Source organism: Acomys russatus, chromosome 19 (assembly GCF_903995435.1).
Source record: "Acomys russatus chromosome 19, mAcoRus1.1, whole genome shotgun sequence".
Classification (NCBI taxonomy): Eukaryota; Metazoa; Chordata; class Mammalia; order Rodentia; family Muridae; genus Acomys; species Acomys russatus.
In genome coordinates, this window is record NC_067155.1 from 11998426 (window position 1) to 12051607 (window position 53182).

The 53182-nt window shown below is 50.3% G+C and overlaps 2 protein-coding genes and 1 non-coding gene across 3 annotated transcripts in view; 2 read left to right on the forward strand and 1 right to left on the reverse strand.

Moving 5' to 3' along the window:
- Window positions 1–3616, forward strand: part of Ap2s1 (adaptor related protein complex 2 subunit sigma 1) — a 9599-nt gene extending 5983 nt beyond the window's left edge. The window contains exons 3-5 of the mRNA XM_051162462.1: window positions 1655–1768; window positions 2983–3042; window positions 3237–3616. Of these exons, the coding sequence (XP_051018419.1) occupies window positions 1655–1768; window positions 2983–3042; window positions 3237–3338 (276 nt within the window). The 3' untranslated portion in view covers window positions 3339–3616. The remainder of the gene's footprint in view (window positions 1–1654; window positions 1769–2982; window positions 3043–3236) is intronic.
- A 29302-nt stretch (window positions 3617–32918) lies between these two features.
- Window positions 32919–47968, forward strand: Slc1a5 (solute carrier family 1 member 5). Its single transcript, XM_051162456.1, has 9 exons — window positions 32919–34067; window positions 37698–37740; window positions 38449–38499; window positions 38967–39014; window positions 39893–40053; window positions 43874–44107; window positions 46516–46710; window positions 46815–46949; window positions 47703–47968. The coding sequence occupies exons 1-9, from the start codon at window positions 33496–33498 to the stop codon at window positions 47938–47940; spliced, it is 1677 nt and encodes a 558-aa protein (XP_051018413.1). The 5' UTR covers window positions 32919–33495; the 3' UTR covers window positions 47941–47968.
- Window positions 47969–50361: 2393 nt separating this feature from the next.
- Window positions 50362–50494, reverse strand: LOC127204037 (small nucleolar RNA SNORA17). Its single transcript, XR_007832400.1, has one exon. It is a non-coding gene; the product is annotated as a small nucleolar RNA SNORA17 (small nucleolar RNA).
- Window positions 50495–53182: the final 2688 nt, after the last annotated feature.

Genomic DNA, 53182 nt, shown 5'->3' on the forward strand with positions numbered 1-53182 from the left:
CCAAAGAGTCCTGAGTTCAATTCCCAGCAACCACATAGTGGTTCACAACCATCTATGAGATCTGGTGCCCTCTTCTGGTGTGCATGCAAGCAGAACACTTTATACATAGTAATAAATTAAAAAAAAAAAAAATTCCAGGACCCACAAAATATGTAGGTCCCCACAGTTACCACCAGGTGGTGCTCTACACACATTCCAGACAACTAGGATTTGGCTAAATACCAGCCATATCCCAGTGTCTGTCCATGTACCTGTGTGCTCCTCCTTTGTTCACTATGCTAGGCCAGTGCACCACTGAGCCACGCCCCCAGCCCCTCACTGGGGGATTCTAGGTAGGGGCTCTACCACTGAGCCACGCCCCCAGCCCCTCACTGGGGGATTCTAGGCAGGGGTTCTACTACTGAGCCACGCCCCCAGCCCCTCACTGGGGATTCTAGGCAGGGGCTCTACCACTGAGCCACACCCCCAGCTCCTCACTGGGGGATTCGAGGCAGGGGCTCTACCACTGAGCCACGCCCCCAGCCCCTCACTGGGGGATTCTAGGCAGGGGCTCTACCGTTGAGCCATGCCCCCAGCCCCTCACTGGGGGATTCTAGGCAGGGGCTCTACCACTGAGCCATGCCCCCAGCCCCTCACTGGGGGTTCTAGGCAGGGGCTCTACCACTGAGCCACGCCCCCAGCCCCTCACTGGGGGATTCTAGGCGGGAGCTCTGCCACTGAGCCATGCCCCCAGCCCCTGTCCAGCTCTCAGTCTTTAGTATAGCTGCACATAGAGCTAAATCTGCCCCTAACCCAGGTGTCTAGCTTGTGAGCTGGGTAAGCATTGTTCTAATATTTACAGGTATTGAGCTTTCATTACCTGGAACTCTAAAATCCAAAATGTCTCAAAATAAGAAACTTCTGTGGAGTGTGTGTGTGTGTGTGTGTGTGTGTGTGTGTGTCCAAAGTCTGAAACTTTGAAGCAGGTGTAGTGCTGCACTTCTATAATTCTAGAACTTGGGAAGTAGAGGCAGGAGGATCAGGAGTTCGAGGCCATCCTCAGCTACATAGCCAGTTCAAGTCTAGCCTGGGCTATATGGTCGATCCTATCCTTAAAAACAAAACAAAACAAAGCAAATAGGTGAACCTTTTATTTTATTTTATTTTGTTTTATTTTTGAGATAGGGCCCACTACATAGCCCAGACTTTCTTCAAACACGTGATCCTTCTGCCTCAGCTCCCTAGGACTGGGGTCACAGCTGCCAGGCCTAGTCGCAGCCCTTGCCCTGGCTCCTTCACAGTCTGTTCCCTGGGCCTGGGCCTCCCCTGGCTGACTCTGGCTCTCAACTCACAGTTCCCTCCATCAGGAAGCCTCCCTGATGCCCAGGATGAGAATGGATTAGGGCCCCACTGGGAACCCCAAAACCCAGTCCTGCCAACCCTGGGGATTCCCATCCCATGGCCTGGCCGAGTGAGCTTCTGCTGGGCCATGCACCAGAGCCCTTCCCCCAAGCCAGGAACAGCCATGCCTGGGGTCACACACACAGTGCAACAGCAGCAGCGGCCCCTCTGCCAGGCTCAGTCCTGACTCCTTTCTGCCTGGGGTCACACACACAGTGCAACAGCAGCAGCGGCCCCTCTGCCGGGCTCAGTCCTGACTCCTTTCTGCCCACAGTTCCGGAATTTCAAGATCATCTACCGACGCTACGCTGGCCTCTACTTTTGCATCTGTGTGGACGTCAACGACAACAACCTGGCCTATCTCGAGGCCATTCACAACTTCGTAGAAGTGAGTCAACAAAGGCCCTGGGCCCCTGTGCTGCCTCCCTCCGTGTGCGTGGTCTGTCTGTCCAGTCTACCTCTCCTTCCTCACTTCCTTCATCTGCTCCAGCCAGCTGTCTCCCCCATCTGCCCATCTGCCACCCGCCCTGCCTTTGACTCTAGTCACGGTGTGAGTGTGTTGGTACAATGGCGTGCGTGTGGAGCTCAGAAGATGGCATGGAGTTGGTGCTCCCCTGCCAGCCTGTGGGCTCCAGGGCTTAAACCCAGGGCCACAGGCTTGGCAGCAGGCACCTTGACCAGCTGAGCCCTCTTCCTGGCCCATCTCTTGGTGTCACAGTTGGAGCCTTCAGCTGTCTTGTTGTCTGTCACCCAGCTGTCTGTCCTCACTGCTTCTGTCACTAGTTCTGTCTCTCTGATCTCTTGATCACTGGTCTGTTTGTGTGAGACAGTGTCTTACCATGTGGCCCAGGACAGCCTGGGATTCATGATCCAGTGTCCCCTCGGTTGTCCCTGTGCTTGATGACAGGCGACACAGTGCATTGCTGTCTCTTAATCCATCCATTGCCGGTTGGTGAGGGGAGGAGTGTGTGCATGCGGAGTATCAGGTGGGCAGGTGCCCAAGGACCCAGAAGGCATTGGCTCCGCCTTATGTTGGAGTTACAGGCAATTGTGAGCCACCTGATGTGGGTGCTGGAAACCAAACTTGAGACTTCTAGAAGAGCAGCCTGTGCTCTTAACTGCCGAGCCACCTCTCCAGTTGCACAAACCTTCCCCTTTTTTTGGAGACGGGTCTCATATAGCCTACCTCAAGCTTGCTATATATATAGCCAGGGGTTACCTTGAATTCCCAGGCCTCCTCTACTTCCCGCGGGCTAGGATTCCACATGTCCACCAAGCAGGTTTTCTGCAGTGTTGGAGATGGGCCACAGGGCTTCGCGGATGCTAGGCAAACAGTGAGCTACGTCCCCAGGCCTCCCAGTCCGTCTCTGATTTCATATTTTACTGACTAGTATCGTCATGCATGCATAGTGTCTGCGCGCTGTGTGCGCATGCAGGCACACGTGTGCCACAGCTCACACACGGCAGCCAGAGGTCACCTTTGGGACTTGGTGGGACGCAGGGTTCAAAGTCAGGTTTGCTCAGCGCTGTTAGCCTCAGAGCCATATCGCCAGCCCTGTCTGCACGCGCCCCTTATCACTGGTCTCCATTTCCCTCCCTCAGGTGTTAAATGAATATTTCCACAATGTCTGTGAGCTGGACCTGGTGTTCAACTTCTACAAGGTAGGCTTTTGGGGAAGAGAAGCCACAGAGGTGTGGCCAGAGCCACCAGAGATCTGCGGGCCCTCCCCCACCCCCAATTCTGTTTCCCTGCTCGGGGTGTAACCACTGGGCTCCGAAGGACTGGCGAATGCTGCCGCCAGCCCCTTCCTTCCTTCCCTCGCTCCAGCTTTCCCCTGCCTCCCTTCCTTGCCCAGGTTTACACGGTGGTAGATGAGATGTTCCTGGCAGGGGAAATCCGAGAGACCAGCCAGACGAAGGTGCTGAAGCAGCTGCTGATGCTGCAATCCCTGGAGTGAGGTGGCCTCCGCCCAGCCCGGCCCCGCTGGACCAACCTGCCCGCTCACCCCCTGCCAGGCCCGAGGCCCACCCCAGCAGCCCACTCCCTTCCTCAGCTGCCCCAGAGGAAGGACCCAGCAGGGTCTAAGGCCGCAGGGGAGGAGGTTGTAACCCGCTGCCTCTGAGCCCTGCTTTGACGGCAGAGGCCACCCTGATGTCCTGAGTAACTGTGCCATTGTCGTGTGATGCTGTGAGTGTGCGTGTGTGCAGCCCCAATAAACCTATGGTCCTGCCAGGCCCAGCCGTCTCCGGATCTTGTCTGTCTTCCCTGGGAGCCAGAGACCCTCAGGAAGCCTCGCCCTTGGTCCATCACTCTGTCCCATTGGTCTAAGAAAAGCAGAGAGACCTAAGGATACTTCAGACATGAGTCTGCCTGCAAAGGGCCCCAACACTGTTAGGGGGTAACAAGTGAACACTTGCTCTAAAATCCTGCTCAGTGAGTGGACCTAAGAGCCCCGAGAATCTGCAGACAGCACCAACATACATGCCCAGCCCTGGATTCTGCTTTGATTTGAGAGCTGGGCTTCCTATGTAGTATAAAATGCAAGTTTTTTTTTTTTTTTTTTTTCTGTCCCTGCCCGAGCTCACAAATAATGACCCGGAGGCCTGTATATTTATTTGGAGCTCCAAGCACTATAGCTGGGTAGACACTCAGCTACACTAACCCACCAACAATGGCCTGGCCTCCTTCTGAGCCCCGTGGCCCATTACCTGCCATCTTAGTCTCATCCTGGCTGCTGCTGCTTCGTCCATATCCAGACGGTGACTTCTACCTCTCTTTGGCCCCCACCTGGGACCCTTTCTCCCCAAGGCTTAGAAGTCCCCCTTATCTTATGCCCAGCTCTTGGGTGTTTAACTCTTTTTAAACTTTCTTTTTCTTTTCTTTTTTTTTTTTTTAATTTTATTTATGCATACAATGTTTTGTCTGCATGTACACCTGCACCCCAGAAGAGGGCACCAGATCTCATTACAGATGGTTGTGAGCATCCATGTGGTTGCTGGGAATTGAACTCAGGACCTTTGGAAGAGCAGCCATTAAGTGCTCTTAACCTCTGAGCCATCTCTCCAGCCCTGTTCAGCTCTTGATTTAACCAATTAGAAGGTAAGAGAAAGAACAGTGTTTACAACATACTAAGACAGGAGATGCATCATAGTCATGACAGTGCCAAAATCTGGACTGCAAGAAGATCTCTGCCTAAACAAACTCACGCCTTTAATCCCAGCACTCTGGGAGGCAGAGGTGGGAAGATCGCTGTGAGTTTGAGACCAACCTGGTCTACAAAGCAAGTCCAAGACAGCCAAGGCTACACAGAGAAACCCTGTCTCAAAAAAACAACAAAAACAAAAACCACACAGAGAAACCCTGTCTTCAAACAAACAAATGAACATTTGAAAATACAAGGATAATCTTAACACAGTGCACAAAAAGATTATCCCCACAAGGTAGCCTTGTCCAGCCTGGGACTCACTAACTCTCCCTCCCAAATGCTGAGGTGAAGGCATGAGCCACAAGGTCCAGCTCAGCCCCACCAAGATCAGGGAGTGCAGTGTCTCACTACATCCAGTTTCTGAAGAATTACTTTGTGCTTGTCAAGATTATCAAGCCAAGGGACATGGCTGAGCCCAGGAAGGTGACAGACTTACCAAAGTTCATTGCCTGCATTAGGTTGAGGTGGAGCTACTTTTTGAGACCTGGCAGGTGGTTCCAAATACTTGTTCCTACCTACTGGACCCCATGGTCCCTGGCACTGTGGGTGCTCAGCTCCTTGTTGCCAAGTGGGCTGGGACAATTCCTGATGTGACTACCCTTAGCCTGGGCAGATTCTAGCTTTTACCCACTGAGTATCACAGTAGACCCTCTGAGCAGTGTGACAACAGAAGATGGCCCTGAAATCTGCCCTGGGGGGCTCATGACTCTAATGCCAGATATTTAAGAGGCTGAGGCAGGAGGACCACAAATCCAAGGAATGCTTGTGCTACAGGGTGAGTTCAAGACCAGTCCAAGAAAGTGAGACCTTATCTCAAAAGGCAAAAATGTCAGGGGTGTGCCTCAGTGATAGAGCCTCTGCCTAGAATCCCCCAGTGAGGGGTTGGAGGCGAGGCTCAGTGGTAGAGCCCCTGCCTAGAATCCCCCAGTGAGGGGCTGAGGGCGTGGCTCAGTGGTAGAGCTACTGCCTAGAATCCCCCAGTGAGGGGCTGGGGGCGTGGCTCAGTGGTAGAGCCCCTGCCTAGAATCCCCCAGTGAGGGGCTGGGGGCGTGGCTCAGTGGTAGAGCCCCTGCCTAGAATTCCCCAGTGAGGGGCTGGGGGCATGGCTCAGTGGTAGAGCCCCTGCCTAGAATCCCCCAGTGAGGGGCTGGGGGCGTGGCTCAGTGGTAGAGCCCCTGCCTAGAATCCCCCAGTGAGGGGCTGGGAGCAAGGCAAAGTGGTAGATTGCTTGCCAAGTATGTGTGAAGCCTTGAGTTTAATTCTCAATATGAAGAGGAAGTTAAAATTGGAGAAAGATATCTCAGCAGGGAAAGATACTTGCCACCAACCCTGATGGCCCACATGGTAGAAAGAACCAACACTCACACATTGTCCTCGGACTTCCTCGAGCATATGTGGTACATGCGTCCTGTCCCGTCCCCACCCAATAAGTAAGTAGAAAATGTGCTTAAAAGCATAGAGGAGAAGCAGGGCCCTGCCTGTGTGCTTTTAGCCTCTGAGCAGCACGTGTGCCCCAAGTGTGATGGCCACCATCCCCACCTCTGGCTGGCAGCATTGGCAAGCCGGGAACCGCTCGGGCATGTCATATTACTTGCTTTCAGACTTAACCACTGCAAGAGGCAGGCGCACCCAAGCGTGACCACCTAGCAGCCGTGGCCTTCAGGAAAGTCAGTCAGTCTGCCTTGCCTCAGACTTTTCATCTGGAAAACATACTGGTGACAGTCTGTTTTGGTTTTGTGCTTTGAGTGTTGAGGCAAAGTCTCACAACGTAGCCCAAGCTGACCTTGAACTCATTACCATCCTCCTGCCTCAGCTCCCCCCAGTGCTGGGATTACCTGCTCAGCTGGTGCTCACGGTTTCTCCTCATCTGTGCCTTTGTGAGTGTTCCATTAACGACAGTACGCGTAAGCACTTGTTATGCTGTAGACATCAAGTGGCTGCGGTGTGCCAGGCGTTGCTGAGACCACAGAGGGAGCTATAAAGACAAAGTGGACAGACTGGGGCTGTAGCTCAGTTGGTGGAGTGTGTGCGTAACATGCACAAAGACCTGGGTTCAACTGCAGCCTCACATAAAGTGGGCATGGCGGGTGCACATCTGTAATCCCAGCAACTCGGGAGCCAGAGAGGAGAGGATGAGGAGAGCCCCCGCTCTGTGTGGCAGATTCCCCACCAGCCTGGGATGTGGGAAACGCTGCCTAGAAATCAAAGCAGTTTAGAAGCGCTGGTGAGGTTACGGTAAACCTATTCCAGCGGCTGAAACAAAAACAAACCGGGCCAGCCAGATGGCCCAGCTGGTTAAAGTACTAAGTAAGCTTCGGTTGAGTCCTTAGAACAACAGAAGTCTGATGCTGTGAGCCTGCATCGCTCCTGTGTCAAAGTGGGAGCCAGATACAGGCCAGTTAGCCCAGAGTAGGTAAGCAGAAACCACACAAGGTGGAAGGACAGAACTGACTCCCCAAAGCTGACCTCTGACCTCCCTCCATGTGGACAAACACACACATATATACACATATCACATACATACACACACACACACCCCAGTGGCCTCCAGTGACCTCACGAGGGCTGAGCATCTCACCCCCTCGTGTCTCCCGGGTGGAACAGGCAGGCTGGCAGTCAGCTTCTTACCAAGGTAAACACACACCCAGTGACTCAACCATGCTGTTCCGTCGATCTCCCCAAAAGAAATAAAAGGCTTCTGTCCACACACTTGTGCACACACGTCCATGGCAGCCGGGCTCACAGAGGCCAACCCGGATGCCAGTCCACCAATGAAGGAAAGCATCAATCCACACAGGCAGAAGTCATCCGGCCATAAAATGAAACAAAGCTTTGACACACACACCACACGGTGGACAGTGCATCTGTTCAGAGGAGACACACGGAACCACCAAGGGAAGGTGTGAGTGGACGCAGGAGGAGCAGAGGAACTGAGTCATCCTCAGCTCCATGAGGCCCTATCTCTAAATTAAAAATAAGCCAGGCATGGTGGCGCACGCCTTTAATCCCAGCACTCGGGAGGCAGAGGCAGGCGGATCGCTGTGAGTTCAAGGCCAGCCTGGTCTACAAAGTGAGTCCAGGATGGCCAAGGCTACACAGAGAAACCCTGTCTCAAAAAACCAATAAATAAATAAATAAATAAATAAATAAATAAATAAATAAAAATACCATGCAGGGCCTGCTCCAAGTATGCGAAATATCCAAACATCCAGAACAGAAAAATCCATTAACGTGGAAAGCTGATTAGTGGGGAGATTTAAAAAAAAAGGGGGGGGGGGGGAGGGTAACTGCTTGATGCACAGGGTTACTTTTTGTTTGTTTGTGGCAATAGGGATTTTACACAGCCCCGTGTGGGCTAAGTAAAGCGTCTACCACGGATAATACCTTCTGATAAGTGAGCTTTGTAGCATCTCTCAGCTCCTTACTGGGGGATTTCAGGCAGATGCCCTAAACTTAACTACATACCTAACCCTCTTATATACACCCAGCCCTTTAAATTTCCTTTTGTCTGTCTGTTTGTTTGTTTTTATAGACAAATCTCACTAGATATCCAGGCCAGCCGTCAACTCACTTTTTAGGCCTGACTGGCCTTGAATCTGTGACCCTTATACCTCAACCTTTCAAATGCAGAGGTGATAGGCCTGCACCACCAGGCTTATTAGTTGGTTTGGAATGGAATTTCCCTGTGTGGTCCACACTGTAATTCAGGTCCCAGCACCCACAGGGCAGCTGAAAACCGTCTATAACTCCAGTTGTATTGGGATTGGCCACCCTCAAACAGAGACACACACAATGCAGGTAAAACATCAATGCACACAAAATAAAAATTAAATAAATCACCTTTAAAAGGAGTCTAGGCGAGCAGTGGCGGTATGTGCCAAATTCGACATTCTTGGGCCTCAGGTTTCTGAATGCTGGGGTCACAAGCCTGACCTACCACATCTGTCTCACAGAATTCATTTCGGGGGGGGCGGTCCTCACAAGTTCCTCTGGTCAAAGTTACATGTTGCTGGGAACTGTTAAAGAAATCCCAGGAAACAGAGGCCCATGGAAACACTAAGCCTCAAGGAATGGCGCACTCGTTTTAAGGCCAAATACGAGACAGCTTGCCCAACCAGAAATTTGTTTTTGTTTTGTTTGTGTTTTTTGAGTCAGGGTTTCTCTGTGTAGCCTTGGCCGTCCTGGACTCCCTTTGTAGACCAGGCTGGCCTCGAACTCACAGCGATCCGCCTACCTCTGCCTCCTGAGTGCTGGGATTAAAGGCGTGTGCCACCACGGCCGGCTTAAGACCCAGTCTTAAGTAACCAGGAACGTGGTGTTTGCATGGCATTGCAGGAAGATAGCACCTGAACACATACACTTCGAATTTTGGTGGTGTTGGGTGTTTTTTTCCTTTTTGTTTTTAGAGAAAGGAGGTCTAGGATAGCCCTAGCTGTCCTGGAAGTCACTCTGTAGACCAGGCTGGCCTCGAACTCATCAAGATCCACCTGCCTCTACTTCCTGAGTGTTGCCACCATGCCTGGCTGCAGCCAGTGCTCTAAACCCTGAGCTGTGTCTCTCTGCTCTCTCTCTCTCTCTCTCTCTCTCTCTCTCTCTCTCTCTCTCTCTCTCTCTCTCTCTCTCTCTCTCTCTCTCTCTCTCTCTCTCCCTGTTTGTTTTGGGTTTTGAGACAGGGTTTCTCTGTCCTGGACACTTATTCTGTAGACCAGGCTGGCCTCGAACTTACAGAGATCCTCCTGCCTCTGCCTCCCCAGGGCTGGAATTAAAGGCGTGCCCCACCACATTCAGCTCCAGCCTCTTTTTAATTTTTATCTATTATCATGTGTGTGATTGTACATAACACACTGTGTGTGAGTGTGACTGTGCACCACAGCATCCATGTGGAGGTTAGAGAGAGCAATTTTCAGGAGTTCTCTCCTTCCACTGTGGCCTTCAAGGAATTAATTCAGGTCATCAGGCTTACACAAGTGCTTTTAACTTCTCAGAGATCTACCTGCATGGAAGTTCTTTAAAAAAAAAAAAAAAAAAAAAAAATATATATATATATATATATATGTATATATATATATGTATATATATATATATATATATATATATATATATATATATATATAATATTTTATTTTAGAGGTAGGAGCGATGGTTCAGCAGTTAAGAGCACTGACTGCTCTTTCAGAGGACCTGGGTTCAATTCCCAGCTCCCACATGGCAGCTCACAACTGTCTGTAACTCCAGTTCCAAGGTATCTGACACTCTCACACACACACGTACGTGCGGTCAAACCACCAATGCCAATGCACAAGGAATAAAAATAAATAAATAGTTAAATAATGATTTTAGCCAGGCACTGTGGCGCACGACGCCTTTATTCCCAGCACTCAGGGAGGCAGAGGCAGGTGGATCTCTGTGAGTTTGAGGCCAGCCTGGTCTACAGAGTGAGTCCAGGACAGTCAAGGCTACACAGAGAGACCCTGTCTTGAAAAACCAAAAAACGAAAAAGAATTACCAGAAACAAAAACAAAAACTTTTCTTTGAGCCTTGGGAAAAGAGAGTCAGGCCCAGCCCTGAGGGGGAATGTGAGACAGGAGATAAGCTTGGCCTCAGTCCTGACCACCTGCTGGAGCCTCTTCAAGGTTAAGCAGGGTCAGCCAGAGGGCACCCGCTGGTCCTGGTGATGCAATCCCCAAGTTGACTGCAACATCCACCATAATTGACACCTCACAGGTAGGGCACTCCCGGTGCCAGGCGCAGAGTTAGGGCGGGGACGGCGCCTGCTTTCCTGAGCTACAGAGGATCCACCATCCTATCTGGCCCACAGCCTGGTGTCTCTGAGGGGATTCCTGACTCCCACTGACTTCTCACATCCCACATCCCATCCCACAGGAAATCCTGTTGATTCAACCTTGAGAACACAGAGACCGCCCGCCCCACTGCGTGTCCCCCCTCCACACACCAGTGCCATTATCTCCTGCCGAACTAATATAGTCACCTCCTTAGTGCTTCCTGAGCCAGATGCCAATAGCTGCTGGCACACCACCAGGCCCGACCACCTTGGGAGAAGGAAGCCAGAAAAGGGTGCCAGGTCCCCTGGAATGAGAATTACAGGGACAGTGAGCCATCTGAGTGCTGGGAACCAAATTCAGGCCGTCTGCAAGAGCAACCCAGCTCTTAGCCACTTAATCACCTCCCTATCCCCGCGCCCCCCAACCCCACCACAAAGGAAAAGGTATAGGCCAGGATGGCCTCGAACTCTTGATGTCCCTTCCGCCTCTCCTTCAGCGTTTTGCATGGTCGGGTACCGCCGCCACGCATCCTTTCATCAACACCGTCTCTGCGTCCTGGTTTTCATTCTGAATTCATTTCTTCACCGAAGCTATGGGTCCCAGTTTGGCCAGATTGGAGGTCTCTGTGTGGAAAATGACGTTTTCAGAGGCTGTGGTAGATAAGGGAGCTGAGCTGTGCTACTGTTGGGAAATGGCGCCCTTACACCTAAAATGATCCAAGACAGCCTCCTGCTCCTCCTAAACATCTTAACAACTTCTTCTTCTTCTTCTTCTTCTTCTTGTTCTTCTTGTTCTTGTTCTTCTTCTTCTTCTTCTTCTTCTTCTTCTTCTTCTTCTTCTTCCTCTTCTTCTTCTTCTTCTTCCTCTTCTTCTTCTTGTTCTTCTTGTTCTTCTTCTTCTTGTTCTTGTTCTTCTTCTTCTTCTTCTTCCTCTTCTTCTTCTTGTTCTTGTTCTTCTTGTTCTTGTTCTTGTTCTTCTTCTTCTTCTTGTTCTTCTTCTTGTTCTTCTTGTTCTTCTTCTTCTTCTTCCTCTTCTTCTTCCTCTTCTTCTTTTTGTTCTTCTTTTTCTTCTTCTTCTTCTTCTTCTTCCTCTTCTTCTTCTTGTTCTTGTTCTTCTTGTTCTTGTTCTTGTTCTTCTTCTTCTTGTTGTTCTTCTTCTTGTTCTTCTTGTTCTTCTTCTTCTTGTTCTTCTTCTTCTTGTTGTTCTTCTTCTTCTTCTTGTTCTTCTTGTTCTTGTTCTTCTTGTTCTTCTTCTTCTTGTTCTTGTTCTTTTTCTTCTTGTTCTTGTTCTTGTTCTTCTTGTTCTTGTTCTTCTTCTTGTTCTTCTTGTTCTTGTTCTTCTTCTTCTTCTTCTTCTTCTTCTTCTTCTTCTTCTTCTTTTTCTTCTTCTTTTGAGACAGGGTTTCTCTGTATAGCCTTGGCTGTCCTGGACTCGCTTTGTAGACCAGGCTGGCCTCGAACTTTCTTCTTCTTCTTCTTTTTTAAAAGATTTTAATTATTTATTATTTATACAGTACTCTGCCCCCATGTGTGCCTGCAGGCCAGAAGAGGGCACCAGATCTCATTATAGATGGTTGTGAACCACCATGTGGTTGCTGGGAATTGAACTCAGGACCTTTGGAAGAACAGACAGTGCTCTTAACCTCTGAGCCATCTCTATAGACCAAGCCTACTTTGTTTGTTTTTGTTTTTGAGACAGGGTTTCTCTGTGTAGCCTTGACTGTCCTGGACTCATTTTGTAGACCAGGTTGTCCCTGAACTCACAGCGATCTGCCTGTCTCTGCCTCCTGAGTGTTGGGATTAAAAGCATGCACCACCACGCCCGACCAACCCTACTTTCTTATAGCACCCAGGACCACTTGTCCAGGGGTGGCACCATCCCCAGTTAGCTGAACTTTCCCACTGAAGGAACCAGCCCCCTTAAGGACCCCCATGAAGGCCAAAGTCTGGAAAAACGTAAAAGTTGGCCTATCCAGTCCTCCCTTAAGGACCCCTATTAAGGCCAAAGCATGTACATTTCTAGAGGGTCCAGCTTGAACCAAGGACAGACAGATATCAGATCAGTGAGTGTGTGTGTGGCAGGGACAGGAAAAACCTTGAAGAGTCCAACTTGACCCAAGGTCTCAGTCTGTGCTCAGGATCCAGCTGAACTCAAGGACAACCAGCTGTGTTTAAATTTTCCACTACCCCTCCCTAACTAAAAAAGTTCCTAAACGCCTCCTGTGACTGCTTCAACCAATCTTTTCCATAGGTTAGCTTGCCCCTCCACCCACTATCCAACCACGAAAAGCTAAGACTTGTAACTCCCTGCTTGCAGCTTTTCTGCCCAAATGCCATCCAATCACATACTGTAAAACTCATTTCTTTGTCTAAAACCTATAAAAGGCCCCTGTCTCTGCTCCTCGGGGTCTGCAGCTTGAAAGAACCCGTCATGTCGGCTCAATAAATTCCTATGCGTTTGCATCGACAACGGACGCCGTCTTTTAGTGAGGACGGAACAGACTAGAGAGCACTCTAGAGGTCTCAGTCTTATACCACGCCACTCAAGAAAATGCCCCATGGACAGTCTAAATTGAAGTCTGATTTTTGGGGTTTTGTTTGTTTGCTTGCTTGTTTTGGTTTTTCGAGACACGGTTTTTCTGTGTAGCCTTGACTGTCCTGGACTCACTTTGTAGACCAGGCTGGCCTCGAACTCTAAATTGAAGTCTGAACTGAAGGCAGTGCCTCATTTGAGGTCACCTCTTCCCAGATGATTCTAGCTTGTGACAAGGTGAAGAGATAAAAAAAATCCCAGCACAGGGCACTTGCTGCATAAACCCGGCAACCTAAGTTTGGTCCTCAGAATCCATAAAAAGGTAGAGACACTCTACAAAATTGTCCTTCCAACAGGGCAGTGGTAGTGCACGCCTTTAATCCCAGCACTCAGGAGGTCGAAGCAGGTGGATCTCTGTGAGTTCGAGGCCAGCCTGGTCTACAGATGGAGTTCCAGGACAGCCAAGGCTACACAGAGAAATCCTGTCTCAAAAATAAATAAATAAATAAATAAATAAATAAATAAATAAATAAATAAAGTGCTCTGACTTCCATACACACATGATGGGCATAGACTCTCATAATAAAATTTTATTTTGGGGGGCTGGAGAGATGGATTAGTGGTTAAGTGCACTGGCTGCTCTTCCAGAGGACTTGGATTCAATTCCCAGCACCTACATGGCAGCTCACAGCTGCCTGTAACTCCAGTTCCAGAGGACCTGCCACCCTTACACATGCAAGCAGAACACCAATGTACATACAACAAAAATAAATAATTGAGCCGGGCGCGGTGGCGCACGCCTTTAATACCAGCACTCGGGAGGCAGAGGCAGGCGGATCGCTATGAGTTCGAGGCCAGTCTGGTCTACAAAGTGAGTCCAGGATGGCCAAGGCTACACAGAGAAACCCTGTGTCGAAAAAAACCAAATAAATAAATAAATACTTTTTAAAAAATTAATATTTGTTTTATAAATAATAATTTTTTATTGAGAAGGTGGGCGGTGCTTGAGGAAGACACCCAGTGCTAACCTCTGGCCTCCACAAGGGTGTGCACACTTGTGTACACCCACATGCGCACACATGAACTTTTACATGCACCACATACACACGTGAAAAAAAGACAGTCCTTATCTCCACGGAGACTTCTCCTTCTCCCATGTGGGTCTGCCCGTTTCTATGGAGATGGAGGATGCTGGGCTTCATCATTCAGCCTCAAAGAGTAAACATGTGGTTGCCATGACAACTCCACATCCTCACGATAGTTTGGTCTGTATCAGCCAGATGCCCATTGGGCAGCATTAAAGTGATGTGAGATTAAAAATAGAAGTGCAGAGAAGAAATAAGCCCTTAGGCAGGAGGCTCCACGGCCTCCTCACTCTGTGCCCCCCTCCCCCCACACACACCACTATCCTCTCTGTCCCTCTTAGTGGCCCAAGTTTTTTGGGGGGGGTGTTGTTTTTGGTTTTTTTTTTTTGGTTTTTTGAGACAGGGTTTCTCTGTGTAGCCTTGGCCATCCTGGACTCACTCTGTAGACCAGGCTGGCCTCGAACTCACAGCGATCCGCCTGCCTCTGCCTCCCGAGTGCTGGGATTAAAGGCGTGCGCCACCACGCCCGGCCTAGTGGCCCAAGTTTTCACCTCTCTCTCTCTTTTTTTAAAAAAAGATTTATTTATTTATAATTTATACAGTATTCTGCTCACCAGAAGAGAACACCAGATCTCATTGTAGATGGTTGTGAGCCACCATGTGGTTGCTGGGAATTGAACTCAGGACCTTTGGATGAATAGCCAGTGCTCTTAACCTCTGAGCCATCTCCCCAGGCCATCTCTCTGGTGTTTTGAAACAGAGTCTCCTGTAGCCAGGCATAGGTGGTCTCAAGCATTCTATGCGGCTGACACCAGCTTTGAACTCCTGATCCTCCTGCCCATTGCGCAGAGTCTCCCTTCCCCAGGCCCTAGGCCTCCATCAGGGCATAGATAGTGACCCCCTGCAGTGGAAGATTTCTCAACCATCTCTTTGTTTGCAGCCTTCCTGGTAGGATGTGGGCTCTGTTTTTCCTCTGCTCGGAGTCTTGGCAAGCCGCCTGAGGGGAGCGGATGTCAGGCCACCAGGGCCGAAGTGTGCAGAAGCAATTACAGTAGGGACAACAGGTGGGGAGTGAGGTCTGGCTGCCAGAAGGAGGAGGAACAGACTGGAAAGGGGAAGAAATCTGGGCTTGGTGGCGCAAGTTTGTGGCCTGGATGCCACAAGACCGTTTCTCTGCAAAGGGCTGGGGATGCGGCTTGTTCGTAGAGCGCTTGCTTGGTGGCATGAAGCCTTGGGTTGGCTCGCCGGCATCTCAGAAAAACAGTGTGGTGGCTCATGCCTGTATCCCAAGCTCTGGGGAGAGGGAGACAGAAAGATGAGAAAGTGGAAGCCATCCATGGCTACAGAGTGAGTTCCCGGCCGGGTGTAGTGGCACACGCCGTCAATCCCAGCACTCCTAGCACTCGGGAGGCAGAGGCAGGTGGATCGCTGTGAGTTCGAGGCCAGCCTGGTCTACAAAGTGAGTCCAAGACAGTCAAGGCTACACAGAGAAACCCTGTTTCGAAAAAAAATTTTAAATAAATAAATAAAAGAAAAACAAAAACAAAACAGAGTGAGTTCCAGGCTAGGAGCAGGAGGAAGGGAGGGAGGGAGAGAGGCGAAGAGGGAGGCAAGGTTGGAAGAAGGAGAGCAAGGGACAGGGATAGGGAGTCCTGGGGGAAAGGGTAAGGTTGGGAAAACTGAGGGGGGGCTGTGGGTCAGGGCCTCCCTCCCACAACCTGGAGCATGCCCAACTTTCATCTGCCACAGGACACTTGTCACAGGCAGCTGGAATGTTAGGGGAACTTTTTAGCTTTGGGACGGGGGTGGGGGGGGTCTGCGTGCCGTCTTGACAGGCTCTCTGGCGGTTTCCAGAGCCCCCAGCCTGAGGGATGGGCCCTCGGCCTCCCAGAGCCTTCTATGGGCTGCTTAGAGAACATTCCATTACCGCCAGGACCTTCTGGAACAAGTTGAGGGAGCTTGGCAGCCTCCACTGTCCTCGCTGCTGGGGTCACTATTCCAGCTGCCTCCTCCTTCTTCAGGGCTAGCCTCTCCGCCCACCCCACCCCACCCCGCTCTATCCTTTTCTCTCCCCCCCCCCATCACCTCTCCCCCTCACCCTGCCTCTCTCATGCCTGCTCTCTGACACAGGCCCTTAGGCTGGTGCTTTTAATAGAACATTTATAAAAACTATGGAAATTGATAATTGAAGGCACATGGCATGCACTGGACAGGAAGAGATGGTGAGGACCCACACCTATCTCTCCAGTCTCCTCTTCCATGCCCTGCGGCCCTTCCCGGGGAGGTACCCCAGCCTCTTTCATCTCATCCTCAAAGGCTCATGGGAGGACTCCAGGCTCCAGCTGGGTGGACTGTAAGTTAGAGTTGGAGCCTCTGAAGTGGCCACATCAGAGGCTCCCCAGCAGGCTGGGCCTCCCTGGGACGCTCAGAGGGCTACGAGCAAGCAGGGAAGGGCAGAGCCTGCACACTCGGAGCAGCTCAGTCCAGGGTCTCTGCACCGTGTGCTTTCCCTCAGAGTAGATGTTATGTAAGCACAGATGGAGAAAGTTCTACTTAGGACACTCACAGGCCCTAGGCCTTACTGTGTTTGTCTTTTGTTTGTTTTGTTTTTTCGAGACAGGGTTTCTCTGTGTATCCTTGGCTATCCTGGACTCGCTTTGAAGACCAGGCTGGCCTCGAACTCACAGTAATCCACCTGCCTCTGCCTCCCCAATGCTGGGACTGTGTTTGTCTTTAAGGGTGGGTTCATGGGCTAGAGAGATGGCTCAACAGTTAAGAACACTTGCTACTCTTACAGAGGACCTGGGTTCAATTCCCAGTACCCACAGAGAAGCTCACAACCTTCTATATCTGTAATTCTAGTTCCAGGGAATCCAACAAAACACCCACTCACACAAAATAAAATAAAGAACTTTCAGGGCTGGAGAGATGGCCCAGTGGTTAAGAGCATTGTCTGCTCTTCCAGAGGACCCGAGTTCAATTCCCAGCCACCACATGGCAGCTTACAACTGTCTGTAATTCCAGTTCCAATGGCTCTGACACACTCACACTAAAGTAAAACTAAATAATTTTTTTTTTTAAATAAAGAACTTTTTTTTTTTTTCAAAGACAGGATTTTTCTGTGTAGCCCTGGCTGCCTTGGAATTTGCTCTGTAGACCAGGCTGGCCTTGAACTCACCAGGGCTGGGTTTAAAAGTGTGAGCCAACACGTAAATAAAATAAAATGGGTGCATGTGAGTCGGGCATGGTGGCACACATCTGTTATACCAGGAATCGGGAGGCTGAAGCAGTAAAATCAGGAGTTCAAAGCCAGTCTGAGCTACATGGGTTCCTATCTTTTTTTTTTTTTTTTTTTAATGTTTTTACTTTTTTTTTTTTTTTTTTTGGTTTTTCGAGACAGGGTTTCTCTGTGTAGCCTTGGCCATCATGGACTCGCTTTGTAGACCAGGCTGGCCTCGAACTCACAGCGATCCGCCTGCCTCTGCCTCCTGAGTGCTGGGATTAAAGGCATGTGCCACCACGCCCGGCTTTTTTTATGTTTTTTTATGGGTTTCTATCTTAAACACAATATGGGCTGGCAAGACGGCTTAGCGAGGACAGGCAATAGATCCCAAGCATGATGACCTGTTTGACCCACAGGGTGAAAGGACGGAACTGATCTGGACAAGTTGTCCTCAGACCTCACAGAACATTTACTTTGCCTTCTCATAGCCTTGGGTTCAGTACGTAGGTATAGCGGTCCAAACCTTTACCCCGGCACTTGGAGAGAAAGACAGAATCATCACGAATCAAAGCCAACCTCAGCCACAGGGAGAGTGTGAGGCCCCGAGAACCTGCCTCAAAACCACAGGCACAGCCGAGTGTGGTGGCGCATGCCTTTAATCCCAGTACTCAGGAGGCAGAGGCAGGCAGATCGCTGTGAGTTCAAGGCCAACCTGGTCTACAGAGCGAGTTCCAGGAAAGCCAGCGTTACATAGGGAAACCCTGTCTAAAAGGAAAAAAAAAAAAAAAATGGGGCTGGAGAGATGGCTCAGAGGTTAAAGAGCACTGTCTGCTCTTCCAGGGGTCTTGAATTCAATTCCCAGCAATCACATGGTGGCTCATAACCATCTATAATGAGATCTGGTGCCCTCTTCTGGTGTTCAGGTGTGTGTGCAGGCAAAATGTTGTATGCATAATAAATAAATAAATCTTTAAAAAAAATAATAATAGGGGCTGGAGAGATGGCTCAGTGGTTAAGAGCACCACCTGCTCTTCCCAAGGTCCTGAGTTCAATTCCCAGCAACCACATGGTGGCTCACAACCATCTGTAATGTGATATGGTGCCCTCTTCTGGCTTGCAGGGGTACATACAAGCAGAGCACTGTGTACATAATAAATAAATAAATCTTAAAATAATAATAATAATAATAAAATAAAAACAGAAACAGCAACAATGTTCTATTTTTTGGTTTTTCGAGACAGGGTTTCTCTGTGTAGCCTTGACCGTCCTGGACTCGCTTTGTAGACCAGGCAGGCCTCAGACTCACAGAGATCCACCTGCCTCTGCCTCCCGAGCGCTGGGATTAAAGGTGTGCGCCACCACACCCAGCCCAATGTTTTATGTTCATCTACTGATTTGAAAACCTGGGCACAGTGGTGGATACCTATGGTCCTAGCCCTCAGTTGGCGGAGGCAGGAGAATTGCCCTAAATTCGTAACTAGTTCGGTCTACAGCAAGTTTCAGTCCAGGGCTACATAACACAAGGAAGGAAAAAACAAAAGAAAAGCAAAAAGAACCAACCGGCCCATGACATTCCTGAAAGTTTAGCAATACACTCTAGAGGACTGGTCCCAGCATGTGCCAAAACACCCGTGGACAGAACTCAAGGAGGAGAGAGCAAATGCCGACGATTTTAAATTTTGTTTTGTTTGCAGTGCTGGGGATTAAACTCAGGGTTTTATGCAAACTAGGCAAGCATTTTTCCCCCCTGCCTCCCAGTTGAATTCCCAGGCCCCACATCAAATGGTACAGTGGCCTGAGGACCGGGCCATGCTTCTCCACCCACAATGCACTGCTCCTGACCTTTCCTCCTAACTCTCCCCCCCCCCTTCACCATGTGCATCTCCTTACCCCAAGCTTACCCCCATAGCTCACTTTCTCTCTTCCTCGTAGCCTTTGCTCATATGTCGCCCTTGGTTAAGCTTTCTCAAAGTATTTATTTATTTATTTATTTTGGTTTTTTGAGACAAGGTAGTCTTGTCTTGGCCGTCCTGGACTTGCTTTGTAGACCAGGCTGGCCTCGAACTCACAGCGATCCGCCTGCCTCTGCCTCCTGAGTGCTGGGATTAAAGGCGTGTGCCACCACTGCCTGGCCAACCACCACTTGATATGTGGCCCTTGACACAGCTCTCTGCTAGCTCTCCCCTCCCTGCGCCTATAGGATAGTTAGGTGCTGTGTTCCCGCTCATATGATAGGTGCGTGCTGGCAAATGTAAAACAGGCATCCTTAAAGTGCCCAGTTTCAACCAGTTATCCTGGGAGCCCTCCATCCACCCTCCCCCCAAGGGCTATACAGCCTTTGTTCTCCCTGATTAAAGTTGATCTATCTCCGGAAGTGGTTCCCAGAGTGTTGGCTCTCCGTCGTGCTTACGGCCTTCTAGGCCCTGCATCCCGTCTTCTGCTCCTCCTGCCTCGGTGGGCTGGTGGCCATCAGTCCCCCAGGGAAAAGGAGAACCACACGTCCCAAAAAAAATAGAGAGAAAAAGAAAAGAAAAAAACCCACTCTTCTGGTCACCTGATCTACAAATCCAACTCTGGGTGTGTGTATGCGTGTGGGTGCACGTGTGTGCGCGTGTGTGTGCACTCGTGAGCACATGCGTGTGTGTCTGTATGCGTATGTATGTGTGCATGTATATGTGTATGTACGCATGTGTATGTGTGTGTGTATATATGCATGTGTTTGTGTGTGGGTGCACGTGTGTGCGTGTGCGCATGCGCACATGTGTGCGTGTCTGTATGTCTGTGTGTGTATGTATGTGTGCATGTATATGTGTATGTATGCATGTGTATGTATACATGTGCATGTGTGTATGTGTGTGTGTGTATGTACGCATGTGTATGTGTATATATATGTGCATATGTATGTGTGTATATGTGTGTGTGCATGTGTGTATGCATGCATGTGTAGCATGTGTATATGTGTGTGTGTGTATGTATGTGTGTGTATGTGTGGGTATGTCTGTGTGTGTATACGAGTATCTGTGTGTATGTCTGCATGAGCTTCTGTGTGTGTGTGTCCGTCTGTGTGTGTCCTTGGGAATCGAACTCATGTCATGAGGCTTGGCGGCAGGTGCTTCTGCCCATTGAACCATCTCAGCGGAAGGAGGTTCATTCTTGAGGATATGACCGCTAGTATGATTTTCATGATCTGGTGAACAGCCCCACACCCATGCACATATGAACTGGACTAACTGGACTTAGTTATTAAAAAGGAAAGATATAAATTTGGGAGGAGGACATGGGCAAAGTTGGAGGGGCAAATAGGAGGGTAGATGCAATCATATTTCGGTGTATCATATGAAATGGTCAAAAACAAAATGTCCTTACTTTTTTTTTTTTTTAATTTTTTTAAAAATTTATTTTTTTTTTTTTTTTTGGTTTTTTGAGACAGGGTTTCTCTGTGTAGCCTTGGCCATCCTGGACTCACTTTGTAGCGATCTGCCTGCCTCTGCCTCCGGAGTGCTGGGATTAAAGGCGTGCGCCACCACGCCCGGCAATTTTTATTTTTAATTAGGGCGGGGGGCAGCGTATGGGGTGTACACATGACTACAGGTACCTGACGGTAGCTCTGACCCTCTGCGGCTAGAGTCACAGGCAGCTGTGAGCCACCTGATGTAGGTACTGGGAAATTTCACACAGATCCTCTGCCAAGAGAGTTCGTAACTGCTGAGCCATCGCTCCATCCCCACGGCGGCAGGGAGTGGCTTCCATCAAGTGGCCTCGATGCAGTTTTTTTTTTTTTTTTTTTTTTTTTTTTTTTTTGGTTTTTCGAGACAGGGTTTCTCTGTGTAGCCTTGGCCATCCTGGACTCACTTTGTAGACCAGGCTGGCCTCGAACTCACAGCGATCCGCCTGCCTCTGCCTCCCGAGTGCTGGGATTAAAGGCGTGCGCCACCACGCCCGGCTTCGATGCAGTTTTTTAAATGCATTATTTATTCTATTACATTCATCTGTTTCACGGCATGTGTGCAGTCAGAGTATAGCTGGGGAAGTCAGTTCTTGCCTCTGCCAGGTGGAAGTTGGGTCTCTCCAGTTTCTGCTACTGCACTCTGGACTCCACTCCTCTGCCCCCACCCCCCTCAGCTTCTAGGCAATTCACCCGTCTCTGCCTCCCCCCCTGGGGTAAGAAAATGGCTGGGGCAGTGGTGGCACACGCCTTTAATCCCAGCACTTAGGAGGCAGAGGCAGGTGGATCGTTGTGAGTTCGAGGCCAGCCTGGTCTACAAAGCGAGTCCAGGACAGCCAAGGTTACACAGAGAAACCCTGTCTCGAAAAACAAAAACAAAAACAAACGAACAAAAAAAGGAAGTAAAGGCAGGTGTTTGAGGCCATCCTGGTAAGCAGTTCAGGCCAACCAGGGATACGTAGTGAGACTGTCTCAAAAAGAAAACCAAAGGAAAAAGAGAGTGATGGAGAGATGATAGCTCAGGGGGCAAAGGCAGTAGGATTGAAAGCTTGATGACCTGAGTTCGATCCCTGGAAATCATGTAAAAAGCTGGATACTGGGAGCTGAGGAGGTGGCTCACTGGCGAAGCCTGGGGTTTGAATCCCCAGCAACCCACAGAACTGTCAGTGTGGGTGCAGCAGCCCAGCTCCAGGAAGCAGAAATGAGGACCCGGACAGCAAATGGCTAGTCAGACTAGCCACAGCAGCAGACCATGGCCTCTCGGGGAGATGCGGTCTCAGTGAGTAGGGTGGGAGGGTCACGGAAGAGGATTCTCAACACCAAACCCAGGTCACACACATGGGTGTGCTCAAGTGAGTGTGCAAGCATGCCCACACACATGTGCCCATCGTACACATGCAAAAACACGCACATGCACATTCTCACAATCTTTTGTTTGTTTGTTTGTTTTTTCGAGATAGGGTTTCTCTGTGTAGCCTTGGCTGTCCTGGACTCACTTTGTAGACCAGGCTGGCCTTGAACTCACAACGATCCACCTGGCTCTGCCTCCCGAGTGCTGGGGACTAAAAGCGTGCACCACCATGACCAGCTTCCCTTGAGCTCACCATCCTCCTGCCTCAGCTTCTTGAGTGCTGGGGTTACAGGCGTGTGCCACCACGCTCAGGAGTCAATCCCTTCCTGATTTCCCTAGTTTCCAGGCTTCTGATCACGCGGAGGGTTTCAGGGAAGGCTCACGCAACAGACCACGGCTGCAACACCCTTCAGGGACTGGCTGTGTCAAAGGGTGTGGGAGGTTCTGCTTGCAAATGCCTGCCAGGCAGCCTCCAGCATTCCAAGGAGGCTGTATCCATTTCCATGCCCACCAGCAAGTGTGTCAGAGGACACGGGCCCCTACTGGAGCCAACTTCACCGCCCAGGTCCTTTGATGGTCCCCAGGACGAAACCCTTGGACAGGCTTTCACAGACTCGCCTTGTCCTGTTCTCTTGTGAGGTTGCGTTAAGACCTAATCATGACTCCTTATAAATCCCACATGACAGGCCCAGAAGACCGGGCCGTCTGTTCTCAGAGATGGGTGGTGTCCCCACCACTCAGACTGCTCATGTCTTCCTCCAGAGGCAGAAGAGTTCAGGGCCATACTTCCTGTGACCTCTCGGCAGGCTAAATCCATTTAACTCTGTCACATTTGGACCTGTTTCTGAGGCTGAAAACAGTGGCGTGACTCGGGAACTGACCAGTTCACCTCAGTCAAAAATCGGTGGGTGGCTGGGGATGTGGCTCAGCTGGCGGAGGGCCTTTCTAGCAAGCAGGAGCCTTGAGTTGGACCCACAGCACACAGAAAATGGCCTGGGAGTGTGCTCCTGTAATCCGGGCACTTGGAGGATGAAGGCAGGAGTATCACAAGTTCAAATCCAGACAACAGACATTCACACACACACACACACACACACACACACACACACACACACACACACACACACACACTAAAATATCTTTAAAGATAATGTAAAATAAAGCTGGGAAGATGACCTGGTCGGTAAAGGGGTGCTGCCACTTAAGCATGAGAGCCCGTGTCTGTATCCCCAGTACCCATATAAAAGCTGGGTGTGGCTCCATGCATCTGTGATCCAATGGCTGAGCCCAAGGGAACAGGCTGAAGCTCTGCGCTCAGCCAGCCTGGCCAATCAGGAAGCTTCAGGCTCACTGAGAGACTCTGCCTCAAAACAAAGAACAGAGGAGAGTGGTTGACTTTCACATGTACCTGAGCCTGTGTGTGCCCTAGAATACATGCATATAACACACACATGTTCTCGACTCACTGTCCTGGACTCACTTTGTAGACCAGGCTGGCTTTGAGAACTCACAGTGATCCGCCTGCCTCTGCCTCCGGAGTGCTGGGATGAAAGGCGTGCACCACCGCTCCTGGCCCATTACCGGCTTTTAAGGGGAAAGTCAGGCATGATGGTTTCGGAGGCTTCTTCACAGGTTTCTAGTGAGTTCTCTGAACGGTGCTGCATGGGTGGGGCCATGACTGAGGCTAAAATAAATTCAGATACCTATTCATTCCCTTGCCAACAGCCACCTCACCGAGAAACTATTGAACCTTGTAAAACAGTTATTTGTGTGTGTGTGTGTGTGTGTGTGTGTGTGTGTGTGTGTGTGTGTGAGATAAAATCAAACATAATAATCATAGGCTGCCAAAAAGTAGGTGAACTTTATGATAAGGCTTTCTGTGAGAAAGTGCAAATTGGGGAGGTTGCATAGATCATTAGTGTTGCTTTGCAATTTTTAAAAGATCTTCATTCCTAATTATATATATATGCATATACACACATATATACATGCCCACACATACATACGCACACATACATGTATATATGCATACATATATGCACATGCATATGTATATGGTGTGTGGGGTATATACTCATGAGTGTAGGTGCCCACAGAGGCCAGAGGCATCGGATTCCCAGGAGCTGGAGTTATGCCGGTTTTTGAGCTGCCCAAACAGCCTTCTGTGAGCCTGACTTTTCCTTCTCTGGGCTGTCACAGCCTCCTCTTGCTGTTCTTTTGTTTGTTTGTTTGTTTTTTGTTTTTTCGGGACAGGGTTTCTCTGTGTAGCCTTGGCTGTCCTGGACTCGCTTTGTAGACCAGGCTGGCCTCGAACTCACAGCGATCCGCCTGCCTCTGCCTCCTGAGTGCTGGGATTAAAGGTGTGCGCCACCACCGCCCAGCCTCTGGTCACAGCCTCCTCAATGAGCCAGTGTCTGAGCATGGCTGAAACCCCTGGCACTCTTGTGGCAACCAGGCCATTTTACGTCCATGAAGTAGGCATCAGATTTTGAGCTAGCCATTTCTTCTCATTTTCTTTTGCTATTCCAATGAAGATGTGGTGGCAGCTTCACCCGCCCTGCGGTGAGGTGCTCGAAGCAAGTGCTCAGCTGGCTTTGAACTTTTGTTTATTTAGTTTGTATGTGTCTGTCCGGCTTTTGTTTATTTAGCTTGTATGTGTCTGTCTGTCAGTGCCTGTGCACTGCAGTGTGAGATGTCAGATCGGATGACAGCTTCCTGAAGTTGGTTCTAAGACTTGAACTCTGCTCCTTGGGCTTGGCAGCAAGCCCCTTTACCTATTGAGCCATGTCTTCAGACCTGAAGGCTGGGAGATGTGTTTTGTTTTATAAAGATTTTTATTTATTTATTTATAAAGATTACTTATTTATTATGTGCTTTGCCTGCATGTAATGCCCACATGCTAAAAGAGGGCATTAGATCACATTATAGATGGTTGTGAGTCACCATGTGGGTGCTGGGAATTGAACTCAGGACCTCTGGAAGAGCAGTCAGTGCTCTTAACCTCTGAGCCATCTCTCCAGCCTTTAAGATTTTCATTTTAAGTTGTGTGTGTGTGTGTGTGTGTGTGTGTGTGTGTGTATGGGTTATATACACGCAAGTGTGGGTGCCCATAGCAGGTACAGGCATTGGATTCTCTGGAGCTGGACTTACAGGGGTTTGTGAGTTGCCTGATCTGGGTGCTGGAAACTGAACTCAGGTCCTCTGAAAAAGCATTACAAGCTTTAAGCCCCTGGGCCAACTCTCTAGCTTCCTGCATTTCTGTTGTTTTATCTACATGTATGTCTACGCACCGCTTGCACAGCTGGAGTTACAGGCAATTGTGAGCTATCACATGGTTGCTGGGAATCAAACCCCGGGTCCTCTGGAAGAGCAGCCAGTGCCCTTAACCACTGAGCCATCTCTCCAGACCCCAGTTTTGTTGTTTTCTTTTTGAAGACAAAGCATGCCACTATAGCCTAGGCTTATCTAACACTCCCAGCAATCCTCCTGTCTCAGCTTCCTGAGTGGGGCAGGTACTACATCCTCCTGAGTCACACAGATTAGGACCAGAGGCGTTCAGCGAAGGTCCCCAGTGAGTCTGAGGGCTCATCCCTCTGCCTGGTCTTCACTCCTCTACCATTACCTGTTGTCCTGTCTCTCAGAAGCATCAAATATCTCTCTATCCAGGTCATCTGAGCCCATGGGGTCTGCTCCGAGCGTTGCCGGAGGCCAGGGCATATACTCAGGAAACTCTCCACTCCCAGCCTATGCTGGATGTTGGGGGAGGAGAGAGGGCAACCCCTGGCACCACAGTGTGGACAAACCACATGGCCTGACAGGCTTACTGCTGGACGAGGCCTGCAGGGTGCTTTACAAGCCAGCTTGTAAATAAATAAGTAGGGAGGTAGGAAGGGCAGGGTCGGAGCTTCTCCATTTCCCAGGCGCAGAGGCCAGCCAGGCCAGCAGCAGGAAGCTCCTGGCCTTCCACTCAAGCAAACCAAGGATCCTACTGTCTCCTTACTCTTCCTTTTTTCTTCCTTTCCCTCCTTACTCCTCCTACTTTTTATGTAGTCAAGTTTTATTTTTGTTTTTCTTTGTTTGTTTGTTTGTTTGTTTGTTTTTGAGACAGGGTTTCTCTGTGTAACCTTGGCTGTCCTGGACTCACTCTGTAGACCAAGCTGGCCGCGAACTCACAGAGATTTGCCTGCCTCTGTCTCTGGAGTGCTGGGATTACAGGTGTGCACCACCAGGCCCAGTTGACCTAGAACTCTTTTTTTTTTTTTTTTTTTTTTTGAGACAGGGTCTCTCTGTGTAGCCTTGGCTGTCCTGGACTCGCTTTGTAGACCAGGCTGGCGTTGAACTCATATTGATCCACCTGTCTCTTGACTTTGAACTCTTGATCCTTCTGCTTTCACCTCCTAATTGCTAAGTTAACAGGGGTGTACCACCATTCTAGTTGTATACAGTACTGGGGGTGCTGTGTGCAGAACCCAGGGCTTTGTGCATGCTAGGCAAACACTCTACCAACTGAGGTACAGCCCACTGCCAGGTAATAAAGAGGGCACTCAAACTCACTGAGGCTGGCCTTGAACTCGAGCCCTCCTGCTTTCCGAAGTGCTGGATAATAGAATGTCACCTTCCTACCTAGCAGCAAAAGGCAAAAGCAAAATAACAAAAACAAACAAACAAACCGGTCTTACTGTGTAGCCCAGCCTCTCAGCTGCAGCCTCTGAGAGGGGCACCCCAGGGTGAGCAATGTAGGAATAGAGGGGTTCAGGTCGGTAGGGGGCCTGTAGGCTTGTGGGTAGGGAGACTCAGGATTCTTCAGTGGAATCTGACAGAAAGGAGTGTGATGAGGTGAGGAGGCAGGCCAGAGGAGTCACTGTGTGTGTGTGTGTGTGTGTGTGTGTGTGTGTGTGTGTGTGAGTGTGAAGGCCAGAGGTCTAAATTGTGTGTTGTTTCTCATGGCCCATTGATCTTAGTTTTGGGGACAGAGTCTGTCATTGGCCTGCAACCCCCTGATTTGGCCAGGAGGGGTTCTCTGCCTTCCCAGTACTGGGATTACAAGTGGACACCACCAGTTCCATGCCTTTTTTTTTCTTCTTTTCTTTTAAAAATTATTTATTTAAGCCGGGCGGTGGTGGCGCACACTTTTCGTTCCACCACTTGGGAGGCAGAGGCAGGCGTATGTCTCTAAGTTCGAGGCCAGCCTGGTCTACAAAGCGAGTCCAGGACAGCCAAGGCTACACAGAGAAACCCTATCTCGAAAAACCAAAAGTAAAACTGCCTGCCAGAAGAGGGCATCAGATCCCAGTAAAGGTTGTGAGCCACCCTTTAGCTGCTGTGAACTGATCTCAGGACCTCTGAGACAGCATCCTGTGTTGAGCCATCACTCCAGCCCTGCGCTGTTTTTTTTTTTTTTTTTCATTTGGGTGCAGGGAACTGAACTCAGGTCCTCATGGAAAGGCACAGCCAACCTTTCATCCACTGAGCCACCTCTTCAGCCTTGTTACTCAAATTTGCAAGTCTTTGGGGCCCAGGGCAGCAGCTGAGTCTAAAACAATAGCCTTATTCTTTGTTTTTTTTTGGTTTTTCGAGACAGGGTTTCTCTGTGTAGCCTTGACCATCCTGGACTCACTTTGTAGACCAGGCTGGCCTCGAACTCACAGCGATCCGCCTGCCTCTGCCTCGCGAGTGCTGGGATTAAAGGTGTGCACCACCACCGCCTGGCTATTTATTTACCTGGTAACAAAGATGTTATGGAGACCAGGGCCTTGTACATGTTAAGTATTCCTTCTGTCACTGACTTGTACTTATGGCTCCTCCCCACAACCCTGCCCCTCACTTTTTGTTGTTGTTTTGTTTTGTTTTTTTTGAGACAGGGTTTCTCTGTGTAGCCCTGGCTGTCCTGGAACTCACTTTGTACACCAGGCTGGTCTCGAACTCAAAAGTCCGGCTACTCCCTAAGGGCTGGGATTAAAGGCATGTGCTACGCTGCCTGACATTTAAATTGTTGTTGTTGAAGGATTTTTTTTTTTTTTTTTTGAGAGAGAGAGAGAGAGAGAGAGAGAGAGAGAGAGAGAGAGAGAAAGAGAGAGAGAGAGAAAGGATGCCAGTGAGATGATTCAGTGGACAAAGCCACTTGTCACCAAGCCTGAAGATATGAGTTCAATCCCTAGGACTTGCGTGGTAAGAGGACAGAATGTGACCTCCACACAGTGTGACCAGAGGTGCGTGCACGAGCACACCCACGCGCGCGCGCACACACACGTAAATTCACTTAAAAAGAAAAGCCTCACAAAAAAATTAGAAATAAATCATTTCTCACCCTCCTCACCAGGCTATCTCACTGGGGCTAGATTCGGTTGTGCAGCAATCACGGTCCTCACGTCCCTCTGGGCAAGAGGCTGGAGAAATGGCTGCTCTTGCGGGGACCCGGTTTTGATTCCCAGCGCACCTACATGCAGGCTCACAACCATCCGTAACTACAGATCCAGGGACTCCACCGCCCTCTTCTGACTTCTAAGGACGTCACACACACACGCGCGAGTGGCACACGGACACACACGCCAGTGAAACACCCATACACAGAAAATCATACGATAAAATAAAACGCAGGAGGGTCGGGCGTGGTGGCGCATACCTTTAATCCCAGCACTCGGGAGGCAGAGGCAGGAGGATCGCTGTGAGTTCGAGGCCAGCCTGGTGTACAAAGCGAGTCCAGGACAGTCGGGGCTACACAGAGAAACCCTATCTTGGGTGGAAAAAAAAATCAATATTGGTAAAAATGAGTCCCTTTTGATTCCAAATTCCAGCCACATTTCTCCCTCCATTGCACAATTCAAAAGTCTCCTCTGTATGCAAAGTCTCCTGTGGCTACGGGGGTTTCCTGTCTCCCAACAGGGGCTATTTGACCTTGTTAAAATCAACTTCTAGCGGGCGATGCAGGTTTGAAAGCCAGCCGGAAATGGATAATTTATGTAATTAACCGCCAGCTTCTGTGCCTTTTGGCAGCTGAAATGTGCGCAGTCCCGTGGGTAGACTTTGGCGGCTTAATCTAATGATTTACCGGAACTGAAACAAACGCACAACAGGGCGGCGGTGTGCGGGAAGGGCTGCTTTTCTTTTCTTTCTTTCTTTCTTTTTTTTTTACTAAGCCGGGAAAACATGGCTGCCGAGGAGAAGACAAGCCAGAAACAGGGTAGCAGAGAAAGCTCAGTGAGTGCTTGCTGCTGTGCCTGAGTCCAACCTGGGACCAAGGTGGTAAAAAGAGAGAGACCTACCAATAATGCAAGTTGTCCTCTGGCTTTGACACGTTGTTAATGGGCACAGGTGCAAACACAGTAAATAAAGAAATGTAATTTAATTCAAAGACCGGGCGTGGTGGTGCTGGCCTAAATCCCAGCACTCAGGAGGCAGAGGCAGGTGGATCACTGTGAGTTCGAGGCCAGCCTGGTCTACAGAGTGAGTCCAGGACAGCCAAGGCTACACAGGGGAACTCTGTCTCGATAAACCAATTAAAAAAATAGTAATTAAAAAATACTTTTTGGAAGCCGGGCGTGGTGGCGCACGCCTTTAATCCCAGCACTTGGGAGGCAGAGGCAGGCGGATCACTGTGAGTTCGAGGCCAGCCTGGTCTACAAAGTGAGTCCAGGATGGCCAAGGCTACACAGAGAAACCCTGTCTCGAAAAACCAAAAAAAAAAAAAAAAAAAAAAAAAAAAAAAAAAATACTTTTTGGAGCCGGGCGTGGTGGCGCACGCCTTTAATCCCAGCACTCAGGAGGCAGAGGCAGGCGGATCGCTGTGAGTTCAAGACCAGCCTGGTCTACAAAGTGAGTCCAGGATGGCCAAGGCTACACAGAGAAACCCTGTCTCGGAAAAAAAAAAAAAAAAAAAAAAAAAAAAGAAAAGAAAAAAAAAACTTTTTGTTTGTTTTCTGAGACGGGGTTTCTCCGTATATTCCTGGCTGTCCTGGAACTCACAAAGATCTGCCTGCCTCTGCCTCCCTGAGTGCTGAGATTACAGGTGTGCACCACTGCACCTGGCTAAAAAAAAGTAAAAAAAAAAAAAAAGATTTATTTATTTATTATTCTGCATCCAGTACTTTATCTGCATGTTCACCTGCAGGCCAGAAGAGGGCATCAGATCACATTATAGATGGTTGTGAGCCACCATGTGGTTGCTGGGAATTGAACTCAGGACCTCTGGAAGAGCAGTCAGTGCTCTTAACCTCTGAGCCATCTCTCCAGCCCCCCAAAAACAAAACAAAACTTTTTAATAATGAAAAGATGGTTTAATATTTCCACAAAACCTATATACATCCTCCATATACTTTTCTGTTTGAGACAGGGTGTCACAGTATGGCCCAGATTGGCCTGGCCCAGGGTAGCTTCTTCAGTGACTGCTGGGATTCCAATGGGGTGACACTATCTTTCAAAAGCTGTTATGGACCCTGGTGGTGGTGGTGGTGGTGCACACCTTTAATACCACCAGGGAGGCAGAGGCAGGCAGATCACTGAGTTTGAGGCCAGCCTGGTCTACAGACTGAATTTCAGGGCAGCCAGGGCTACACAGAGAAACCCTGTCTTGAAAAAAACGGGGCGGGGGGAAGAGCTGTTGTGGATGTTTCCTCCCTCCCTGTCCTCCGTCAAAGCTAGCCTCTCCCTCTGGCCCCTCATGTGAATCCTTCCACAGTTAGGATGGCAGACCTGAGAGCTGTAGGTGAGGTCCTACCCCCCTTCCTTCCCTCCCTCTCCCCTCCCCCTCCTCCCCAATCTCCCCTCTCCATCCCCCCTCTCTTACCCCCCTTCTCCTCCCCTATCTCCCTACCCCTACCCACAAGGCTGGTGGAACAGGCCTAGCCTTGAGCTTTTCTCTGTTCCCCCTTACAGGCTTTCCAGGAGAGACAGCATTCAGGGCATTCCCCAGGTGCTCCACAGAGCCCAGGAAGGGCCTCTTAGCTCCTCCAGGCTCAGTCCAGTCTCCCTCACTGCCCCTCTTCACCCTTTGGGAAGCCCCGGCCCTTTCTCCCACTGATGAAATCAAAAGGAATCCGGGTAGGAGGTTGGGCCAGGGTGGGTGGGGGGTGGGGGTGGGGGAAGAGAACTGGCTGGAAGCAGTTTGTGTGTTTCTTCTTTTACTGGGTGCCAGGCAGTGGGGCAGAACATCCCCCAGCCGGTTCCTAATCCACAGACTTCAACCTCATTCTCCTCACCCTAATACGTCCCCGAGATTGTGGGTTCGAGAAGCCGCCTTCTTCCTCCTTCTCTCCAAGGCTGACATTCTCACCCTTGGAAGGATGACAGGGTCTACACAGCTAAGAATGAGCTTTGTGGTGAATTGGCCCAAGGCCATTTCAGTTTCTTTTCTTTCTTTCTTTTCTTCTTCTTCTTCTTTTTTTTTTTTTCTGAGAAAGGGTTTCTCTGTGTAGCCTTGGCTGTCTTGGACTCACTTTGTAGACCAGGCTGGCCTCGAACTCACAGAGATCTGCCTGCCTCTGCCTCCCGAGTGCTGGTATTAAAGGCATGCGCCATCATTGCCTGGCTCAGTTTCTTTCTTTTTTTTTTTTTTTGGTTTTCCGAGACAGGGTTTCTCTGTGTAGCCTTGGCCATCCTGGACTCACTTTGTAGACCAGGCTGGCCTCGAACTCACAGTGATCCACCTGCCTCTGCCTCCCGAGTGCTGGGATTAAAGGCGTGCGCCACCACACCTGGCTCTTCTTTTTTGCACTATCCATCTATCCATCCATCTACTTATTTATTTGTCTGTCTGAGTGTGTGTTGCATGTGCCGTGCTCCCATGGGGAGCCATCCACCCATCCATCCATCTACTTATTTATGTGTGTGTGTGTGTGTGTGTGTGTGTGTGTGTGTGTGAGTTGCCTGTGCCATGCTCCCGTGGGCAGCCCCCACTCTGTGAATGTCTGAAAAAAACAGACTGCAAAAGGTCATTCTGCCTGGCTAAGGAGACGGACCTCTGCTCAGCCACACTGACCCGAGTTTGAAGCTCCAGCATTCCTGTAAAAGCCTGGCACAGCAGTGAATGCTTGCAACTCTAGTGCCGGCAGACACAGATTAGGAGGGCCTCAAGGGCTTGCTGGCCCCAAGCCTAGCCAAAAATCGATGATCTCAGATTCCGTGAAAGAAGACCCTGTCTGTCTCAAAACATAAAAGGGAGCACAATAAAGGATGTCACTTTATGTCCACCTCTGGCCTACTCCCTCCTGTTTGTTTTTGGAGACAGGGTTTCTCTGCCTGTAGCCCTGACTGTCCTGGACTCACTCTGTAGACCAGACTGGCTTCGAACTCACAGAGATCTGCCTGCCTCTGCCTCCGGAGTGCCGGAATTCAAGGCATGTGCCAACACCGTCTGGCTTGAAGCACTTTTTCAAGGGAAAAGAACATGATGTTACAGGCCTGTAACCCCGAGGTTTGGGAGGTGAAGGCAAGTGTACTTTAAGGTTATCCTTGGCAACCTAGGGAGATTGAGGTCAGCCTGGGCTCCATGAAACTCTGTCTCAAAAAATATAAATAAAACCAAAACAACAAAAAAGAAAACTAATCTTTTAAGATCGATGGCTCTTTCTGGAGGTCCTGCTGTGGCTTATCATATACAACCCTATAGATTCTTTTGGCCAAGGTGAGGCGCTTGTAGGTGGGTTGGTTTGGATAGCTTCTCCACGCCCCGCCCCTTTCGGAAACCTCTATGGTCACGCCCCCTTTCCAGCCCCGCCCCAGGCTAAGCATTGTTATTAACCCTTGGCTGGTGGTGGTGGGGAACCAGCCCCTCTTTGATCTTGGCCCCGCCCCTCGCTCTCCACCTGGCGCCGAACTCTCGATAACCAATCAGTGCTCGTGGGCCGGCCTCCGTCTTCTCAAGCCCCGCCCTTCGCCTTTAATCCTAGTTGCTTCCGCCAAGCAGCCTCAGAGCCACGCGGCGCGGCCTGGGGGGCGTTGTTCCCTTGGCTCCTTGGCGCCACTTTCCGTATACCCCGGCCGCTGCCTATCTGCATCTGGGAATCTGATCTCCTCTCCAGGACCCGAGACCCTCAGTCCACTCCTTCTAGGGCTCCAGTACCCAAGCTGTCCGAGAGCCAGGCGCCCTAGCCCTGAGATCCCGGATTCCGGTCACCGGAGCCAGGCCTCCCGGATCTACGCCACCTGGGTTGAGTTTCTTGAAGACCTCAGCCACCTGAGCGCCCTCGATCCTTTCCCGAGTCAAAGATTCCCTCACCACGTCCTGGGCTGAAGAACTGTCCTCTCCGCCCCCAACAACAAAAAAAGAAAAGCAACTCAGGCGCTCTCAACTTCCAGTTTTCGGGGATTCGATACCACCGGGAAAAGTAAAGGGATCTCGGCGCACAGCCTTGGGAGCTTAGGACTCTCCAGCCTCTGAGAGCCGGTGGACGCACCACTTCAAGGACCGCTGCAAAATTTCAGCCTCCACTCCGTCCTAAGGACGTTTGCACTCAAGTCTCTAGGCGCGTAAGGAACCCCGAACTGAGGCTCACTATGGCAGTGGATCCCCCTAAGGCCGACCCCAAAGGGATGGTGGCGATGGATCCCACCCCGAATGGGGGTCCAGCTCTGGGCTCCAGAGAGGACCAGGGCGCGACAGCAGGTGGCTGCTGCAGTTCTTGGGACCGGGTACGCCGCTGCCTTCGCGCCAACCTGCTGGTTCTGCTCACCGTGGTGGCTGTGGTGGCCGGCGTGGTGCTCGGTCTGGGGGTCTCGGCGGCGGGCGGTGCTGAAGCGCTGGGCCCCGCGCGCTTGGCCGCGCTCGCCTTCCCGGGAGAGCTGCTGCTGCGTCTGCTGAAGATGATCATCCTCCCGCTCGTGGTGTGCAGCCTGATCGGAGGTGCAGCCAGTCTGGACCCCAGCGCGCTCGGCCGCGTGGGCGCCTGGGCGCTGCTCTTTTTCCTGGTCACCACGCTGCTGGCGTCCGCGCTCGGCGTGGCCTTAGCTTTGGCACTGAGGCCGGGTGCCGCCTTTATCGCCATCAACAGCACGGTCGGAGACACTGGTGTCGGTGTCCACAGTGCACCCACCAAGGAGGTGCTGGATTCCTTCCTGGACCTCGCGAGGTGTGTTCACGCAGGGAATGGTCGGGTGCAAGCGGGCAAACTTTTCTGCTTTACCTCCTCGAGTGCAGGATTACACGTGTGTGTCACCACTAGTGACCACAGATAGGGACCTTGGGTCCTCCAGAGTGAGACATGCCTTCTAGAACGTAGGAAAACACAAGTTAAGGGTGACAGGACCTCTTAACACCTTGGAAGGGTAAACTTTTAGGGAAGTTCCCAAAGTTTGGGGGCGGGTCTAGACATGGCGGGCTTTTAGCGGAAGAAAGAAAACTGGTCTTTCCTAGTCTTGTTATGTTTTTGGAGACGGAGTACAGGGTCTCCTAAAGCCAAGCATGGCCTTGAACTGCTGAGCTTCCTGCCTCCTTCCCTCCCGATTGGCTGGGATGACAGAGCATCATTTGGCTTACTGAAAACAAGTCTGCAAGCAGCTAATAGCTCAGGCTGCTCCTTCCTCGGCTTGCAAGGGGAGTGTCCGAAGAGATACAGGGTCTGCCCTAAGGAAAAGAGCCAGAGCCAAGTTCGAGCCTCTCCTCAAAGTTATGCAGCCTACTCCCACCCCAAAACAGCTGTGCACACTATGGGGCGGGATTCTTTGGGTGGCAAAGGGCAGAGATGGGGTTCCCGGATAAAGATTTGGACCCGGGGTTTTGGAGCCTTTGTACTCCTCCCCCAGGGAGTCGCTGGAGGCCCAGTGGCGGTGCAAGGGGCTTCCTGATTCCCAGGGGTCACCCGGACATCACTCTCTCTAACCCCCGTTTAGTTGAGCTGGGCAAGGCAGCCAGCCTTCCCGTCCCTTCTCCCTGCCTTTGCCATCTCGCTACCAACTGTCTGCTCCCCTTCAGTGCTTCTCGCAAAGTGGGGGAGTGAGCGATGCTTATCCTTCTTGGACCCTCCCCACTTTGGAGGACTCTAGACTCGGGGTCCACGTGGCCTTGCCATGAGGGCCTCTGATTCAGTGTCTTTAGATTGGGGACTTCCTGGAAGGAAGAGAGAAGAGGGGGTGGGGGGTGGGGTTGAGGAAGCAATGAGTCAGAAAAAACAAAAACAAAAAAAAACAAAAAAAACGGGGTATCCTCTGCCTCTGGGCCATAGCGCAGGGACCGGGCTCTGGGTGCCAATGTTGAGCATACCTTCTGGCTGGTGGAGATTAGCCGGGCGCTGGGCCCTGCCCTGGGCTGCAAATAGGCACACCCACCTTCGGGCTGTTTATTGAACCGAGGCTTTTCCTCCCACTCATGCTCAAAACAGCTGGGACTTAATGGTCGGCCAGAATACGTCCCAACCAGCTGGCATGCAGTTAAACACAGGCCCTGAGAAACACACGTGGCCTTAAAGTAGCTGTGAGGCATAAAGATCAGCAAGGGACTGAGCACTCTTAACGTTTTTTATTCTTTCTGGTGTGTAGGAGCATCCCACTTGCATGTGTGTCTGTGCACTGCATGTGTGCCTGGTACCCTCAGGGTCCATCAGGGGTTATTAGATTCCCTGGGACTGTCGTTAGAGTGGGGTTAAGAGCTGCCATATGTATTCTGGGTATCTAGCTCCACTGAACCCCAGGTCCTCCCCCACTAGCACTCTTAGTGGAGCCACGTTTTTTTAGGGTGGGGGTTGGTTGGTTGGTTGGTTAATTGGTTTTAGAGACAGGGCTTCTCTGTGTGTGGCCTTGGCTGTCCTGGAACATTTCCCCACCTGCCTCTACCTCCTGAGTGCTGCCCAGCTCGGAGCCACTATCACTCATGCTTAAATGCTGAATGCTTAAACCCGCGTTCAAGAGGGTAACACAAGTCAGCCAAGGTGGCCCACGCCGTTAACTAAGACCCAGCACCGGTGAGTTAGAGACCAGAGGGTCAAGAGTTCTAGGCCATCCTGGGCTACATAAGAGAATCCCCGCCCCCCCCCAGGACAAACAAACTCTTACTTCCTTGGGCAAGTTTCTTGCCTTTGTGTACCTTAATGTCCGTTTTGTTTGTTTGTTTTTTTACTTGTATTTGATTTGTGGATTTCTGAGACAGGGTCACACTGTGTAGCTTTGTCCTTGCTGCCTTCCCCATGCCTGCGCCAAGACACCTGCCGGTCCCTTCAGTCGAAAAGGAGCTGGCTGTGTAAAGTAATAGCTGAGCTACCTGGCATGGGGCACACACCCGCCACGCACAAGTGGCCATGCAAGGACAGATACATATTCATGACTGTAACAGCAGTCCCTGGTCACCAGCTCTTCTCCTCTCCTTGCCGCTGCCCAGGTCACCTGCCCCCCCCTTCTTCCCCCCTACCCCCTTCCAGCCTGCCCCTTAGGGATCACCCTCCAGGAAGTAGCTGATGCAATAAACCCAGGGTATTAAATGGTTACTGTGGGCGGAGCTGAGACCTTTGCCTGCCTCTCAAAAGCCCAGTATTTTTTTTTTTTTCCCCTCCCTAACCCACAATCCCTTGGTTCTGAAAATACCGGCTTCCTCCTGGGGCCAGAAGAGGCCAGTTGAAACTCCCACATCCTGGAATAGGTGTGCTGTCTTGCTGGTGTTAAAACTGTCTGTGCCTCTAGCTAGTGTGGAAACTGAAGCAAGCCTGGGCTTACACAGTTTAAGGCCATCCTGGAAAACTTAGCAAACACACTGTCTCAAAGAGTAAAAAGAGAGCACAATTGAGTTGTAATCTGAATAAATTAATAAGAATAAGAATAAAAAGAGCACTGAGGATGTAGTTCAGTGTGAGAGTGGGCAAGGTCCTTGACTTCAACCTCTGTTATGGCAAATACATAAATAGAGAAATAAATAAAAATAAATAAAAAAGATTGGGGCGGGGGACAGGCCATAAGGTCATTTAGTTGCCGACCTTGATGATGTTGAGTTTGATCTCTGGGACATAAAGTAGATGGAGGAAAAACTGGCTCCTGCGTACAAGTGGGGGCACACATGATCCCCATTAAGTATAGAAATGTTTATGGCTGGGCATGGTGGTACACACCTTTGATCCCAGCACAATGGCAGAGGCAGGTGGCTCTCTGGTGAGCTCATGGCCAGCCAGCCAGCCCTACATAGTGAGACACTATACCAAAAACAACAACAAAAAAATTATATGTAGGGTGGGGTGTGTGTGTTATAAAGAACGTGATTGTAATCCTAGCACTTGGGAGGTAGATGGCAGGAGAATCAGAAATTTGTCGACACCTTCAGCTATATAGCGAGTTCGAGGCCAGTATGGGCTATATGAGACCCTTTCTATTATTATTGTTACTATTATTATATGAGACCCTTTCTGTTATTATTGTTGTTGTTATTGTTATACATGAGACTTTCTTTTTTGTTATTTTAATTTTATCTTATTTACATTGGTGTTCTACCTCCATGTATGTCTGTGGGAGGATATGAGATTCCCCGGGAACTGGAATTACAGACAGTTGTGAACTGCCATGTGGGTGTGTGGGGCTTTGAACCTGGGCTCTTCGGAAGAGCAGGCAGGGCTCATAACTGCTGAACCATCTCTCCAGCACCCGTGACCTGTTCTTAAACAACCAAGAAAGGAGAGATTCCCATCACCACCCTCCAAGAGGCCAGCCGTGCCTGTCCCTCACCCTTTTGCCTTCTCCCCACACTCCCATGACAGTATCTAACCAACATTTGTCTATTTCTACAGGAACATTTTCCCCTCCAATCTGGTGTCTGCTGCGTTCCGCTCTGTGAGTCCGATGGGGTGTGCTGAGGGCGCTAAGAGCTGGGTGGCCATGGGCAGAGAAAAGGGAAATACATGTGGCAGCTTGCCAGGGGACTTCCGGGTTACACTCACACACACACATGCACACACACGTACACACGCACACACAATTAAATTTTAAAAAGAGAGAAATGAGAATGTGGGAGGGGCTTCGTAGATCTGTAATACTATCCCAGAAAGGCTGAGGTAAGAGCATAGCGAGTTCAGGCTACGCAAGGAGACAGTGTCTCAATAAATGAAACCAGGCATGACGATGACGGCTCTTACCTATAATCCCAGCAACTTAGGAAGTGGATGGGGAAGGTCAAGAGTTCAAGGTTATCCTTGCCTACATCGGGAGCTAGATGTCAGCCGGGGCTACAAGGGACCCTGTCTTTAAAAGGGAGAAGGCTTTAATCCTAGCACTTGGGAGGCAGAGACAAATGGATCGCTGTGAGTTCAAGGCCAGCCTGGACTACAAAGTGAGTCTAGGACAGCCAAAGCTACACAGAGAAACCTTGTCTCGAAACAACAACAACAACAAAACAATATAAAATAAAATAAAAGGGGGAAGAGAGGGAGGAATGAGGGATATTTGGGGCTGGTTTGGGGCTTCGTTCCTGTTACGGTGTGAGGCATCTTTGGTGACAATTGACACTGACTTTTTTTTTACCCCCTCTCACCCCGTCTGCAGTATGCTACCTTGTATGTGCCCAAAGACGACCCAAAGACGTGGGTAATACAGGTAAGCTGAAGGGGTAGGGAGGTACAACAGAGCCTTGCCACCGGCCCTCCTGCCCCCCTCTTTCTTTTTTGAATCTCCCAAAAGTTTAGGGTGAATTTATATTTAAACTCAGGCTTAGTGTGCAGTCCTCGGGACTGGGGTTCTGGCCCAGTAGGCAGAAAGCTCACCTAGCATGCGCGAAGCCCTGGGTTCCAGCCCTAGCATGCTGTCAGCCAGGTGTGGTGGGGGTGCACATCTGTGATTCCAGTAATAAAAAGGAAGTAAAGACATTGCAGGAGTTCAGGGTCATCCTTGGCTATATAGGGAGTTCTAGGCCAACCTAGGCTATAAGAGACTATCTCAAAAGGCAAGGGATGGGGAGGTGGGAGGGACCCAGGGTAGAGCAGGTTTTGAGCATTGCTGTTCCCAGCATATAGTGGGGAAGCCATGATGGTAGTTGGCACTAATCCTTGTAACCCTGTCTGCAGCAAATTGCCTCCTGTCCACAAAGAGAGATCAACGCAACCACGGTCCAGGTGAGCAGGGCAAGGGCTGAGGGCGCTACACCACTCACTGTCCCACTGTGGCTTTTCGGTTTGCCTCTTCCCCCCAAAATGTATAGAGTAGGAGCTAGAGAGACGGTGGCTCAGTGGTTAAGAGCCCTGGCTGTTCTTACAGAGGACCCGGGTTCAATTCCTAGCACCTACATGGCAGCTCACAACTGTCTGTAACTCCAGTTCTGGGAGATCTGACACCCTCATACAGGCAAGCGCATTAAAAGGAAAAGCATACAGCCGGGTGTGGTGGCGCACGCCTATACTCCCAGCACTTGGGAAGCAGAGGAGGGTTGGTCTCTGAGTTCGAGGCCAGCCTAGTCTACAGAGAGAGAGTTCCAGGACAGCCAGAGCAGTTACACAGAGAAATCGTGTCTAATGGCTGGGCGGTGGTTGCCCACGCCTTTAATCCCAGTACATGGGAGGCAGGGGGAATCTCTGTGAGTTCGAGGCCAGCCTGGTCTACAGAGAGTTCCAGAACAGCTAGAGCTGTTACACAGAGAAACCGTGTCTCAAAAAACCAAAAATAAATAAATAAATAAATATATAAAAGGAAATAAAAGGAAAAAAAAAGTAAAAGTATAGTATGAAATTTTGATTTAATCCCTACGGCCAATCTGACAGGAAATTTTTCTCAGTTGCTCTTGTTCCTCTTCCCCAGATGAACCTAGTTTGTGTAAAGATGACCCAAACAAAAACAAAGCCAGGACTGGTTAGTTCCAGCCCCCCTCTCCCTCTGGGTGAGCCCTGATTGATCTAGTTTCCTGGGCCTCGCCAGTTGCCTAGGTACCGAGACACTGTGTCCATTGCTTAATGCTCCCTCCACATCTCTCCCCCACCCTGCTGTTTCTTTCCCGAAGCTGGGCTGTGAGGTAGAAGGCATGAACATCCTGGGCCTGGTGGTGTTCTCCATCGTCTTTGGTGTGGTCCTGAGGAAGCTGGGACCTGACGGCGAACTTCTCATTCGTTTCTTCAATTCCTTCAATGATGCCACCATGGTCCTGGTCTCCTGGATTATGTGGTAGGTGGTGGGGACAAGGGGGTGGCCGTGTCTGCTGTATGATACGGGGGAGCCTCCTACTGTGCTCCCTAGAGCTCAGGGGATCCACCATTCCCTGGCTGTGTGACTTTGCATGAGCAACTTGCTTTCTCTGTGCCTCAGTTTCTTCATCTGTAAAATGGCGACCATTCTATATTCCATGGGTACCAAGAGGGAGGCATTTGCCTTCTTGATTGTGTTAGAAGGTGACGGACAACAGCCAAACTGCTGTACCACAGTGTGGTTTTGGTTTTTTGTTTTGTTTTGTTCTGTTTTTAATTATTTATTTATTTTTAGGTTTAGTTTTTTGTTTTTTTTTTCAAGACAGGGTTTCTCTGTCCTGGCTGTCCTGGACTCGCTTTATAGACCAGGCTGGCCTCAAACTTACAGCGATCTTCATGCCTCTGCCTCCCATGCACTGGGATTAAAGCGGGGCTCCACCATGCCTCCTGGCTTTGTACCACAGGTTTTTTTTTTTTTGTTTTTTGTTTTTTTTAGACAGGGTCTCGCTGTATTAGCCTTGGCTGTCCTGGACTCGCTTTGTAGACCAGGCTGGCCTCGAACTCACAGTGATCCACCTGCCTCTGCCTCCCGAGTGCTGGGATTAAAGGTGTGCGCCACCACGCCTGGCCCCGTACCACAGTTTTTAATGTAATCCCATGGCTGCTTTTCAGTTTGAGGATCTGAAATAGTTCCTGCCTTCCCCGGTTGCCATAGGGTGTAGGTGACTCACAGAAACACAAGAAAGAGGTTTCTTTGGGGCCAGGGGATCCCTCAGATAGAGAGTGCTTGCCTCACAGGGGCCAAGAGCGCCCTGTGTTCCATCCCTGTGCCAGGCTAGTTGGAGACCTAGTGAGCAGCCCCTGGTGTGAGTACTGTCCTTTGGGTTTGGCTAAATGACTTCAGGAAATGAAAGCAAAAACCACAGGCAGAGGCCTCTGGCTTCTGGCTTCCCCTGTGTCTGTCTGGTCTCACATCCACTTCACCCACCTGGCCTGGATCTAAACATCAGAAACTGAGAGAAAAGACAAGATGGCTACTTAAACCCAAACCAAACCAGTTTTCTTCCAGAGGACTTAGGTTTGATTCCAAACACCCACATGGTAGCTCATGACCGGGGCATCAACCCCCTCTACTGGCATTTTAGAGCATGAGGGACGCACGTGGTACACACATATAGGCAGAACACTCCTACACACAGAATAAAAGGGAAAAATTATAGCCAGGTATAGTGGAACACGCCTTTAATCTCAGTACTCAGAAGGCAGAGGCAAGTAGATGCATCTTTGTGGGTTTAAGGCCAGCCTGTTCTACACAGCCAGTACCAAGGAAGCCAGCGAGACACTGCCTTTTTTTGTTTGTTTGTTTGTTTTTTGAGACAAAGTTTTTCTGTGTAGCCTTGGCTGTCCTGGACTTGCTTTGTAGACCAGGCTGGCCTCGAACTCACAGCGATCCACCTGCTTCGACCTCCTGAGTGCTGGGATTAAAGGCGTGCGCCACCACACCCAGCTCAGCCTGCCTTTTTTTGTTAATTTGGTTTTTTTTTTTTTTTTTCTTTTTGTTTTGTTTTGTTTTGTTTTGTTTTCTGAGAACAGCCCCGTTTTCTAAGGAGAAAAACCGAGGCATAAGGAAGTTAAGTTGAGCTTAGCGTATAGCATATACCTGGGGAAGGGCAGTACCAGGTGGGAAACCAAGCTGTTTTGGAAGTTGTTCTCAGTCTCCCTACTCTGGCAGTGCTCCTACTGATCGGGAAGTACAGGAGCAGCCATGGTGAATCCCCCAGGGAGGGCCTGGAGGCGTGGCTCAGTGGTAGAGCCCCTGCCTAGAATCCCCCAGGGAGGGTCTGGGGGCATGGCTCAGTGGTAGAGCCCCAGTCTGGAATCCCCCAGTGAGGGGCTGGGGGCGTGGCTCAGTGGCAGAGCCCTGCCTAGAATGCCCCAGTGAGGGTTTGAGGTGTGGCTCGGCAGAAAAGAAAATGGGGCCCTGACTGCTGCTTGGGAGATCACAAAAGAGTTAATACCTGTACTGTTCTCAGGACAGTGCCTATTCTGTCCCATGCTCAGAGTAAACAATGGCAAATATTTATTTAAGCTTTGTACTTAACAAAGTTTCTGGGCAAGTCTGAGTGGCTAGGAATTGCCCCTCCCTGATTGCACAGGTGGCTAGGAACTGGTGCCTTTTTTTTTTTTTTTTAAGACTTATTTATTTTATATAGATGAGTGCTTTGTCTGTGTGTACACCTGCAGGCCAGAAGAGGGTACCAGATCTCATTATAGATGGTTGTGAGCCACCATATGGTTGCTGGGAATTGAACTCAGGACCTTCTGGAAAAGGAGGCAGTGTTCTTAGCCACTGAGCCATTTCTCCAGCCCCTGGTGCCTTTGTGTAAAGGAAAAGGAGGGGAGGAAACAGTCAGCCATGGCAGCCAGGCAGGAGGGTGTTGGGAAATGTGGCTGACAGCAAGTGCACCATGGGAATCTTTGGTCCAGGAGACAGGGGTGGTGGATGCAGCAGAAGTGGGACTGTGTACAAATGCCTCCCAGCTAGTGTCTCACTTCATCCTGTACCAATTCCTGAAGGTCAGTAGCCTGGTTGGTGTTCTGTTTGCTTATTTTGTGGTGAAGACTAAAAAAGGGGGGCTTTGACCTATTCACTGAGCCATGGCCCCAGCCCCTTACTAGGGGATTCTAGGCAGGGGCTCTACCACTGAGCCACACCCTCAGCCCCTCACTGGGGGATTCTAGGCAGGGGCTCTACCACTGAGCCACATCCCCAGCCCCTCACTGGGGGATTCTAGGCAGGGGCTCTACCACTGCGCCACACCCCCAGCCCCTCACTGGGGGATTCTAGGCAGGGGCTCTACCACTGAGCCACGCCCCCAGCCCCTCACTGGGGGATTCTAGGCAGGGGCTCTACCACTGAGCCACACCCCAGCCCCTCACTGGGGGGAGTCTAGGCAAGGGCTCTACTACTGAGTCACACCTGTCAGTCCTCTTTTTGCTTTTTGAGACAGGGTTTTATAGCCTTGAACTTTCATTTATTAATTGTATATGTAAATATACATTTATATATGAATATATACAATTGTTTATATTTTATGTGGATGAGTGTTTGGCCTGCATGTATGTCTGTGCACCATGTGTATATTCAGTGCCGGTAGAGGTTGTAAGATAGTACCAGATTCTCTGAAGCTGGAGTTTCAGGTTGTTGTGAGCTACCGTATGGGTTCTAGAAACTGAACCTGGATCCTGTATCAAAGTAGCCCCCCTGCTCTTATCTGCTGAGCCACCTCTCTCACCCTCTGGCCTTGGACTTTTTTTTTTTTTTTTTTTTTTAACTCTCATATCTTAACTTCCAAAGTGGCTGGCATGGCAGCGGTGTAGTCCGTTTTATACGTAGTGTTGGCTCCACTAGCTATGCCCAACACACTTGTCCTAGGAACTCCGGTGGGCTGTCAGTCAGCCACAATCAAAGGCTTAGGTGGGGTATATTGCAAGTGTCGTAGACACAGCCACAGCCCCCCCCCCTCCCCCCGCTTTTTTTTTTCTGAGCGTGTGTTTCTGTTAGCAGTTGTTTTACCAAGCAAACCCAGAAAGCAAATGACTCGGTGGTGGGGGCCTCTTTCTCTCATTCCTTGTCAAGTTGACATCCGAAGTCGCCCGTTCTAGTAGGGATGGGCTTAATGTCTCCCGTGGTGGGCGGGCACTCCACACTTCCGGGAGAGGCTGGGAAGTGTTGAGCGCAGGGCTCGGCTGTGACGGTCACACGATCAGCCACAGCCATGTGTCTCCCTGATGCGCAGGTACTCCCCCGTGGGCATCCTGTTCCTGGTGGCCAGCAAGATTGTGGAGATGAAAGACATCCGCCAGCTCTTCATCCGCCTCGGCAAATACATCCTGTGCTGCCTGCTGGGCCACGCCATCCACGGGCTCCTGCTGCTGCCTCTAATCTACTTCATCTTTACCCGCAAAAACCCCTATAGATTCCTGTGGGGCATCATGACGCCGCTGGCCACAGCTTTCGGGACCTCTTCTAGGTAAGCCCTGTTAGCAAAGGTAGCAAAGGGACCTGGGAGTGGGTATCCCTGTCTGCTGACCCGTGAAATACTGTGACTTAGGTCATTTTAAGAGTTATTTGAGGGCTGGAGAGATGGCTCAGAGGTTAGGAGCACTACCTGCTCTTCCAGAGGTCCTGAGTTCAAATCCCAGCAACCACATGGTGGCTCGTGACCATCTATACTGAGATCTGGCGCCCTCTTCTGGCATTTAGGTGTACATGCAGGCAGAGCACTGTATACATAACAATAAATAAATCTTTAAACAAAAAAAAGTTATTTGAGGACCCGGATTCAATTCTCAGCACCCACATGGCAGCTCACAACTGTCTGTAACTCCAAACTCTGACACCTACAGACATTCAATGCACATAAAATAAAAATAAATTATTAAGACTTATTTATTTTATATGTATGACTGCTCTATGTGCAGATGCTAGAGGAGGGCGTCAGATCACATTGTAGATGGTCGTGAGCCGCCATGTGGTTGCTGGGAATCAAACTCAGAACCTCTGGAAGAGCAGACAGTGCTCTTAACTGCTGAGCTATCTCTCCAGCCCCTCTTACTTAGTCTTTTACTATTATTATTTGTTTGTTTGTTTTGCTTTTTCAAGTTAGGATTTCTCTGTGTAACAGTCTGGGCTGTCTTAGAACTCGCTTGGTAGACCTCAAACTGGCCTCAAACTCACAGAGATCCACTTGCCTTTGACTCCCAAGTGCTGAGATTAAAGGTGTGGACCACCACGCCCGGCTGAACCTGTATTTTTTTTTTTTTTTTTTTTTTTTTTTTTTTTAATGCATATCAGTGTTTTACCTGAATGTAGGTCTGCAGTGTATGCAGAGGCCAGGAGTGGGCGGGGTTGTAGTTACTGCTGTGAGCCACCATGTGGTTGCTGGGAATTGAACCCAGGTCCTCTGGAAGAGCAACCAGCGCTCATACCCACTAAGCCATCTCTCCAGCTTTCTTTCATCGGTTGCTTAGGGCCCTGATTCCACTGCCCTTGAGAAAAATGAGACAACTACTGACTTAGTCCTTTTTTTTTTTTTTCTGTTGTTTTTTTCTTTCCTTTGTGTGTGTTGTATACATTGTCACTGTGAGCTCACAGTGCAGTGTGTGTGTGTAAGTCAGAGAACACGCACGGGTGTCCCCCCTTACTTCCTACCTTGTTTGAGATGGTCATCTTTGGCTTTCCTCTGTGTATTCAGGCTAGCTAGCCTTCAAGTTTCTGGGAACCCCCACCTCCCATCTCTCTGCAGAGGTGCTAGGATTACAGATCTTTGGACTGTGTGTCTTATTTTCACATGGGTGTGGGGAATTGAACTCTGGTTGTCATGATTGTACAGCTAGAACCATCTCTCCAGTGTTTTGGGTTTTTTTCCGACATTTATTTGTAGCCTGGCAGTGGTGACGCATGCCCTTGATCTCAGGCGGAGGTGGGCAGATCTCTTGAGTTCCAGGGGCTGGAGCGATGGCTCAGAGGTTAAGAGCATTGACTGCTCTTCCAAAGATCCTGAGTTCAAGTGCCAGCAACCACATGGTGCCTCACAACCATCTATAATGGGGTCTGGTGCCCTTTTCTGTCCTGCTGGTTTTACATGCAGGCAGAATACTGTATACATAATAAGTAAATCTTTTTTTAAAAAAAAATGAATTCCAGGACAGCCAGGGCTACACAGCAAACCCTGTCTAGGGCTGGAGAGATGGCTCAGAGGTTAAGAGCACTGACTGCTCCTCCGGACGTCCTGAGTTCAATTCCCAGCAACCACATGGTGGCTCACAACCATCTATAATGTGATCTGTTGCCCTCTTGTGGACTGCAGGTGTACATGCAGGCAGAGCACTGTATACATAGTAATAAATAAATAAATATTAAACAAAACAAAACAGAGCCCCTGTCTAGAACAAAACAAAACCAACCAACCAAACAAGCAAAACATTTATTCTTGTATGTATTTATACATCTATGGAGGTCTGAAGACAACTCTTTTTTTTTTTTTCTACTCTGGGGTTGAATTCAGGCTGTCAGGCTTGGCAGCAAACACCTTTAGCCCCACCCCCCAGCCCCCATTTGTGGTGCTTTGAATTGAAACCATGACCTTGTGTGTGTGCTAAGGATGGGCCCTACCATCAGCCCTAACTGGTAGGTTCTAGCCTCCTGCTTAACCACTGACCTACATTCCAGCCTTCTTTGTTTTCAGACAAGGTCTCACTGGGTTAGCCTAGGCTGTTCTCAACCTTGGAATCCTTGCTGCCAGGCATGGTGGCGCTTTAATGGGCAGGGACTGCGGATGATGTGTATAGGGCTGAACGGGGTGGGGGGGTGCGGGCCTAGGCTTTGCGGGCCCGGGAGTGCTCCCCCACGCTCACTCCGCGCTGCGCCCTCCATCAGCTCTGCCACCTTGCCCCTGATGATGAAGTGCGTAGAGGAGAAAAACGGCGTGGCCAAACACATCAGCCGGTTCATCCTGCCCATCGGCGCCACGGTCAACATGGACGGGGCGGCACTGTTCCAGTGTGTGGCGGCAGTGTTCATCGCGCAGCTCAATGGGGTGTCCCTGGACTTTGTGAAGATCATCACCATCCTGTGAGTGCCGCGGTGCTGGGTGGCAGGAGCACCCTCCCCCGCCCCTCTCCCCTTACCACCACTAATGCCGCTATCTCACCTCTCCTCACCGCCACCCTCCCCAGGCTCACAGCCACTGCATCCAGCGTGGGGGCTGCAGGCATCCCGGCAGGGGGCGTCCTCACCCTGGCCATCATCCTGGAAGCAGTCAGCCTCCCTGTCAAGGACATCTCCTGGATCCTGGCCGTTGACTGGCTAGTGTGAGTGGGGCTTTGAGAATCTGGGGCGTCGAGAGGAGCTGGGGGCTGGGGTGGGGGTGTCTGAAGAGTCTCCTGGGAAAGGGCATAAAGAGCTTCTGGGAGCCGGGCATGGTGGCGCAGCCTTTAATCCCAGCACTCGGGAGGCAGAGGCAGGCGGATCGCTGTGAGTTCGAGGCCAGCCTGGTCTACAAAGTGAGTCCAGGATGGCCAAGGCTACACAGAGAAACCCTGTCTCGAAAAACAAAAACAAAACAAAACAAACAAACAAACAAAAGAGCTTCTGGGGACAGCGAGAAAGACAAGACAGGTCTAGAGGGAGCATGTGGGACCTTAATCCTTTCATACAAAGGGGCTGTTAGCATTTTAGGGGTTCTCCTCCCTCCTCTTTTTTTTTTTTTTTTTTTTAAACAGAGTCTCACTATAAAGCTCTGACTAGATTAGAACTCACAGTGTAGACCAGACTGGCCTCAAGCTCATAAATATCCTCCTGCCTCTGCCTCCCCAGTGCTGGCATAAAAGGTGTGTGCCACCAACCCGCTCCCCCAGTCAGTAGTACAGATCTTTAATTCCAGTACTTGGGGCGCTGAGGCAGGAGACTCTCTGTGAGTTTGAAGCCAGCCTGGTTTACATAGTGAGTTCCAGAACAGGCTATGCCGAGAGACCCTTCGCGGTGGGAGAAGGCAGACCAGCTGGGCCTGGCCTCCTGCCTCCTCTTCCTTCCGTCTCACTCGGCTGCTGCTCGCGCCATCTTAGGGATAGGTCCTGTACCATCCTCAACGTGGAAGGCGATGCTTTTGGGGCCGGGCTGCTTCAGACTTACGTGGATCGTACGAAGACACCAAGCTCGGAGCCGGAGTTGATCCAGGTGAAGAACGACGTGTCTTTGAGTCCACTGGCCCTCACCATGGAGGAAGGGAACCCCCTCCTCAAACAGTACCCAGGACCTGCCGGAGACGCCGCTGCCACGTGCGAGAAGGAATCTGTCATGTGACTCTCAGGAGGCACTTCCTGTGCCCTGCCGGCATTGGAAGTGGGAGTCATGAGGTCTGGTTAAATGGACTGGTGTGGGCTGTTTACACACTGCAGGAAGCCAGGGGTCCCCGTCTCCCCCCTCCTGGACCGGCTGTTAGGAGCCTCAATCCTGGGGTACATATGCTTATATATGAATGTGTCCACAAATCTCCCCCACCCTACTCCCACTCAAGGAGATGACATTTTCTGTCACCCAGAGCCATCCCTCCTACCTGTCTCGGCTTGGGGTGTCCTGTAGAGCTCTCTACCCTTTGAAGGCAAAAATATTGTGATGTGATGTTAATGGCCATAGCTGCTGTGGTGTGTGTGTGTGTGTGTGTGTGTGTGTGTGTGTGTGTGTGTGTGTGTGTGTGTGTGTGTGTGTGTGTAGTCCCTTCATGACAACAAACACTCCCGGTCTCAACTGAAAGCCAAGGGAAAAAAAAATAACTGTCATTACAGAACACATTATTTTTTAGCAATTAAATGGTGTCAAATGTATTGAAAAGTACCCTAGAATGGACGAACACCAGCCCACTGGCACACATCTTTAACTTCAGCATTTGCGAAGCAAGTTTGGGGGTTCTTTTTTCTCTTTTGCTTTTTATTGGTTCTCTGTGTGTTTCACACCATGCACCCCAATCCCACTCATCCCCATCTCCCCTCATACGCGTCCTCTACCCTTGTACCCCAAGGGGGGGGAAGGGTGTTGTGGAAACTATGGTGGCGGTGTCTCCCATAGTGTAGCTTTTTGTCCACACTTCTCCCTCCCCCCAGACATGAGGTTTCTCTGTGTGACATCCCCGGATGACCTCAAACTCAGCAGAGTTCCACTTGCCCCTGCCTCCCAAGGGCTGGCATTGAAGGCTTGTGCCACCATGCCCAGCTTTTTTTTGTTTTGCTTTTGTTTTTTAAGACAGGTTCTTTGTGTAGCCTTGCCTGTCCTGGACTCAGTTTGGGGACCAGGCTGGCTTTGAATTTACAACTCAATAGAGATCTGCCTGCCTCTGGCTGGCAAGAGAGCTGGGGTTACAGGCGTGTGCCATCATGTGTGGCTAGTGTTCACACTTCTTTGATATCTGTGTTCATGTTCTAGCACAAGGCCTCTGGTTTCTGCTACTCCGTCAGTACTGGAACCTCACTGGGACTCCTCCTGGATCTCCTGCTGTTGTCCTGGGTCACGTAGAGTCTGTAATTTTAGATCTTTAGGACCGTCCCCCTCATGCACTCCAGCAGCCCATCAATGGGATAGATGTTAGGGTGGGCCAATTCAAAGTTCAGCATCTGGGCCTACAAGGTAGCTGAGCTGGTCAGCCTGCTGGCTCTCTCGCCCTCAGGGCTGGATCTCTTGCCCTCAGGGCTAGATCACCAGCACCAAGGCTGGCTCTATGCTGCTGCCCAGGCGAGGGTGCCAGGCTTACTCTCCAGTGAGGGACATGGCCAGTTCTCCCACCTGCCATAGGTGACAAGATGCGAAGTAGTGGGAGGCTGTCTCTCCCTCACCCATGTCATTACCCACTTGGCAGACAAGTCGCAGGGCCAGCTCTCCCATGCTCTCACACCCTGGGGTCCTTTTCCCCTGTACCCTGCCACCAGGGTCAGCTCCACTGTGCTGTAGCTGTTGAAGAGCAGGGCCAGCTCTCCTGCTCTCAGGGCCATGTCTCCCACCTGCCATAGGCGGGTAGGGAGGAAGAGGGTATCTCCCTTATCCGTGCAATCACACAGGAGATAAGTGACAGGGCCAGTCCTTATGTGCTCACCTGCAGCTTCTGCAATGTGTGGGGCCCAGCTCTCCCATCATGGCCCAGGTGAGGGGTGAGGGCCACTTCTGCACAGCCCTCAGACGCCAGTATTTCCCCAAGTGCCAGCCCAGCCCAGGGTCATCCGCCTAACCTTTGCTGGTACCACCTTTACTGCTGCAGGGCCAACAGACCCAGACATGGCCCGTGCTGGCAGCACAGGTCAGGGTCCCACCATGGTCCCAGGTGGTATCACTAGCTACTCACATCAGGCAGTTCCTCACCACCTCTTTTCATTGCTTCCACATCCTTGTTTCTCTCTCTCTCTTCCATGTCTCCACTACTTCCTTGCTCCTCTTAGTAGGACACAGGGTCTCTGAGTGCCGGGGATCTCACCTCGAGAGCGCTGTGCCTCTCTTGGGCATTATGGCGCCAGGCAGGAGACATCTCAGGCATGGTCTGCGCCCCCAAGGCCTGCATAGCACCGGACTGGTGGTCATCACGACTTATTTGTTTCCTCTTCCCGGCCTGCCCGAGTTGTCTATCTCCGGCTCACGCCCACCTGGTTCCTGTGTTCCCAGGCAGGGTTCTTCTGGTCTCTAGCTGGCTCCGCGCCCTGGGAGCCCATCCTGGTGGGCATCCCAGGCTCGCTTTTTTCAGGGAGTGCGAGGTTACTAATCATTTCAGATGCTCAGAGGTCAGAAGACTGAGCACAGACATAAGCACTCTCCTCTCTGCCACCCCCTGTCGCACCTGTGACACAGCAGCCACACCTGCAACGCCTCTAGGGGCAGGGAGTTCAAGGATTTTTACCTGGGAAAGGACATAGGGAGAAGAATCAGGAACTGAAGGCCAGCCTGGGCTGTGACACTGTCTTCAAAACATATTATTAGAGCCGGGCGTGGTGGTGGCACTTGCTTTTAATCCCAGCACGCGGGAGGCAGAGGCAGGTGGATCTCTGTGAGTTCAACGCCAGCCTGGTCTACAAAGCAAGTCCAGGACAGCCAAAGCTACACAAAGAGACCCTGTCTTCAAGAAAACAAACAAACAAAAAAAGGATATTTAAAAAGTATTGTTAGCCTTTAATCCTAGTACCCCAGAGGCAGAGACAGGCAGATCTCTCTGTTCAATGCCAGCCTACATAGTGAGTTTCAGGCCAGCAGTGCCACATAGATCCTATCTCCAAAACATATTTCCACTAAACACACAAAGCATATAAACTTGACCAAGGTCAAGTTTAGACTTCACTGAACTCAACTCATCAGAATCCATTGCGGCTGGGTGGTGATGGTACAGGCCTTTAATCCTAGCACTTAGGAGACAGAAGAAGGTGAATCTATGTGAGTTTGAGGCCAGCCTGGTCTACAAAGCAAATTCTAGGAGAGCCAAAGCTGTACAAAGAAACACTGCCTCAAAAACAAAGAGCAGAGGGGGCTGGAGAGATGGCTCAGAGGTCAAGAGCACTGACTGCTCTTCCAAAGGTCGTGAGTTCAATTCCCAGCAACCACATGTTGGCTTATAACCATCTATAATGAAATCTGTAAACATAACAAATAAGTAAATAAATAAAATTTTTTTTTTTTGGTTTTTCGAGACAGGGTTTCTCTGTGTAGCCTTGGCCATCCTGGACTCACTTTGTAGACCAGGCTGGCCTCGAACTCATAGCGATCTGCCTGCCTCTGCCTCCCGAGTGCTGGGATTAAAGGTGTGCGCCACCACGCCCGGCTAATAAATATTTTTTTAAAAAACCAGAGCGCAACATAAAAACTGAGCTAGTAGGACAGCTCAGGGGTTACAGGCACTTGAAGCAGACAGATGACATGACTTTCATCCCTTGGACCCACATGGTCAAAGAAGAGAATTGATCGCTACAAGTTGCATCCCACCCTACCCCATATGTGTATACAGAAGCACAATGTGAAATACTTTAAAATATGTGTATTAAAGGGGGGCTGCCCCGGCAGTGGTGGCGCACACCTTTAATCCCAGCACTTGGGAGGCAGAGCAGGTGGGTCGCTGTGAGTTCGAGGCCAGCCTGGACTACAAAGCGAGTCCAGGACAGCCAAGGCTACACAGAGAAACCCTGTCTCAAAAAAACAAAAACAAAAAAAAACCCAAAAAATAAGAGCACCATCTGTTCCTCAGAAGACAGATGCCATTCCCAGCACAGACATAGTAGCTTGCACCTGTCTATAGCTCCAGTTCCAGGGATGCAACACCCTCCTCTGACCTCCAAAGTCACCTACACATGGGGGACACTCACACAGTCACATGTATAAAGAAGGGGGTGGAAAGATGGCTCAACAGTTAGGAGCATTAGCTGCTCTTGCAGAGGATTTGGGTGAATGACGTCATTCACGTGGATGGCTCACAACCATCACTTCCTAGGGAATCAGGTGGCCTCTTCTGTCCCCCATGGGCGTGGAGCACACAGGTGGTGCACACACATACGCACAGGCAAAGCATTCTTACAAAGCGGTGGTGGCGCACGCCTTTAATCCCAGCACTCGGGAGGCAGAAGCAGGCAGATCTCTGTGAGTTCAGGCCAGCCTGGTCTACAAAGTGAGTCCAGGACAGCCAAGGCTACACAGAGAAGCCTGTCTCAAAAAAACAAAACAAAAAACAAAAAAAGGGGGGGCACAGGCATGGGAGCGCACGCCTTTAATCTCAGCACTTGGGAGGCAGAGGCAGGCAAATCATTGTGAGTTCAAGGCTTAGCCTGGTCTACAAAGTGAGTCCAGCTCAGCCAAGGCTACACAGAGAAACCCTGTCTCAAAAAACCGAAAGAAAAAGAAAAGAAAAAGACAAAAGGTACTTTGTGTTTTATTCTCTCTTTGCTCTATTTACAAATCCTGTCTATACAGGGGCTGGGGTGGCTCGGGTTCAGAGTCCCTGCCTGGAATCCCCCAGGATGTAGTGCTCTGCCTGCGTGTACACCTGCACACCAGAAGAGGGCACTAGATCTCATTATAGATGGCTGTGAGCCACCATGTGGTTGCTGGGAATTGAACTCAGGACTTTTGGAAGAGCAAACAGTGCTCTTAACCTCTGAGCCATCTCTCCAGCCCCATTATGGCCTTCTTAAAAAAGGATATGTTTTTATGTATATATGTGCGAGCATGTTTGTGCACATTCATGTGTGCGACGTGTGTGTATGCCTACGTCAGTTCTCTCCTTCCGCCATGTAGGCTCTAGGGCTCGAACGCAGGTCTTCAGGCTTTGGTGGCAAACGCCCTGACCCCTGTCTTCCCTGCCAGCTATTTCCTGCATATGCCAGGCTGGCTCTTGCCCCACAGCCCTTGCTCTCACCGTCCCTTCCCCTAGACACCTTTGGCCCAAATCTCTACTTGGTCTTCATCTCTTTCAAATCTTCGCTCAGATGTCACCTCAGCAGCAAAGTCTTCTCTGCGGATGTCAATCTAATCCCCACCCCCACCCCATGCACTGCTCCTACCCACCCGTCACCTACTCTAGTTATTTAGG

What these genes read in the sequence shown, in the direction of transcription:
- Slc1a5 (XM_051162456.1), top strand. Translation starts at nt 33,496, where the DNA reads ATGGCAGTGGATCCCCCTAAGGCCGACCCCAAAGGGATGGTGGCGATG. An exon ending in CTGGTCTCCTGGATTATGTG is followed by an intron (nt 40,054 to 43,873) that starts GTAGGTGGTGGG and finishes CCTGATGCGCAG; the next exon opens with GTACTCCCCCGTGGGCATCC. An exon ending in CTGGCCGTTGACTGGCTAGT is followed by an intron (nt 46,950 to 47,702) that starts GTGAGTGGGGCT and finishes GCGCCATCTTAG; the next exon opens with GGATAGGTCCTGTACCATCC.